The sequence below is a fragment of the Rhinatrema bivittatum genome, chromosome 11, assembly GCF_901001135.1.
Source record: "Rhinatrema bivittatum chromosome 11, aRhiBiv1.1, whole genome shotgun sequence".
Taxonomy (NCBI): domain Eukaryota; kingdom Metazoa; phylum Chordata; class Amphibia; order Gymnophiona; family Rhinatrematidae; genus Rhinatrema; species Rhinatrema bivittatum.
Window position 1 is genome coordinate 89,964,745 of NC_042625.1, and position 72,089 is coordinate 90,036,833.

General features: G+C 47.1%; 2 protein-coding genes across 2 annotated transcripts; both read left to right on the plus strand.

Moving 5' to 3' along the window:
• Positions 1 to 19,617: 19,617 nt before the first annotated feature.
• LOC115073436 (pancreatic secretory granule membrane major glycoprotein GP2-like) lies at positions 19,618 to 44,485 on the plus strand. Its single transcript, XM_029571866.1, has 7 exons — positions 19,618 to 19,724; positions 20,198 to 20,418; positions 32,350 to 32,504; positions 35,875 to 36,120; positions 38,545 to 38,704; positions 39,234 to 39,298; positions 41,985 to 44,485. Exons 1-6 carry the CDS (start codon positions 19,676 to 19,678, stop codon positions 39,249 to 39,251), a joined length of 849 nt encoding a protein of 282 aa, XP_029427726.1. The 5' UTR covers positions 19,618 to 19,675; the 3' UTR covers positions 39,252 to 39,298; positions 41,985 to 44,485.
• Positions 44,486 to 61,080: 16,595 nt separating this feature from the next.
• On the plus strand, positions 61,081 to 70,504 carry LOC115073500 (uromodulin-like). Its single transcript, XM_029571952.1, has 6 exons — positions 61,081 to 61,098; positions 62,153 to 62,392; positions 66,529 to 66,682; positions 66,983 to 67,055; positions 67,974 to 68,000; positions 69,415 to 70,504. Exons 1-6 carry the CDS (start codon positions 61,094 to 61,096, stop codon positions 69,465 to 69,467), a joined length of 552 nt encoding a protein of 183 aa, XP_029427812.1. The 5' UTR covers positions 61,081 to 61,093; the 3' UTR covers positions 69,468 to 70,504.
• Positions 70,505 to 72,089: the final 1,585 nt, after the last annotated feature.

Genomic DNA, 72,089 nt, shown 5'->3' on the forward strand with positions numbered 1-72,089 from the left:
CTCAGGACTGATTACTGGCTTTGACCCCTGCTTCGTTGGAACTACGCTCAGGACTGATTACCGGCTTTGACCTTCACTTCGTTGGAACTACGCTCAGGACTGATTACTGGCTTTGACCCCTGCTTCGTTGGAACTACGCTCAGGACTGATTACCGGCTTTGACCTTCACTTCGTTGGAACTACGCTCAGGACTGATTACTGGCTTTGACCCCTGCTTCGTTGGAACTACGCTCAGGACTGATTACTGGCTTTGACCCCTGCTTCGTTGGAACTACGCTCAGGACTGATTACCGGCTTTGACCCTTGCTTCGTTGGAACTACGCTCAGGACTGATTACCGGCTTTGACCCCTGCTTCGTTGGAACTACGCTCAGGACTGATTACCGGCTTTGACCCCTGCTTCGTTGGAACTACGCTCAGGACTGATTACCGGCTTTGACCCCTGCTTCGTTGGAACTACGCTCAGGACTGATTACCGGCTTTGACCCCTGCTTCGTTGGTACTACGCTCAGGACTGATTACCGGCTTTGACCCCTGCTTCGTTGGAACTACGCTCAGGACTGATTTACCGGCTTTGACCCCTGCTTCGTTGGAACTACGCTCAGGACTGATTACCGGCTTTGACCCTTGCTTCGTTGGAACTACGCTCAGGACTGATTACCGGCTTTGACCTTCGCTTCGTTGGAACTACGCTCAGGACTGATTACTGGCTTTGACCCCTGCTTCGTTGGAACTACGCTCAGGACTGATTACTGGCTTTGACCCCTGCTTCGTTGGAACTACGCTCAGGACTGATTACTGGCTTTGACCCTCGCTTCGTTGGAACTACGCTCAGGACTGATTACTGGCTTTGACCCCTGCTTCGTTGGAACTACGCTCAGGACTGATTACTGGCTTTGACCTTCACTTCGTTGGAACTACGCTCAGGACTGATTACTGGCTTTGACCTTCACTTCGTTGGAACTACGCTCAGGACTGATTACCGGCTTTGACCCTCGCTTCGTTGGAACTACGCTCAGGACTGATTACCGGCTTTGACCTTCACTTCGTTGGAACTACGCTCAGGACTGATTACCGGCTTTGACCCTCGCTTCGTTGCAACAACGCTCAGGACTGATTACCGGCTTTGACCTTCACTTCGTTGGAACTACGCTCAGGACTGATTACCGGCTTTGACCCTCGCTTCGTTGGAACTACGCTCAGGACTGATTACCGGCTTTGACCCCTGCTTCGTTGGAACTACGCTCAGGACTGATTACCGGCTTTGACCCTCGCTTCGTTGGAACTACGCTCAGGACTGTTACCGGCTTTGACCCTCGCTTCGTTGGAACTACGCTCAGGACTGATTACCGGCTTTGACCCTCGCTTCGTTGGAACTACGCTCAGGACTGATTACCGGCTTTGACCCCTGCTTCGTTGGAACTACGCTCAGGACTGATTACTGGCTTTGACCCCTGCTTCATTGGAACTAAGCTCAGGACTGATTACTGGCTTTGACCCCTGCTTCGTTGGAACTAAGCTCAGGACTGATTACTGGCTTTGACCCCTGCTTCGTTGGAACTACGCTCAGGACTGATTACTGGCTTTGACCCCTGCTTCGTTGGAACTACGCTCAGGACTGATTACTGGCTTTGACCCTCGCTTCGTTGGAACTACGCTCAGGACTGATTACCGGCTTTGACCTTCACTTCGTTGGAACTACGCTCAGGACTGATTACCGGCTTTGACCTTCGCTTCGTTGGAACTACGCTCAGGACTGATTACCGGCTTTGACCCTTGCTTCGTTGGAACTACGCTCAGGACTGATTACTGGCTTTGACCCCTGCTTCGTTGGAACTACGCTCAGGACTGATTACTGGCTTTGACCCCTGCTTCGTTGGAACTAAGCTCAGGACTGATTACTGGCTTTGACCCCTGCTTCGTTGGAACTACCCTCAGGACTGATTACTGGCTTTGACCCCTGCTTTGTTGGAATTACGCTCAGGACTGATTACTGGCTTTGACCTTCACTTCGTTGGAACTACGCTCAGGACTGATTACTGGCTTTGACCCCTGCTTCGTTGGAACTACGCTCAGGACTGATTACTGGCTTTGACCCCTGCTTCGTTGGAACTACGCTCAGGACTGATTACTGGCTTTGACCCTCGCTTCGTTGGAACTACGCTCAGGACTGATTACTGGCTTTGACCCCTGCTTCGTTGGAACTACGCTCAGGACTGATTACTGGCTTTGACCCCTGCTTCGTTGGAACTACGCTCAGGACTGATTACCGGCTTTGACCTTCACTTCGTTGGAACTACGCTCAGGACTGATTACCGGCTTTGACCTTCACTTCGTTGGAACTACGCTCAGGACTGATTACCGGCTTTGACCCTCGCTTCGTTGGAACTACGCTCAGGACTGATTACCGGCTTTGACCTTCACTTCGTTGGAACTACGCTCAGGACTGATTACCGGCTTTGACCCTCGCTTCGTTGGAACTACGCTCAGGACTGATTACCGGCTTTGACCCCTGCTTCATTGGAACTACGCTCAGGACTGATTACCGGCTTTGACCCTCGCTTCGTTGGAACTACGCTCAGGACTGATTACCGGCTTTGACCCACGCTTCGTTGGAACTACGCTCAGGACTGATTACCGGCTTTGACCCCTGCTTCGTTGGAACTACGCTCAGGACTGATTACCGGCTTTGACCCTTGCTTCGTTGGAACTACGCTCAGGACTGATTACCGGCTTTGACCTTCGCTTCGTTGGAACTACGCTCAGGACTGATTACTGGCTTTGACCCCTGCTTCGTTGGAACTACGCTCAGGACTGATTACTGGCTTTGACCCCTGCTTCGTTGGAAACTACGCTCAGGACTGATTACTGGCTTTGACCCTCGCTTCGTTGGAACTACGCTCAGGACTGATTACTGGCTTTGACCCCTGCTTCGTTGGAACTACGCTCAGGACTGATTACTGGCTTTGACCTTCACTTCGTTGGAACTACGCTCAGGACTGATTACCGGCTTTGACCTTCACTTCGTTGGAACTACGCTCAGGACTGATTACCGGCTTTGACCCTCGCTTCGTTGGAACTACGCTCAGGACTGATTACCGGCTTTGACCTTCACTTCGTTGGAACTACGCTCAGGACTGATTACCGGCTTTGACCTTCACTTCGTTGGAACTACGCTCAGGACTGATTACCGGCTTTGACCCTCGCTTCGTTGCAACAACGCTCAGGACTGATTACCGGCTTTGACCTTCACTTCGTTGGAACTACGCTCAGGACTGATTACCGGCTTTGACCCTCGCTTCGTTGGAACTACGCTCAGGACTGATTACCGGCTTTGACCCCTGCTTCGTTGGAACTACGCTCAGGACTGATTACCGGCTTTGACCCTCGCTTCGTTGGAACTACGCTCAGGACTGATTACCGGCTTTGACCTTCGCTTCGTTGGAACTACGCTCAGGACTGATTACCGGCTTTGACCCTCGCTTCGTTGGAACTACGCTCAGGACTGATTACCGGCTTTGACCCCTGCTTCGTTGGAACTACGCTCAGGACTGATTACTGGCTTTGACCCCTGCTTCATTGGAACTAAGCTCAGGACTGATTACTGGCTTTGACCCCTGCTTCGTTGGAACTAAGCTCAGGACTGATTACTGGCTTTGACCCCTGCTTCGTTGGAACTACGCTCAGGACTGATTACTGGCTTTGACCCCTGCTTCGTTGGAACTACGCTCAGGACTGATTACTGGCTTTGACCCTCGCTTCGTTGGAACTACGCTCAGGACTGATTACCGGCTTTGACCTTCACTTCGTTGGAACTACGCTCAGGACTGATTACCGGCTTTGACCTTCGCTTCGTTGGAACTACGCTCAGGACTGATTACCGGCTTTGACCCTTGCTTCGTTGGAACTACGCTCAGGACTGATTACTGGCTTTGACCCCTGCTTCGTTGGAACTACGCTCAGGACTGATTACTGGCTTTGACCCCTGCTTCGTTGGAACTAAGCTCAGGACTGATTACTGGCTTTGACCCCTGCTTCGTTGGAACTACCCTCAGGACTGATTACTGGCTTTGACCCCTGCTTTGTTGGAATTACGCTCAGGACTGATTACTGGCTTTGACCTTCACTTCGTTGGAACTACGCTCAGGACTGATTACTGGCTTTGACCCCTGCTTCGTTGGAACTACGCTCAGGACTGATTACTGGCTTTGACCCCTGCTTCGTTGGAACTACGCTCAGGACTGATTACTGGCTTTGACCCTCGCTTCGTTGGAACTACGCTCAGGACTGATTACTGGCTTTGACCCCTGCTTCGTTGGAACTACGCTCAGGACTGATTACTGGCTTTGACCCCTGCTTCGTTGGAACTACGCTCAGGACTGATTACCGGCTTTGACCTTCACTTCGTTGGAACTACGCTCAGGACTGATTACCGGCTTTGACCTTCACTTCGTTGGAACTACGCTCAGGACTGATTACCGGCTTTGACCCTCGCTTCGTTGGAACTACGCTCAGGACTGATTACCGGCTTTGACCTTCACTTCGTTGGAACTACGCTCAGGACTGATTACCGGCTTTGACCCTCGCTTCGTTGGAACTACGCTCAGGACTGATTACCGGCTTTGACCCCTGCTTCATTGGAACTACGCTCAGGACTGATTACCGGCTTTGACCCTCGCTTCGTTGGAACTACGCTCAGGACTGATTACCGGCTTTGACCCACGCTTCGTTGGAACTACGCTCAGGACTGATTACCGGCTTTGACCCCTGCTTCGTTGGAACTACGCTCAGGACTGATTACTGGCTTTGACCCCTGCTTCGTTGGAACTAAGCTCAGGACTGATTACTGGCTTTGACCCCTGCTTTGTTGGAACTAAGCTCAGGACTGATTACTGGCTTTGACCCCTGCTTCGTTGGAACTACGCTCAGGACTGATTACTGGCTTTGACCCCTGCTTCGTTGGAACTACGCTCAGGACTGATTACTGGCTTTGACCCTCGCTTCGTTGGAACTACGCTCAGGACTGATTACCGGCTTTGACCTTCGCTTCATTGGAACTACGCTCAGGACTGATTACCGGCTTTGACCTTCGCTTCGTTGGAACTACGCTCAGGACTGATTACCGGCTTTGACCCTTGCTTCGTTGGAACTACGCTCAGGACTGATTACTGGCTTTGACCCCTGCTTCGTTGGAACTACGCTCAGGACTGATTACCGGCTTTGACCTTCACTTCGTTGGAACTACGCTCAGGACTGATTACTGGCTTTGACCCCTGCTTCGTTGGAACTACGCTCAGGACTGATTACCGGCTTTGACCTTCACTTCGTTGGAACTACGCTCAGGACTGATTACTGGCTTTGACCCCTGCTTCGTTGGAACTACGCTCAGGACTGATTACTGGCTTTGACCCCTGCTTCGTTGGAACTACGCTCAGGACTGATTACCGGCTTTGACCCTTGCTTCGTTGGAACTACGCTCAGGACTGATTACCGGCTTTGACCCCTGCTTCGTTGGAACTAAGCTCAGGACTGATTACTGGCTTTGACCCCTGCTTCGTTGGAACTAAGCTCAGGACTGATTACTGGCTTTGACCCCTGCTTCGTTGGAACTACGCTCAGGACTGATTACTGGCTTTGACCCCTGCTTCGTTGGAACTACGCTCAGGACTGATTACCGGCTTTGACCCTTGCTTCGTTGGAACTACGCTCAGGACTGATTACTGGCTTTGACCTTCACTTCGTTGGAACTACGCTCAGGACTGATTACCGGCTTTGACCCCTGCTTCGTTGGAACTACGCTCAGGACTGATTACCGGCTTTGACCCTTGCTTCGTTGGAACTACGCTCAGGACTGATTACCGGCTTTGACCTTCGCTTCATTGGAACTACGCTCAGGACTGATTACCGGCTTTGACCTTCGCTTCGTTGGAACTACGCTCAGGACTGATTACCGGCTTTGACCCTTGCTTCGTTGGAACTACGCTCAGGACTGATTACTGGCTTTGACCCCTGCTTCGTTGGAACTACGCTCAGGACTGATTACCGGCTTGACCTTCACTTCGTTGGAACTACGCTCAGGACTGATTACTGGCTTTGACCCCTGCTTCGTTGGAACTACGCTCAGGACTGATTACCCGGCTTTGACCTTCACTTCGTTGGAACTACGCTCAGGACTGATTACTGGCTTTGACCCCTGCTTCGTTGGAACTACGCTCAGGACTGATTACTGGCTTTGACCCCTGCTTCGTTGGAACTACGCTCAGGACTGATTACTGGCTTTGACCCCTGCTTCGTTGGAACTACGCTCAGGACTGATTACCGGCTTTGACCCTTGCTTCGTTGGAACTACGCTCAGGACTGATTACCGGCTTTGACCCCTGCTTCGTTGGAACTAAGCTCAGGACTGATTACTGGCTTTGACCCCTGCTTCGTTGGAACTAAGCTCAGGACTGATTACTGGCTTTGACCCCTGCTTCGTTGGAACTACGCTCAGGACTGATTACTGGCTTTGACCCCTGCTTCGTTGGAACTACGCTCAGGACTGATTACCGGCTTTGACCCTTGCTTCGTTGGAACTACGCTCAGGACTGATTACTGGCTTTGACCTTCACTTCGTTGGAACTACGCTCAGGACTGATTACTGGCTTTGACCTTCACTTCGTTGGAACTAAGCTCAGGACTGATTACCGGCTTTGACCCTCGCTTCGTTGGAACTACGCTCAGGACTGATTACCGGCTTTGACCTTCACTTCGTTGGAACTACGCTCAGGACTGATTACCGGCTTTGACCCTCGCTTCGTTGGAACTACGCTCAGGACTGATTACCGGCTTTGACCCCTGCTTCGTTGGAACTACGCTCAGGACTGATTACCGGCTTTGACCCTCGCTTCGTTGGAACTACGCTCAGGACTGATTACCGGCTTTGACCTTCGCTTCGTTGGAACTACGCTCAGGACTGATTACCGGCTTTGACCCTCGCTTCGTTGGAACTACGCTCAGGACTGATTACCGGCTTTGACCCCTGCTTCGTTGGAACTATGCTCAGGACTGATTACTGGCTTTGACCCCTGCTTCGTTGGAACTAAGCTCAGGACTGATTACTGGCTTTGACCCCTGCTTCGTTGGAACTAAGCTCAGGACTGATTACTGGCTTTGACCCCTGCTTCGTTGGAACTACGCTCAGGACTGATTACTGGCTTTGACCCCTGCTTCGTTGGAACTACGCTCAGGACTGATTACTGGCTTTGACCCTCGCTTCGTTGGAACTACGCTCAGGACTGATTACTGGCTTTGACCTTCACTTCATTGGAACTACGCTCAGGACTGATTACCGGCTTTGACCTTCGCTTCGTTGGAACTACGCTCAGGACTGATTACCGGCTTTGACCCTTGCTTCGTTGGAACTACGCTCAGGACTGATTACTGGCTTTGACCCCTGCTTCGTTGGAACTACGCTCAGGACTGATTACTGGCTTTGACCCCTGCTTCGTTGGAACTAAGCTCAGGACTGATTACTGGCTTTGACCCTGCTTCGTTGGAACTACCCTCAGGACTGATTACTGGCTTTGACCCCTGCTTTGTTGGAATTACGCTCAGGACTGATTACTGGCTTTGACCTTCACTTCGTTGGAACTACGCTCAGGACTGATTACTGGCTTTGACCTTCACTTCGTTGGAACTACTCTCAGGACTGATTACTGGCTTTGTCCCTGGGTTCGTTGGAACTACGCTCAGGACTGATTCCCGTCCTTGGCTCTCGCTGCACTGCACCCTGACTAGCTCTGCCGCCTGCCTCAATTCCAGCCTGTGTTCGACTACGCCTTTAGTATCTCTTGGACTTGGCCCTCTCAGGCTCCAGCCTTCTGCTGTCTGGGCATCATCTGCTCTTGTGTCTGGCCCTCCTTTGGCGCCCAGGTCCCTGGACCCCTGACTCATCCTGAACCTGCCTCGGCCCCTCCAATACCTCTGCTGGTCCCTGGCTACCCGCTACACCATCTACTGGGAGTCGTCTCATGGAAGCCTGCCTAAGACCAGCCGGCTCTGTCACCCAAGGGCTCAACCTGCGGGGAACGTGGGCTGGTATTGGCGAAGCTCCAGTCGGCCTCTGCCTCCTAGTCTGACCCAACATGGCAATTTCTTATATTCTTAAATCAAAATGGTGCAGACTTACTTGTGGCTCTCCTTTGCTCCACACAGAAGAGCCCCTGGTCAGATGATGCCATTTTGGATTATGGCAGCAGTGGGACAGGAGTGACTGATGGTGGGGTCCCGTGCGGCTTCCCCTACGGGTAGTGTCAACCACTTCTCATCCCAAGGGTCCACTACCAGTGCAACAGATATAGTAGCGATGGAGAAGGTACAGAGAAGGGAGAGCAAAATGATAAAGGGGATGGAACAGCTCCCCTATGAGGAAAGGCTGAAGAGGTTAGGGCTGTTCAGCTTGGAGAAGAGACGGCTGAGGGGGGATATGATAGAGGTGTTTAAAATCATGAGAGGTCTTGAACGAGTAGATGTGAATCGGTTATTTACTCTTTCGGATAATAGAAGGACTAGGGGACACTCCATGAAGTTAGCAAGTAGCACATTTAAGACTAATCAGAGAAAATTATTTTTCACTCAACGCACAATAAAGCTCTGGAATTTGTTGCCAGGGGATGTGGTTAGCGCAGTTAGCATAGCTGGGTTCAAAAAAGGTTTGGATAAGTTCTTGGAGGAGAAGTCCATTACCTGCTGTTAATCAAGTTTACTTAGGGAATAGCCACTGCTATTAATTGCATCAGTAGCATGGGATCTTCTTAGTGTTTGGATACTTGCCAGGTTCTTGTGGCCTGGTTTGGCCTCTGTTGGAAACAGGATGCTGGGATTGATGGACCCTTGGTCTGACCCAACATGGCAATTTCTTATATTCTTAAATCAAAATGGTGCAGACTTACTTGTGGCTCTCCTTTGCTCCACATAGAAGAGCCCCTGGTCAGATGATGCCATTTTGGATTATGGCAGCAGTGGGACAGGAGTGACTGAGGATCACTCCTGCCCCTAAAGACCCATGGAGTGCTTATGGTATAGGGGGAAAGAATCTGGAGGGTGTGAGGGCATGGATGACCCTAGGAGGGAATCTTTGTTTAAAATCGGGTGCATTGGGTTTGCATACAGAGGGAAGGGTTTAGGAGCATAGCATAGCGCTTCCTTGGGAGGGGAGGGCTAATAGTGTTATGTCAAGTGAAGGGCAGAGAGCACATGGGGGCTTTGAGTTTTCTCCTTACATTTTGCACTAGAGTGGGGGGAGGGAGGCAGGGCACTTCACTCAGGCACAGTCTGGAAGTGCCCCAGAAGCATCACCAGGCAAATTAGCCTAGCAATGCTGTCAAGGCAAGGTTAATTCTGAGGGGTAGTTAGTTTTTCCAGAGTCATGCAGGCCTTGAGGGTTTTTTTGCAATTTGCATTACTATGTTACTATAGCAAAGAACTGCTTTGCATACATTTGCATATGACACAGCTCATTACCTGGGCCATGTTGCATTTGATTCCTTGAAGAAGAAATAGTTCCCATTATTTCAAAAGGTTTAAAGCACACTAAATGCTGAAATTAGTATTTAATGCCCGTGAACCTGCTATCACAACTTAGTAAATAGGTGGGCCCCCATGAGTTAATATGTTTTAGAATTTTATGTGTTTATTACTTGTATTGTGAATACTGTTATTTTATTAGAACTATGGATGTTTTTGATGTAAATCGTTTAGTAATTGTTATAGGACAGTCAAGAAATATTTAAAATAAATAAATAATCTCCAGGCCATGGTCATGGATAGAGAATAGTCAGAAATGTGGCATAGTCAGAAGCCTGCTACTACATCTATTTTTAGGATGGTAGGAATATTGCAAGTTTCAATTCAATTATGTGTCCATCTTCTGTAAGCTCACTAAACCATTTGATAACTCTGCCCATAGGAAAAAAGGAAAGCTTTGCACTGTATCTGGGGTATTTAATTAATTAATTTATTTATTTCAATTTAATTTCTCACTCCAGCATTAAAGCCCAGAGTAAGATACAAATCATTAATGCACCAATATTATTAAAAACAATGTGATTGAATTGTTTTGAAAGGCAACATCCTGAGCACATAGAAATAAAAGTAAACGAGGAAGCTATAGACTGGTTTAATACCTTTGTGAAAGGAACTAACACAGCCACCTCACTGAGCAGGGAAAGATGGTGGCCATGACCACATCTGACCACAAGACCCACACTGAGCAGGGGCGGATGGTGCGCAGTACCACATCTGACCACAAGACCACACTGAGCAGGGGCTGATGGTGCTCAGTACCACATCTGACCACAAGACCACACTGAGCAGGGGCTGATGGTGCGCAGTACCACATCTGACCACAACACCACACTGAGCAGGGGCTGATGGTGCGCAGTACCACATCTGACCACAACACCACACTGAGCAGGGGCTGATGGTGGCCATGACCACATCTGACCACAACACCACACTGAGCATGGGCTGATGGTGCGCAGTACCACATCTGACCACAAGACCGCACTGAGCAGGGGCTGATGGTGCGCAGTACCACATCTGACCACAAGACCACACTGAGCAGGGGCTGATGGTGCGCAGTACCACATCTGACCACAAGACCACACTGAGCAGGGGCTGATGGTGGCCATGACCACATCTGACCACAACACCACACTGAGCATGGGCTGATGGTGCGCAGTACCACATCTGACCACAAGACCGCACTGAGCAGGGGCTGATGGTGCGCAGTACCACATCTGACCACAAGACCACACTGAGCAGGGGCTGATGGTGCGCAGTACCACATCTGACCACAAGACCACACTGAGCAGGGGCTGATGGTGCGCAGTACCACATCTGACCACAACACCATACTGAGCAGGAACGGATGGTGGCCAAGACCACATCTGACCACAAGACCACATTGAGCAGGGGCTGATGGTGCGCAGTACCACATCTGACCACAACACCACACTGAGCAGGGGCTGATGGTGCACAGTACCACATCTGACCACAACACCACACTGAGCAGGGGCTGATGGTGCGCAGTACCACATCTAACCACAAGACTACACTGAGCAGGGGCTGATGGTGCGCAGTACCACATCTGACCACAAATCCACACTTGAGCAGGGGCTGATGGTGGCCATGACCACATCTGACCACAAGACCACACTGAGCAGGGGCGGATGGTGCGCAGTACCACATCTGACCACAACACCACACTGAGCAGGGGCTGATGGTGCGCAGTACCACATCTGACCACAACACCACACTGAGCAGGGGCTGATGGTGCGCAGTACCACATCTAACCACAAGACTACACTGAGCAGGGGCTGATGGTGCGCAGTACCACATCTGACCACAAATCCACACTTGAGCAGGGGCTGATGGTGGCCATGACCACATCTGACCACAACACCACACTGAGCAGGGGCGGATGGTGCGCAGTACCACATCTGACCACAAGACCACACTGAGCAGGGACGGATGGTGGCCATGACCACATCTGACCACAACACCACACTGAGCAGGGAAGGATGGTGCGCAGTACCACATCTGACCACAACACCACACTGAGCAGGGACGGATGGTGGCCATGACCACATCTGACCACAACACCACACTGAGCAGGGGCGGATGGTGCGCAGTACCACATCTGACCACAAGACCACACTGAGCAGGGACGGATGGTGGCCATGACCACATCTGACCACAACACCACACTGAGCAGGGAAGGATGGTGCGCAGTACCACATCTGACCACAACACCACACTGAGCAGGGGCGGATGGTGCGCAGTACCACATCTGACCACAAGACCACACTGAGCAGGGACGGATGGTGGCCATGACCACATCTGACCACAACACCACACTGAGCAGGGGCTGATGGTGCGCAGTACCACATCTGACCACAGCACCACACTGAGCAGGGGCTGATGGTGCGCAGTACCACATCTGACCACAAGACCACACTGAGCAGGGGCTGATGGTGCGCAGTACCACATCTGACCACAAGACCACACTGAGCAGGGGCTGATGGTGCGCAGTACCACATCTGACCACAGCACCACACTGAGCAGGGGCTGATGGTGCGCAGTACCACATCTGACCACCAGGTTGTATCGCTTCCTCTGGCAGACGAAAAATTACTGTGCTGCCCCCTCCAGCAGCAGCAATGACCAGCAAAGGAAGTCAAGCAGCATGGGGGGGAGGCTCTGCCTCCCCTATGGACTTCCTTAGTGAACAGGAAACCTGCACTTGGGCAGCGGGTGGGGCCGATGATGGACCTGCCAGCGCTCAAAGGTCCCAGGAGTTGACTGTCTCCACCCTTTCCAAGCAGGGAGGGGAGAGGCAGGAAAGAAGGAAAGTGAAAGAAATGGTGATCCATGGGGGAGGCAGGGACAGGGGTCCTCAGCAGGAAGAAGAGTTGGGGTCTGTCAACTATTCCCCAGTGAGAAATAGTTTTGAAGCCCTTGCCTCAGTAAGAAAAATGAAAAGTAAAGAAAAAGAATACTTCTCTCTCATCTACCATGCTTGCCCTCTTTTTTCCCATCTCCCCTCAGCAGGATGAATTCATCTTCCCTCTTGTAGTGTCTTAAGTTACTTTTATTGCTGGTAATGCCTTCTTACTTTAACTCCTTCCCTGTATATGTGCTACCCCTTTAGCTCATGGCATCTAAGTAAGGTTTGCAATCCCCTTTCTGTTTCAGGGGATCCTGGCGCTTATCTCACTCACCACCATACTATACAATTTAAAGTCAACCGGGAAACCAAAATCAGTCCATCAGAGAACCAGGAAAAAAATGACCAATTCTATAGTATCTGCTAGTGCCTGGAGGTTCTTCACTACCATCTCTCTGCTCTGACCTGCTGTGTTTCCCTTCCCAGCTGAGTTGAATTGTGCCCCGGCGTGTCTGCAGGATGAATTTTGTGCTAATGTGAGTGGAAGCGCAGTCTGCCAGTGCAACCTCACCATGTATCAGAACGCCAGTAAGTCTAACTGTCTCTTTCCAGATTTCTGTCTCCTGGGCAATGTTACGTTTAAGCTGTGTGTGCCTGTGTGGCCATGCGTAGGTCATGAAACAAGTGCACACAGGCAAACACGAGAAAAGAAAAATAGAAGGAACACTGCGCACACATTTGTGCACCGTTTCTGAAATGTTGCACACAAGAAGTTTTTTTGTGTGCATACACAGCCCACAAGAACTTAGAGGGAACAGTGGGGCCACCTGCATCTGACCCTGAAGCTCCTCTTGTGTGACTCAGACTTAGGGTTGATATACTGAAGGGTTTCTATTCTTTTGTGTCTATGGGATAAACGCTTAGTACCTTGGCCCCTTAGAGGAACTTCCCGTGCTCTGCTGTCAGCTGCTCAAGTTTAGAGTTAATGAATGAAATGGCACCAAGCTGATCATCTAAGAAGGGCTGGAATCCATGCAGGTAGGAGGAATTGTATGAAGACTCCCTGGGGCTGTATTATTATGAGGTAAAGCCAAGAATCACACTGTGTATAAAATTCATCCGAACCCCAGCAGCTATCACTCTGTTACATCCTCTGCTTTATCCCCACCATCTCTTCTCATTCCAGGCATCCACCACCCTTATATTACTCCTCCATTATAACAAACAGGTCGATCCAGTAAAGTGTGCTCCGTCGGAGCGCACTGTCACCCTGCTCTGGGACGCGCGTTTTCCCTTACCCCTTATTCAGTAAGGGGAGGAAAACACGCGGCCCACCCGCGGCACCTAATAGCGCCCTCAACATGCAAATGCATGTTGATGGCCCTATTAGGTATTCCCTAGCGATCCAGTAAGTAAAATGTGCAGCCAAGCCGCACATTTTACTCTAAGAAATTAGCGCCGCCCAAAGGTCGGCGCTAATTTCTTCCGGCGCCAGGAAAGTGCACAGAAAAGCAGTAAAAACTGCTTTTCTGTGCACCCTCCGACTTAATATCATAGCGATATTAAGTCGGAGGTCCCCAAAAGTAAAAAAAAGTAAAAAAAAAAAAAAAAAAATTTTGAATTCGGCCCGCGGCTGTCGGGCCGAAAACCGGACGCTCAATTTTGCCGGCGTCCGGTTTCCGAGCCCGTGGCTGTCAGCGGGCTCGAGAACCGACGCCGGCAAAATTGAGCGTCGGCTGTCAAACCCGCTGACAGCCGCCGCTCCAGGCCAAAAGGAGGCACTAGGGACGCGCTAGTGTCCCTAGCGCCTCCTTTTCCCCGTTTGCACCGCGTCGCCTCATTTGAATACAGGATCGCTCACACCGGCGAGGGGCCGGTGCGCGCGCTGGGAGAGCGGGCGTTCGTCCGCTCTCCCACGGACTTTACTGGATCGGGCTGAGAGTTAGTGCTATTGAAGTCCAGGACCTTGCCCCTTGTATGCCCCCCCCCCCCCCAGTAACACTTCCCCTTCAGTATGGCTCTTTGTATGTCTTTGACTGGATCGCTATCCAGCTCTTCTACTGGTGCCAGGGGCTGCAAATGCTCCGATGTAGATGGAAGTGACATCCCACAGCACCTGCTCCGTGCCCCATACCCCCTGCTTTAATACTATTTTCTGCATGACGTCTGTCCCTTTCCCTGGCCTTTTTTGCCTTCCTTATCTTTTCTGAGCGTGTTATTAGCTATCTCCCAGTCATAGGGCACGTTGAACCATGTGTCTGTAATAGCAACGACATCTAGACCTGCCTCAGCCATCAGGAATTTCACTACCTAGGCTATGAGCGTTTGCAGACCTGAACTTAGGATAAGCAACATGGGCAACTTGTCCTCATATTTTGAAGGCACCAAATATCCGGGCTGAAGAGAAACCTGCTCCTTGCTTAGGGCTGTGAGCTGGTGATGCTTCAAAGGGGTGCCAACGTGGTGTTTTGGGCTATTTCTCCTTGCCTTGCCTTCCCTCTGTGTAACCTCATACCTGCTCCTCCTCTTAACCCTGATCTTCACTGTCATGTTTTTCCCCAACAATTTCATTTCTTTATCAGGGATGACAATCTGATTCCATCAACTTCCATCTGCCACCAGCTTGTACCCCCTTTATCTAGTTTAAACTCATGTGAGTGTATACTCTGAATTTCACACTTCTAACACACACCGTCAGCACTGCGCACACCTTCTCTCACCGCCCTTTCACACATATTTACAAATGACAGAAGCATTTTGGGAATTAACTGGCCACAGCTTTATTAACAAACCCATTGCCCGAGCCCTTACAGTATATATATAAACCAGTGGTTATCGCCACCCGCCAGCAAGATAACCATCTGCCTGCCACCTGGCCGAATCCTGTTTAAGTAGCACCCCGCCACCTAAACCAGCTCCCGCCACCGGCCAGCAAGGAGCTAAGCCAAGCTGAACTAAGCCGCCCGATGGGTGTTGTTCCGCCAGTTGAAGCCCCCCCCCCCCCAACTGGCAACCCATCAATCCCATTTAGCCATAGCGAGGCTCGGGTGAAGACGCGGGAAGGCGAGCCTATCCCACGCCCCCCAAAGATGCGGCTCTGTTATTCCCACTGAAAACAACTTTCCCAGGTCTCCTGGATGTTATTGATAAACAAGTCCCTGCCTATGAATGATAAATGGACGTTATCTGAGCGAAAAAGGCTCTCCTGCCCGTCCCAGGACCACTCGTGCTTAATATGCCTCCCACCCATCATTTCTACCCAGGATCCTATTTGCTGATTGGCCTTAGCCCTCAGCGCCCCCAGCTGCACTGGTCCATTGCTACTGGCATAATACCACCCACGGCATCCAGATCAACAGCATGGATAAGTCCTTTCAAACCACGCTGATAAACTGACGCCCAGGTAGTTTTTCCCAATCATTACCCCCCAAATGCACTACCAGCACGTCCGGATGAGGCTTGGATTTCATTATGTGTTGCACCGTAGGAAGGAGTTCAGCCCAGCGCATCTCTCGTCGACCAAGCCACTGGACGGCCACACCGTGTGTCGCTAAACCCAAATGAGTGCCATAGGGCCGCTGCTCTGTGTGCTTGTGGGCCCAGACAATAAATGATGCCCGATGATCCATGCTTGGCTACCATGGGGCCTGACATCTAAAAAACAAACAAACATCTGTTAACATCCCGTGTCTGTCCTTGCAGAAACAGGCTGGACATATGTCCTAATTGCTGGCGGCCCCTATCGTAAAGGAATGGGTCCCATAACACCTTGCCTCCAACCCTATCTTAGTCAAACTAACTTTGAAAACCACCTCAAACTGATAAACAAGTAAGAGGGCGTGAGTCCTGGTGCATCAGCAAATGGCCCCCACCCCTCCGGGCGCCATGCTAAATACTCCACCAAATTCGCCACTGGGCAAGTACTGAGACCCAGCACTGCCTTCGAAACTAGCTTAGATCCCAGTCCTTCCTGGTCCATTTTTGATTTTGGGATAGTGAGCCTTGATACTCCCTCTCCCATCCGGACATGCCAGAATTGCAACCCCGTGTCCTCAGCCTCTGTACTAGCTCTGGCCACTAATTCCCGTATCCTGAATGCTCTGAAGAAGGCCAAAACAAAGGCCATACGAAATAGCACTGTTTGAGGAACATACGGCAGCCATTACCCCCCATAGCTTTACCAAGATGTTATGTGTGACCGGCAACCTTCTTGACCCCAACACCCCTTGCACCCAACTGGATATCCCCAGCCATGCGCCTTCATAAAAAAGGAGAATCCTGTCAGCTGACGAGTTACTGCTGCCTTAAAAGAACCCTCCCGTTGTGTCTCCTGTATGTACCGAATGAGCTCCACATCGTATACCAGTCCCCAGCACCATCCTTTTGCCAGAAGAAAATCTACTACCTTGGACAATCCGGCCAGATAGCTCAACCAGGTTGACGGTGCTAATGATGCCCGCATTAACTGCCAAGCTTCCAGGAACCGAACCTCCATAGGAAATCTGGCACGGGGGCTCCGCTAAGGTCCACTGAGGGGGCCAGAGTCCTGAACAGCGACCACTTGAAACGAGAAAGAGAATCGGCAAGCTTGTTAACCATACCTGGGACACGTCTCGCCCAAGCCGCAACGTTCAAACGCATGCAGTGCAATATGAATTCCCAAAGCAATTCAGAAACCAACACGCATTTTGCCGATCACTTCTACGACCCCCAGATTATTGCACCAGAATACCAATTTGGAATCCCTCATCCAATCCCCCCCCCCCCCCCCCCCCCCCACACGTATAATGCCACCACGATGGGAACGATTCTAGAAAGGCTGTGTTTTTTGTGACACTCCCCCCCCCCCCCTGGACCCAATCATCTGGCCACGCTGCTACACACCATGAGCCCCGAAAATATACCCCAAATTCCTTGCCCCCCCCCCCCCTGAGGCATCCAAAATCAGTTCTAACTCCTGACCGGTTGTTACTTCTTTCTGCCACAGACAGACCCCGTTAAAATCCACCAGGAAGGTGCGCCACATCCTCAAATCCTCCTTCATGCCCTTGGAAATCCTAATCCAATAAAATGGCTTAAGCACTTTGGCCGTTGCTACTGACAATCTCCTCAGAAATACCCTCCCCATGGGTATCACCCTGCAGGCAAAATTTAGGCTCCTTACCAGTGACTGCAATTGCTGCAGAGTCAGCATACGACAGCCCAGAGCCCCGTCTACCATTTCTTTTAACCTAACCACCTTATCTGCCGGCAACCTGGAGACACACTCTATCGAATCTAGCTCAATGCCCAAAAAGGTCAGCCTGGTCCATGGCCCTTCTGTCTTATTAGGGGCAATCGGGATACGAACTCTCCAGCTGTAGTCAAAAAACAGGGCATCAACTTCTCGCACACCTCCGATCCCTGTGGCCCCAAGAACAAAAAATCATCTAGGTAATGCACTATCAGGCCAAAACAGTACAGTGCACGTCGAAAATGCGTGTCCACCCCCCCCCCCCTCCCGAAACTAATAGCACCCGCAACATGCAAATGCATGTTGATGGCCCTATTAGTTATTCCCGCGCGATACAGAAAGTAAAATGTGCAGTTCAGAATAGTTCTTGGCACCTTACGCTGGGGCCCTGTGGATGCTCACAGTCTTTCTTCTGCCTACCACCTTTCTTAGCTCCTCGACATCCTTCTAAAAGCTGGAAAATATCTGTGTATTTCCTCTTCTTAATTTTCTTCCGCAAGGAGCGGGAAACATCTTCCCATAATTCTGACAGTGTCACCAGCGCTGGGGCCCCTCTATCTACACTTTGCAAACCCCGTTCCTCTGCTGCCGCTGCTGCCCCTGTGGATCCCGTAAATGTAGAACTAGAAGGTGACATAGAGGTGACCGAGGAGCTCAACGAACTCAAACGCTCTCTCCTGTGCCTGTGCTTCGACCTGCCCCGCTTCCTGCCGCCCCAGCCGCTTGGCCCCTCAGTTTCGCTGCCCTCTTCCCCTTCCCCCGTCCTTCCCCCACATCTTGCTTTTCTGTTCCCTCCTCCCTAATTTCTTCGCTGTCTTCGCACCTGACCAAACCAGACTCACTTTGTGGCAGTGGGGGCGCAGTCCCACCCGAGGTTGTTGCTTCCGGCTCCTCTGTCTTCCCTTCTGCTGCTCCTGCTTCAATCGCTCCTTGACTCGCCTGTGCCGTTGAGGCAGTCACCTCAGGCGCCCGCCGTCCACTCCGCTGCCCCGGCTCATCACTCTGCAAAATGGATGGAGATGCCGCAGAACCAGGAACAGCACCGGGATATCTTCCCTGTGGGTAACCCCAGTAGTATGGGTCCCCAGTGGGGAATCCTCCTCCATAAGGGCTTCTGCTCGGCCCGGCCCGCTCACTACTACCCTGTGGAGGGATGTGGCCCATGCCCCCCTCCCATCTGCCAAATCCCCAGCCTGGTTGTACATATCCTGAATAACTCGGGTCCTCCTCGCCTCATAGGCCATAACTGCCTCCTGACTCTTGCCACCCTTCCCATCGCCCTGTGAAGGAAGCAGCACCCACCCAAGGGACACTGAAATGACCCGCAGGCCCATCTCGCACCATTCCCCACACTTCCTTTGTCATCCGAAGAATCCTATCTGCTCCCATACCACTGGTCCCCGGTCTAGGCTCTTCTGGTCTTTGCATCATGCAAGACCCCCAACTCCTGGTCCGGCCCTGCATCCAAAGCCCTCCCCTGTCCCTCATTGCTCCCCCAATCCCCTCCCCCCAGAACTTCGGACCCCTGCCTGCAGCGTGCTCGTCTCCCAGCCCGGGAACCATGCGTCTGTGCCAGGGGGAAAAGCCCTGCCGCTCCCTTGCTGTGGCTCGGATACCCTAATGCTCCCATCCAGCCCTCCCCTAACCCCTACAACCATGCCAGCTCCAAATTCAACCCCCCTGTCCTCTGCCCCTTTTTCGTTCCGGCAGGCACCGCTTCTCCTAGCAGGGGCTGTGGCAGCGCGAGGCTCCACCGAGCTCTTCCCCTGACTCCTGCTCTTGCCAGCCTTTGCAGGGGCCACACTGGATGCTTCCGCCCTGCCCTGGGCTGACACTTGAGTCCCTCCTCTCTGCCGAGCCCGAGAAGCTGGCCTATGCACAGGCAGAGGGGGCCGTGACTCCACCTCAGGCCTGCCTCCCACCTGGGCTCCTCCCCCCCTGCTCTGCTCCGATTGCACCGGCTCACCGTCAGAGCCTGGATCACTGCAGGCACCCTCACCCGCTGCTTCTGCCATGCTCCTGGCCATCCTCCAACAGCTGTGGTCTTCCTCCTCGCTTTTGGGTAAGCAGCCTCAGCATAGGGATGGAAGCAGCTCGGCAGATTTCTAGCAGGGGGAAAGGGGACGTCCTCTGATGCTCCGCCCCTTAAATACTTTTCCCCCTCCCGATGTCCCTCGCCACGCCCCCGCCAATGGTGAGGCGCCGCGATGGGGGGAGTCAGATTCCCCTCAATATTTGCCACCGCTCTCTGCTCCACCCCCCCCCCCCCCCCCACCCTGCCGGCACCGATCCGCTAACGCTCATGTTAGGGCCGGGCGGCTCGACACTGCGGTCGGCCCGCCTTTTCAGGATTATGGTCCCATCACTGGAACTTTAGCAGGGATAACTGAAGGGAGTGAGAGCATGTGTACAACTGGAAAAATAAAAACATGGAGAGGAATCCTCTCAGCAGGACCAAGCATGGAAAGGTCCTGCAGGAGAGAACCTGTACTCCTGGCGGTCGGCCACGTTGTCACAGGGAATTTTCTGTTTCAGCAATCAACAACCTCAGTCCCAACATGACCTGTCTGTCAGCAGTAATGATAATCTCCGTCAGCAAGTGTGCGCTGGAGGCGCTCTCCTATGACCCTTCAACCCTGCATCTGACGAACGACTCTGCAGTGTGCACAAATGTGTACCCGGAGATAAAGAACAGTATGAATGTGTATTCAATGCAGGTGCTGCCCCTCAATCAAACCTGTGGGACTGAGATGCAGGTAAGACATAGACCTAATTTGTGAAAGGATCTTCTGCATAAGGCACAGAACAGGAGAAAGCAACTGATAGATTTATTTATTTATTTTATTTTACAATTTTATAGCCCGCACATTATCAAGGTTCAAGGCGGGGAACAACTGAGGAACATAACTAAAAACAAAAAGCCAGATAATAAAACAACTGTATATAATAAAACCAATGGTGACAAATGAATATGTAGGCTGTTGAAGATGTGCTCTCTGAAGGAGGATGCTCAGTACTAGATATTTTCATGGCCTGTTGAAATAAGAATGCTTTAAGAGCCTTCTTGAAGCTCTTTATATCGGTGAGGAGTCTAATTGGGTCTGGAAGATCATTCCAGTGGCGTGAGCCAGCAAGGCTCGCTCGCATGTCTGTGAGAGCCTGGTGAGACGAGGAGAAGGTACTTCCAGGAGACCTTGCTGTGCAGATCTCGGTGCTTGGCTGCGTTATCCATTCTTAGTAGGGAGCTGGCCCAAGCAGAAGAAGCCTGCCTTAACGATTTGTGTACTAACATGATGATCTTATATTTTACTCTCCACTGCGCTGACAGCCAGTGCAGTGAGCAAAGTACGGGGGAGGTGTGCTCGCGGATGGACCCATAAACTTCTAGAGGTCAACGTTTAGCTAATTGGGGTCTTCGACTGACAAACCAGAGATTTTCTATCTCCATCCCCTCATGGCAGGTGAGGCTGTAGTTCGGGTGAGAAGCTACCCAGGAAAAACTTACCTGCTTAAAAGGAGGCATCAATACGGGCATTCCAGGGGCAGAGTTTGCACGTAGCTGGGCAGCTCCAATTTCCTGAGCCTCCCCCGGATCAGTCCAGGCGCATGGGTTTTTCATCCCTACCAGGAGACTGCGGCAGAGAATAAAAGTTTTTCTAACACTGCTACGTAACATACAGGCCGATACTGTAAAGTGCGCTCAGCTGAGCGCACTATTTAACACGCGAGTCCACAAGGGGTTTAGCGCATCCATAATGCGCTTCCAACCCCCCTCCTCTCAAAACTAATAGTGTTCATCACATGCATGTTGATGAGGCTATTAGTAATTCGCCCCAGAAACCATTAAAAAAAGTGTGCCCAATCTGCACGTTTTATGGTCAGAAATTAGCTCCTGCCCGACAGCAGACGCTAATTTCTGAGCAGCCCAAAAAGTACTGCTTTTCTGTAGATCCTCCAACTTAATATCCTAGCGATATTGTCGAAGGAACAAAAAAGTTAAAAAAAAAAAAAAAGTTTTAATTTAAAAAAAATGTGCCGGTGGGTCAGGATAGGGAAACTGATGCTCAATTTTAGGAATATCTGTTTTCCTAACTCTTGGCTGTCAGCAGGTTTCCGCTGTTAAGGAGGCGCCAGAGACATGCTATCATCCCTAACACCTCCTTTTTAGTACAATCCCTCATGTAAATATAGTATTGCGAACCCAGGAGAGGAAGCTGGGCACACATTGGGAAACTCTGAGGGATTGCAGATGGCACACTTTACAGAATCGACCTGAGTATGCGCCACCTCCAATCCCTCATATTTCTCTGTCTCCAGCAGATGGTAGAATTGCAAAACTTGCAGCCTGGAGATTTCACTGAAAAAAGAAAAAAGGAAGATTAATTGACAAAGGCTCCCAGGGGAATTAGGTTCCGTGGTGAGCAGAGGGGTTGGTGATCCTATCCTTTGGCTCTGCCCATGGACAGTGAGGAGATTGAAAACTGGTGGCCTAGTTCCCTTGTTTCCTCACACTTACTCTCCCACTCTCATCCTCGCCAAGATAAGGGAAGTATTCTAGTTTTATTTTATTTCTGTCATTTTTACAAAAAGAGAGAGAGAAACTGCACTTGAGGAGTCTGAGCAGCTCGGCTCATTGGAGCAGTGGGGAGAGCTGTGGATGAGCAATTACTGCTGCAGGAGAGGCCGGGGTCCGGCTCTTGTTCACCGAGGGATGTTTTTTGAGGCTGTCGGGTGAATCCCTCTGATTGCATGCACCTTGTGAGATGGCAAAAACCGCAGACCGCAGGAAATGCTGCCGGGCCTCTTCAGTAGGTATTCACATGAAAGGGAAGGCAGCTTGGGGTTGGAGCAGGAAATCCACCAGTGGAGGCAGCCAAGGTATGGGAATGGCGGCCATGTTAGAGCAGGGGAGTTCAGGGGAGGGGCCACCTTCCCCTCCTCCAATATCCCCTGCTGTGGAGGGCCTCGAAAGCGCTTCAGAGGATATCAGGGACTCTGCTGCATCTAACTCAGATTTTGGGGAGGCCATTTCATCTGATTTTGTGCTATTACTGCACAGAGTCTATTTAGCCAGAAGGGGTCGGGGGGAAAAGCCCCCACTCTGTTAGCTTCCTGCGTCTGAGTAAATCACGCAGGATATTGCCTCGGGGGGGGGGGGGGTAAGGGAACCCTGCATACCCCCTGTCATAGGAGCAGGACTGAGGATCTGTCAGATGGCTTACAGGGCTTGGGTGACGGGGTTAGCTTGACTGATCCTTTGCAGGTTGACAACATGGCTGACGATCCCACTAGGAAGGGAAAGATCCCAGTGGTAGAGGGGGACAACCCCAAGGTGGTCCAGAGAGAAGAGTTGCTTGCATTGATTCCCAGGTGTTAATGGAGCTGGGGTTTAAGGAAGTCCAAGAGGAGTCAGAGCATGAAGAGGTTGATCCCAACATGGATGAACTCACGGGCCTGGCAAAAGCTTTTTCTTTCCATTGGACTGTGAAGAAGCTGGTGGTTCAGGAGTGGGATACGCCTGTGACTGAGCTGAAAGTTAGTAGAGTGATGGCAAAGCTTTATCCACTACCGGAAGATGCATTGGAGCACTTGCAGCTGCCTAACGTTGATGTGTCAGTCTCAGCAGTACCAAGAAGACTACCATTCCAGTAGTGGATTTGGCTGTGCTGAAGGATGCTCAAGACCAGAAGATGGGAATACATCTTGTTGGCACGAGCTTGTTTGCGCTGAATTCAACAGATCCAGGTAAAGGGGTTGGGGACCTCCCTCCCAGGCAAGCATGTGGAGCGATTGGAGGCTGGAGTAACCCATATTTTTAACATGTATTTTTAACTTGCTTGTATATGATTTTATGAACTGTCTGTTAATATGTATTGCTACTTGTGTATGTGCAAATATGTAAACCGCCTAGACGGATAGCCCGCTACCCATTGTGCTACCCATTGTGCGGTATATAAGAATTTTAAATAAATAAATAAAATAAATATTGCGGATGCCTTGTTTGACTTACTGAGCACACCTGCCTGGAATATGATGTCAGCGGTTTCGGCTAGGCAGCTTCTGTGGTTGCGCAATTGGCATCTCTTGATCTTACAGAAGCGTGTCCTTATATCCGTATCCAGGCAGACCATCAGAAGTTCCTGAGATTTGCAGTGTTAGGGGAACATTTTCTGTTCCGCATGCTACCATTTCATCTAGCAAGAGCCCCCTTGATGGTAGTGGTGGCGGCCGCTCTGCGGCAAGACTGTATCCTTGTGCATCCATAACTGGACGACTGCTCATTCGAGCAAAGTCAAAGGAATTGTGTCAGCGCTTGATTCAATGAGTCCTGCATAGATTGCAATCTCTGGGCTGGATGGTGAATCTGTCAAAAAGCATTTTGGTTCCCACCCAGTCTCTGGAGTACCTAGGAGTGCACTTCAACACCGCTCAAAGCAAGGTATTTTGCACAGAGAAGAGAATGTTGAAGTTGTAGATGCAAGTCCAGAGGTTGTTACAGCTGCATATTCCCAAATGTCAAGATTGGCAAATTGTGGGATAGCCCCATGAGTTGTCGCACTGACCTCCAATGCCAGCGCTCATTCTTTATGGCTGAGACGCTGCCAACCAGGCTGCACCAGCAATGCCGCCAGCCCCTCAAAGCTCCCCAAACTCTCTCTTAAGGCGCATGCACACCCAGCGTCCCGACTCTTAAAGGGGCTATGGCGGGAAAGTCTGCCCTTTGAATACATCACTGGACTGGCCTATATCAGCCTACTACAGATGCCCTTCAGATGCCTCAGCAACAAGTCCTCTGGTTCTTTGTTCCAGTGCATGTTGCTTCTTTCCTTGCCTTGTTCCTTGTTCCTCATTCCTTGACTTGTCTTGGTTCACTGTCTTGTACTTTGTTCCTTGATTTCTGCCTTGCTTCCTGGTCCTGTGCCTTGCCTTGTCCTGTTTGCTTCATTCCTGCCTGTATCATCAATCCATCTTCTGTCTCTTGTTCCCTCGGCTTGCCTTCCTAGACTTCAACTTTAGCTCTAGACTTGACCTTGCTCCATCTGCTGCCTACCCTGACCTCTGGCCTGCTTTCCAGTTCTGCTGTTTGCTGTCTGCCTCGACATTTGGCCTGTCCTCCAGTTTCACTGACTGCTGTCCATCTCGACCCCTGGTCTGCCTTCTGGTTCTGCTATCTATTGCCCTCTCAGACCTATGCATCACCTTGGATTCCTCTCAGGAAGACTATTCCAAGCACACGGTGTAGCCTGGTAGAAAGTACAGAGTCTGGAATTGGCAGTGGAGGAGAAGGGCATGGATAGGAGTGACTCACCTCCACCCCAGTCAGTGCCCTCTTACAGGCCAGATTTACCGCTTCCTCCTCCTCCACGTTATCACAGGGATCCAAAGGAGTGCCACAGCTTCCTTCATCATGCTGCATGTTCTTACAACTGCAGTCAGCACGTTTTCCTTCAGACAAAACCAAAGTCCTATATATTCCTCGTTCCTTATCTTGTTTTTGGTTCACTGTCTTGTACTTTGTTCTTTGTCTTCTACCTTGCTTCCTGGTTCTGTGCCTTGCCTTGCCCTGTCTGCTTCATTCCTGCCTGTCTCATCTGTCTGTTTCCTGTCTCTTGTTCCCTCGGTTTGCCTTCCTGTATTTATACCTTGGCTGTGGACTTAACCTCGCTCTCTCTGCTGCCTGCCCTGACCTCTTGCCTGTCTTCCAGTTTTGCTGTCTGCTGCCTGCCCCAACATTTGGCCTGTCCTCCTGTTTTGCTGACTGCTGCCTGTCTCGACCCCTGGCCTGCCTTCTGGTTCTGATGTCTGTCGCCTACCCAGACCCACACATTGCCTTAGATTCCTCTCAGGGACCCATCTAAGACCTCCAGCCACCAGAACCCAAGAGCTCAACCTCCGGGGGCGGCGGCTGATATAGGCAAAGCTCCAGTTGGTCCCGACTCAGAGTCTCTCTGCCAGCTGACAGTGTGGGTCTAGTGGGTCTCCCCACTAGGCAGCACCAACTCCACTTCAGTACCAAGTGTCCACAACCCCGTCAAACATTACACCAAAGTCTGGGATTATTTGCAGGTCCTGGGTTCTATGGTGTCTATGCTAGATCTAGTTCCATGGACGTTCGTGCATATGCAGCTTCTCCATAAGGTGCTGCTGTCCCAATGGAGACCTCAATCAAAGGATTTTCAACTCCAGCTACCCCTGAAGGGGGAAGTCTCTCCTGGTGGCTTCTTGGGGCTAAGTTGTGGAATTAGAAATTCCAAATTGGGTGGTAGTGACCATTGATTCCAGTCTGGGGAGCCATCTGTCAGGAGCTGAATGGCACAAGGCTGGTGGCCTGCAGAGGAAGCTTAATGGTCTGTCATTGATTGGAGACCCGAGAGGTATGCAAGGCATTGCTTTGTTTCCTTCCTCTGTTTCATGAGAGGGCAGTGAGAGGCCTATTGTAAAATGTGATGGCAGTAGCCTATGTCAATCGCCAAGACGGGACACTGAGTCAGATGGTGTCTTGGGAGGTCCAGTAACTTTTTCGCTGGGCAGAACAGCACCTGTTATCTCTGGCAACTTCACATGTGGCCATAGTGGACAAAGTTCAAGCAGATATGCTCAGCAGGCATGTGCTGGACCCTGGAGAATGGAAGTTAACATAAAAGGCAATGGCTTTCATTCGGTCCAGATTGGGCATTCCCCTGCTGGATCTGATGGTATCAAGACAGAACGCCAAAGTGTGGTGCCATTTCAGTCATGGACAGGAGGTCAGAGCAGAAGGCATCAATAGTCTTGTTCTCCCTTGGCCACCCAGGACCCTCATGTACATGTTTTCTCCATGACTTCTAATAGGGTTCTGCGGCGGATCGAGGCCCATCCAGAAAAGGTGATCTTAGTGGTTCCAGAATGGCCACAGATTTGATAATCTCTTCAGCTCAGGCATCTGTCCAGCCTTCTTCATCAAGGACCAATTTTCTTGGAACAGGCAGTTTGCTTTTGTCTAACGGCTTGGCTTTTGAAAGGAATCACTTGCAATTGAAAGGATGTTCAGAGGAAGTCATTACAATGCTGCTCCAGGTTAGGCAACCTTCCACATCACTGGCTTATGTCAGAGTGTGGAAGGTTTTTGAGACATAGTTCTTAGGGAGGGTTTGTTCCTCTATGTTTATTGGTTTCTCACATTCTTGCTTTTTTGCAGGAAGGCCTGGCAAAGGGACTGGTGTACAATTCTGTTTGGGTACAGGTGACCACCTTGGGTTTTTTTCGAGGCAAAGTGCCGAGGCTGTCCCCAGCCTCGTATTCAGATGTGGTTCAGTTCTTTAGAGGAGTGAAATATCTACAGTCTCTGGTGAGACAGGTATTTCCCTTGTAGAACATGAATTTGGTTTTATGAGCTCTTTGTGGTCCTTCGAGCCCTTGAGGAAGAGGGCATTGGAGGATCTTATGCTGAAAGTGGTCTTCCTAGTGGTGATATATTCAGCTAGGCAGATTTCGGAACTTCAGGCCTTGTCTTACAGGGATCCCTTTCTTCAAATTTCAGACGATGGGATATCGTTGTAAATGGTGCTGTCTTTCTTAATAGAGGTAATTTCTACCTTTCACCTAAGTCAGATAGTGGAACTCCCGGCCTTTCAAGATCTGGATTCTTTGTATCTGCATGCAAGAAAGCTTCATTTGTTGGATGTGCGTCACAAACTGATGCACTATCTGAAGGTCGCCAACAGTTTTCAAACAACATTTTTTCGTTCTGTTTGGTGATGCGAGTAAAAGAAATAAGGCTTCAAAAGCTACCAATGCATGTTGGCTAAAGGAGGATATTGTGTCCGCTTATATATGTAAGGGACATCCAATTCCAATGGGCCTATGAGCTCACTCTACTAGGGTGCAAGCGGTGTCCTGGGCAGAATGTCAGTTGGTTTCTCTGCAGGAGATCTGTTGAGCGGTGACATGGTCTTTGCTTCACACTTTCACAATTCGTTACCGGCTAGATGTTCTGGTGCTGGAAGTGGTGAGTTTTGAAGAGTATGCTGTGCGCAGGTCTTTCAGGTTCCAGCCCAGTTTAGGGATTGCTTGGATACATCCTATGTGTCTGGACTAATCTGGGAAAGGAAGTTTGGTTGTTACCTGCTAATTTTCATTTCTGTAGTCCCACAGATCAGTCCAGAGCCTCATCCTCTCTGGAAAGGCCACTAGAATTTGTGTGTAAATAATAAGCAATTGTTTGTTCATTTGAAAGCTTTCGTTCTCCTATGGTCCAAAGCAGTTCAGTTTGAGACCTTGCTTTTTCCCCTGCTCATTGGTAGTGTGGATGTTGTTTAGGCAGGGGTGTTCAAACCAGTTCTAAGGGCCCCCCCAGCCAGTTGTGTTTTCAGGATATCAGATTTAGCTTTAGTGTTTTTTATATTCCGCTTTTCACATTTTTTTCAGCACTTCAATGCAGATTACATTCAGGTACTGTAGGTATTTCCATATCCCCAGAGGGTTTATAATCTAAGTTTGTACCTGAGGCAATGGAGGGTAAAGTGACTTGCCCAAGGTCACAAATGTGCATGAGATATATTTGCATCACTGCCTCCTGTGTATGCAAATATTTCTATGCATATTCATTAGGGATATCCTGAAAACTTGACTGGCTTGGACGGGGGCCATAGGACCAGTTTGAGCACCCCTGGTTTAGGGTTTAGTTATATCTGGGCTTGGGTACGGTGAAATACTGAGGGGCTCCAGGTGGCGCGCTGGCTTAAGTTACAGTCTCGGTAAAACTTTTCTTCTCTGTCTCCATCTGCTGGTAGGGGAGAAAAATCCATGAGTCTGGACTGATCTGTGGGACTACAGGAACAAAACTTATTAGCAGGTAAGAACCAATTTTCCTATTCAGCCCCACCCGTCTGAGTTTAGGCAGATAAGTCTGACTGTGGGGGAGGCAAATCTAAAGTTATCCAGGAAAACTTAATCAGATAAATTTAAACCTAACCCGGCCGGTGTGTTCATTGGGACTTGTTTCCCTCTGAATATCTCAGCTTAAGTTATTGGATAACAAACTCAGTGCTTTCCACCCTCACCCCTCGATATTGAGCTCCTAGTGTTCCTTAGTCTGATTTCTGATCTTGAGGCTCTGGCTGTGAATAAGATGATTAAAAGAGAAACACAGGGTCGGCCTAGACTGGGTGTGTGAGTGAATGTGTGCAAAACCGCACCACATAATATGGTGGCATCCTTGTTACCCCACTACCGGCATTGCAGAGTTCATTTTTTACCCCCTCACTCCATCGGTGTCCTTCAAATGGCATTTGCAGTTATTTTTTTCAGCCTTTAATTCCCCCGCAGCCACTCGTGCACACGAAAGACTTCCTCTGATTACCTGTGCAATCGCCGGAAAGGTTGCAGGATCGGAAATGTCATCGATTCCGATGTCCCGGCGGGGATCGCACACTCCCTGCATGAGCTGACCTGACGCCAACAGGTGTTAGGGCTGCGCACAGCACAGTTTGTTCATTTGGTTTCCTTTTTTGTTTTTTGGGGGGGGAGGATTTCTTTTAGATTTTGTTGTTTATTTCTTTTTGTTAATTTTTTTCCCCTTTTTTTAGTTTTAAATAAACAAATAATTCAAACGAAAACCAAAACAAAAAATTGCTGGTCTTGCCTCCCCGCCCAACAACAAACAAAACAAATTTCCCCCCAGGCTCTGTACCCTCTGCAGACCCCTCTTACCCCGTCCGTTTTGTGCTGATCTCAGAATGGCATCAGTTTTCCTGCTTCTCATACGAGAACTTGGTGCCATTCTTGTACAGGCACCACCTCTGGTCATTGATGCCACCAGCGGGACAGGAAGGACTGGGGATCGCTCTTTCCCACTTTTATGCACTCTGGATCTGGACCTGGGGTGGAAGGTGGTGGGTGGTGGGGGAGGGACCTGGGGTGGAAGGTGGTGAGTGGGGGACCTGGGGTGGAAGGTGGTGGGTGGTAGAAGGTGGTGAGTGGTGGGGGGGGGGGGGAGCTGAGGTGGAAGGTGGTGGGTGGTGGAAGGGGACCTGGGGTGGAAGGTGGTGAGTGGTGGGGGGGGGGAGCTGAGGTGGAAGGTGGTGGGTGGTGGAAGGGGACCTGGGGTGGAAGGTGGTGAGTGGTGGAGGGAGGGACCTGGGGTGGAAGGTGGTGAGTGGGGGACCTGGGGTGGAAGGTGGTGGGGGGGGGGGGAGCTGAGGTGGAAGGTGGTGGGTGGTGGAAGGGGACCTGGGGTGGAAGGTGGTGAGTGGGGGGGGACCTGGGGTGGAAGGTGGTGAGTGGGGGACCTGGGGTGGAAGGTGGGGGGGGGAGCTGAGGTGGAAGGTGGTGGGTGGTGGAAGGGGACCTGGGGTGGAAGGTGGTGAGTGGTGGGGGGGGAGCTGGGGTGGGACCTGGGGTGGAAGGTGGTGAGTGGGGGACCTGGGGTGGAAGGTGGTGGGGGGGAGCTGAGGTGGAAGGTGGTGGGTGGTGGGTGGTGGAAGGGGACCTGGGGTGGAAGGTGGTGGGTGGTGGGGGTTACTGGAAAGCACAGGTTTTGATGGTGCTGACAATATGGCAGCAGCAGCAGTGTGAGTGGGGGCTTGGGACTAGTGCTCGCTACAGAGGGAAGCAGGAACAAAACTCTGTTCGTTTTTCTTTCATTTTGCTATTGAATGAAATGAAAGCAGGTCCCTCCGATGTGATGTATTTTCTGATTCTTTTCCAGGTAAGGTTTAGGGATTAACACCGGGATCTGTCCGTTCCACTCACTGGTGCTTACTGCCATTCCTAGTTTCTGGGATCACCTTTGAGATGTTTCAGGGGATTGAAAATGGTCCAGGATGTGGCCACTAAGCTAATTTCTGGTTCTGGGATGAAGGACCACACATTACATCAATTTAATGCGCCTTCCTTGGCTCCCAGTTTTAAGGCACTTTATGGCCAGGCTTCTACCTGTCTTTCTAATAAATTGAGAACGTATGTTCCAGGAGGAAATTGAGGGCTCTCTGTCAGTACCAACCATCACAGATTGCAGGCAGGTAAAGATTCAAACTCAGGCTTTCCTCTGGAACGTTTTACAAAAGACTCGCATCTCTGGAAAGACAATATTTCAAGTTTAGGCAGCTTCTGAAAACCAATTTCTTCCCCCTGGCCTATGCTTAGTTAATTTTTGGAGCATCTCCGTGAGCTAGGGGAGCAGCTGCAGGAAGAGGCTTGACAGTAAAGGCAAAGCATTTTGTTTGTTTATTATTTATTTATTTTAAGTTTTTCTATACCGGCATTCGCGATAGGAATCGCATCATGCCGGTTTACAATTAACTAGGGGTGCGACAGGAGATATAAATAAATAAGAACATTAACGTTAAGAAACATTAACAAGTGCTGAGAGAAATAGTTGCAGTTACAATAAAACAGGGATAACACAAAAACTTGGAGCAATGAAGAGGCGATGGGGAAAACAAAACTTGTGACAGAGCAAAGGCAATAGGAAATTTAACATAGATAACAAATTTGCCAGTTAATGGAGATTGTAGAGTTATGGTGTTTGAAAGTTATCGTTTACCAAGTAATGTTAAGATCTGCTTTCCGATTCAAGGTGAGTTAAAGTTCAGCTGTAGTCTGGGAAGGCTTTCCTTTTGTTTCCTTTACATTGCTGACTAATTTCTTTCTTTTTATTCTGCACTGGTTGTTTTAATTTTATATGTGGTTTAGTGTCCATCATTCGTAGCAGGGGACAAAAGTTTCAAATAAATAAAATAAGGCTATGGGACATGTTTGTGATCTCTGTCCAGTGGTCAGTGTCCCCATCACTGGAAAATGTCATGATGACCGGCCCGACCATGTGAGGCTAGGAGAATTTCTTTCTCCACACCTTGGAGGTGATTGGAGAGATGCAGGAAATTCTAGGCCAAATGTGACCTGAGCAAATTCCAGTCTGGTTCAAGTCCAACAGATTTTAAAGTTTTACCCTTGATTTGCTGGGGAGAGGGGAGGGAGGTTCAGTTTTAGATTTCATAAATCCAGCACCTTTCTCAAATATCACAATCAATCATAGAAACACACAAATCTCCAAATCTTGCCCAATTAAAAAAGCTTTGTAAATTGTAATAGAAGCCGTCTCCTAAATGATATATTAGGGGTGTGCATTCGTTTCATCTGTTTCGGCAGCACTTGCATATCTCGCTGACTTTATAGTACACAGGTGAAAATGGATAGCATGTGTGTATTTTTAGTAATGAATTATGCACATACTATCTGTTTTTACCCGTGTACTATAAAGTCCATGAGGTACGCGTATACCACCAATATGGATGAAACAAATGCACATCCCTTTGCTTTGGTCCGGTTATAAAGCTCCCATCCCATTTTATGCATAGAGATCCAGTCCTGCTTTTCTTAGGGAAATCTGGACTACAGATCCCTGCATGCAATGGGAGAAGACCAGGACTGGCTCATCGTGGCTTTGATGACCTGGAACTATCTGATGTCAATACTTTATTCTGCATTATTCTCAGATGACTATTCCACTACAGTCACTCAAGGGTTAATAATTACTAACCAGAACCATGAACGCAAGTTCACGTAGGTTACTTTTTTAAATATATTTTAACTGGATTATCAAAAATATTTTCCCGAAAACCCACCATTACGTGAATAACTTCCCTATTTCTCTGAATACATAAAGAAAAGGAGGATTTTTCTATCTTTTTTTTTTGTTTCTTCAGGTAAATGATGTGAATGTGACTTACTCGAATGTCCTCTACGTTTCTTCAAATTATAATGGACTTGTGTTAGCTCCTCCATTCAACCTCAGCTTCTCCTGCACCTACAACCGCACCTTTCTGACCAGTCTGGCCACCACCCTGCACCCTGTGATAAAGTAGGTAACCATGTAAACCTCACGGGGAAAAGCCTGGCTTATAAGCATTAGAAAGAAATCTGTGGATTGAGTTTAATTGTTTGCTACAGCTGCAGTTGTGAGGTTGCAGGGGGCTTGTCCGGAATAAGGCAAATGAAAAATAAGAAGAGAGCACAGTCCTGCTTTTGAGGGCCTTGCATAGCCACCTTTAATATGTTGTGTCAGATTTGGTAGCCACCTGATACGCAGCCTCCCCTGATAGAGGCCAGCCCGTTCCGGGCTTAGATGTGGACCAATTTTTGGTGTTCTTGGTGTTAATGTTTTAGTCATATATGTTCATATATAGCTTGAATGCATGGCTCAGTGGCCTAGTGGAGTGTAACGACCAAGCCAGCACTGGCAGAGAGCAGTGAGAGGACACAAGAAGAAATGACTAAGGGCCATAAACTGGGCTGATAGGGCAGGGATGGCTTCATTGTGATAGTAGAAATGGGTACTTGCTACAGAGTGTGAGAAATCTCAGCCTGAGACTGATTAATTGGGGGGGTTTTCACAACTCAGCTGAAAACTTGACTCCTGCCATAGTGAAAATGGTGTGGTTATGTTGTTAAATCACTAAGGGAAACGAGCAGAACAGTTCAGAATCCACACGTTTGCTTTAGTGAAGAATTTGCTTATTTATTTCGGCGACTCCACAGTTTTTAATGCAAAACAGTTCTTTTAAGTTTTAACATATCCCCCGACACGGTTGCATCTGGAGGGGCATCTCAGATCTATTAAGATTTGTTGCTGTCCCTCCAGATGCAGCCTTAACGCGAAACACGGATACCATGTCGGGGGATATGTTAAAACTTAAAAGAATTGTTTTGCATCAAAAACTGTGGAGTCGCCGAAATAAATAAGCAAATTCTTCACTAAAACAAACGTGTGGATTCTGAACTGTTCTGCTCGTTTCCCTTGGTTTGCATATATTACGTGCAGAATTACTCTTCTTCGATATTTATTTATTTATTTATTTAAATTTTTTTGATATACCGATGCTCAAGAGCCATGTCTTATCGTACCGGTTTACAATGAACTCGGGGTAAACCAATTAACACTGAAAGCGAAAGTTACATTACAACAGGGAAAGTCAAACAGGGCAGTTGGAAAAAAAGGATAGAATAACGATTTCTAACTGAAGAGCTGTGGCGGAAGCACGGAGAAGTTGTTTACATGGAAAAATAAAATACAATTTACACTTTATAATTTATACATGGAGAAGTTATATATGAATTACACTGAGGGGTCGATTGTACCAGTTATATAAGAGCGTAGCTGGCAGAAAACAGTTCCATTGTGGGGTGGCAAGAGGGCGCAATGGTGGGGTGATGGTCCAAGTAAGTTACCATAATTGTTTATTCAGGGAAATGCTTGGGTGAACAGCCTCATCCCATGACCCCCTTCATTCAAGAGCCTCCTTTCCAATGAAAGAAGCCCATGTTCTGTCCATGAAAATCTTGGTAGTATTTAAATGTTTCTATTGTATCTCCCCTATCCCAGCTTTCGTCTAGGGCAGTGATCTCCCAGACAGGCCACGTAGAATATTACAACTCACCAAGAGGGCCAGGAGAGAAGTGGATGGTCCTCAGTTTGCTGAGCTGGTGCAGGGGAGAGGGGCAGAGTAAGAGAGCCCTTCAATATTTGCTATGAAGGGTTTGAGAGGGGCAAATTGTCTGGATCTTTTGGTGAAGTAAAATGCTGGGGAAGGGGGAAAATAGGGGGCAGGATTGCCAAGGGCATGGCCAATAGTAACAGTAATAATACTTCTTGATTTCTTTAAAGCTGCCAACGCTGCCACATCCCCAGAAAGCTTGCCCTCGCTACATGGTGGGAAGTGTTGGGTGTGGTGCACTCTTGCTCCCTTCCCCTTCCATCCCTTCTTCCTTTTCCTCTTTTCACCCCTCTCTTGTAATATGCCAGATTCATGCTAGAAACAAAGCAACCCACTCTAGACACCATTATCCAGGAAGAGACATTCTAACGTGGAAGTTCGGTTATAATGAGAATTTATGCATGCCATACCTTCAAAGAGATGGCAGTACAGGCCAGGAACCACCATTGTTACCTGGCTTTCTCTGGCAGCCTAACAGAATCTAGTTTCCTGCCGACACTGCCTTTCAGTGTGTGGCCAACACCATCCTCCACCACAACCAAAAACGCTTTATGGATGTGCTGCAGCCACTCTTTGTCTTCAGCCCAAGTGGCTCCATTTGCACACTCCTGCAATACGTAATGCAGCTACTCAATGGTGGATTTGCACCAATGTGCCCCACTTATACCACACGGATATGCTGCCACAGGGGCAGCTCAAGGCAATCTGCTGCCTGTGGTGAGAGATGAGTTGGCACCTCCCCCTTTTCCATACACACCAATAATGCATACAAACATATACCCTCATTAACTTCTCTCCCTCTTCCATACACACATGCACTCATTGTCTCTTCTCACCTCAATTCTAATTAGCCACAGGAGCCTCCTCTTTCCCAAGGTGTGCAGTTAGGGTACAGGACAGATACTCTGTCTACTTCATGGTACCAAAAAAAGGAAAAAAGGAATATTGTCAAATCACTAAGGACAGCATGTGCATTATATAGACCAGTGGTTCTCAACCTAGTCCTCAAGGACCACTTGGCCAGTTGGGTTTTCAGGATATCCACAATGAATATGCATGAGACAGATTTATATAGAAATGCAAGAGCAGGTTGAGAACCATTGGCATAGATTGCACAGGATCTTGTTATTGTGGGAGTATAAATAACCCACCAATGTGATCACATTTGTGCAAGGCAGAGTTGGAAAGACTCTGGACAGCTTGAGAGAGTCAAATGGGGATTCTAGCTGACACATTTTGGGGCAGGGGTAGTGCAGATCTGAAGTGACACCCAGGACCTAACCGTAACTTAAAAGGTTGTGTACCATGATCCCTGTAGTAAGAAATAAAGCTGAATTTAGGTTATTCTGCATGTTTTATGTTGCACCTTGCAGTGATCTTTCTTTCCCAGTACAGAGAATGTGACTATTCCAGGGGCGCCGGGGACAGCAGAAGCCACCATCACTGCCTTTGTGGATGCTGCGTATACCACACCATTGTGGGAGTATAAATAGCCCACCAATGTGATCACATTTGTACAAGGCAGAGTTGGAAAGACTCTGGACAAGTTGAGAGAGTCAAATGGGGATTCTAGCTGACACATTTTGGGGCAGGGGGAGTGCAGATCTGAAGTGACACCCAGGACCTAACCGTAACTTAAAAGGTTGTGTACCATGATCCCTGTAGTAAGAAATAAAGCTGAATCTAGGTTATTCTGCATGTTTTATGTTGCACCTTGCAGTGATCTTTCTTTCCCAGTACAGAGAATGTGACTATTCCAGGGATGCCAGGGACATCAGAAGCCACCATCGCTGCCTTTGTGGATGCTGCGTATGCTGTACCATTGGATTCAACCCAGGTTCTGTCTGTGGGATCAACTGTGTACATTGGTTTGATATCACAGTCTGTTGATGGAGACATGTTCGCTTTAAGAGTTGTTAATGCCTTCGCCACACCCACATCTAATTCCAGTGTCCCCAACAAAGTGGACTTGATCATAGGCGGGTAAGTGACCTTTTTACAGTCTCGAAGAGCTGTTCCTGAAAACCAGCAAAGGCTTTTCTCAGTTCTGTCGCCCTGGTGCTTCTGTTTCATGTTTTACTCTCCGTTGATAGCTGAATTCCCCACCTTTACTTCTGTACCAGGCAGGTGGTTCTGAGCTTCGTCCCCACCGAGACTGCGGGGAGCTCTGTTATCGGCCATGGGCAGAGTTTGCGAGGGAGAGGATGGAAGAGGAAATTATTGCTTCTCTTGTTATATTGGGAGTATCTATTATTATGTCTGTTTTGTATAAGGGGGTTATTTACTATGACGGTAACTTTCATACGGGAGCGCAGGCACACATACATGCGCATGCATCAGCACGGGCCCAGATACGTGGCCATTTTATAATATGCACACACATATGTGCACGTTATAAATAGCTTGGCGTGTGCTATGTGTGCGCCCAATTTTGCAACCTGGAGCGCACAGCTACGTAAAGTCAGGTTTGAGCCATGCAAGTGGGGGAATTTTATAAAAGGCGCGAGTCCACGCCATGACCGGTTTGTCCACCAATTTATCGAATGTACAGCTAGGTTCTCCAAATCTCCTTGGTTCGTTAACCTGCATCCCCCCCCCCCCCCCCCCTTCCCAATTAACCCAGACCCCTCAAACTCCTGTGAGATGCATTAAAACTGTTTTATTTAGACTTACACCTCCTCACTAGCAGAAGTAAAGTTACGCCGCACTAGACCTGCGTGCATGCCCAGGCGCATGCCTGCTTACATGCACATCTCTCAGCCCTTCCCTGGAACGCTTGTGCTCCGCCCACACCACACCCAGACCACGCCCCTTTTTGGTTCAGCGTGAGATGTGCACACGTCGAGGCTTGTGCGCGCATGTGGGCAGCTTTCCAAATTGGGTGGACGCACACATATCCTACATGCGCGCACATCTCTTTTAAAATACACTTTTATGGTTTTCTTGTAACCCACTTTGGGGTTTATAGTGTAAAGCAGATAATCTCATTTAAATAATAAATGAAATAAAATGTAAGTGTAACTGATATTCATTAAGGTTACATAAATACTTGTTTTTTCAGCTCCAAAATAAAATCCTCAGAAAGCTCGTTCTCAGAGATGCATAAAAAGGACATAAGGACTGACGGAAGAGGCAGTGCAACTGTGCTATGAACATAGGGAGGGTAATTGTCAACAGCCCAGCCAGGGCTAACGTCTGTGGGTGCTTTGTACCTGCAAGCTTTAGGCAGAATTTTCAAAGCAGCTTTATGCAAATAAATCCGCTTTGAAAGTTTGCAGGTGTGCGTGGAACCCAGTGCGACACACCTACACAACTTTGTGCCTGTGGATGTTCACTTATACTACTGAAAGTGTGCAAATCCTTTCTCCAGCTGAAGTCCTCCCCCTGGAACGCCTACTTATGCATAGCTCCCAAGTTGATTTTCAAATGGCACTTTACATGCAGATATCGAGATTTCTATGCATAAATCCTTTTCAAAATCAGGCCCAGTCCTATCACCCTGTGTAATACGGGCTGCTTTATTAGATGAGATACTTGGTATTGTCCATTCACCCTGTGTAATAAGGGCTGGTTTATTAGATGTGATGCTTGATACTGTTCTGTCATCCTATGTAATAAAGCTGCTTTATTGGATGGGATGCTTGGTACTGTCCTATCCCACTGAGTAATAAAGGCTGTTTAAATATGTGTGCTGTAGCACAGGTAAGTAGATTTATTTATGATTCATGGTTGATTTGGCATTGTTTGGCGTCTCTAGTTATAACCGAGAGTGTAAAATAACATTTGTTGTGCTGATGCAAATATCATATGTAAATGTAGAAGTAGATTGTTAGCAGTAGCCAATCAGTAGACAGATTCAGCAGGCACCTGCTGACAGCGTAAGATTGCAAAATATCATCACTGATACATCCTTTTAAAAAAGAAATCACAATTAACGTTTTCAAATACTTTTCTAATTTCATTTGTTAATAGCAATAGTATCTCTGGCAGTGGATATTGGCAGTTGTGTCAGTTGTCAGTCAGATTTTCAAGGAATCCATAGTGAATGAGCATGAGATATTTTGCATATACTAGAGGCTGCAGTGAATGAAGACTTATCTCATGCATATTCATTATGGATATCCTCCCAAAAAGCTCATTGTGAGTTTGCCAGTACAGGTTTGGAAAGCCCTGATTTAGGGTTATCCGGTCTTTGGTGTGGATAATTATATCGATAAAATCGCCTGCTGCTGTGAGCAGTGAGTGGCTTGATGAGTGCAGGTAGCACGTGGACGTCACGGATTCTGGGGGTCAGCGCTGGGCATGTCTGGTGGCACTTTATGGAATGATAAATAGTAGCAGCAGTGATTACCCAGCATGGGAACGTCTCACTTGGCGATAACTGCAAATTGGGACATTTCTTCACAGCTGTCCGGCCAACCAGGGCGTCTCTGTGCAAGTGGACATGAACGGACTCTCCCTCGAAGCCAGGTTTAACTTCAAAATATTTCTCTTTCAAAATGAGCCTGACGTTTATCTGTACTGTCTCGTACGGCTCTGCGACAAAACAACCGAAGCCTGCACTGGGGTAAGGGCTTAACTTTGTGTAGTCTCACAGATTTGTCACAGTAACATGCAGAACTGGTTTTAAAGAAGACACACTCCGTTTTTTATAAGAGCGCTGGGCCTAGCTGTGCGTTCTATAAAAGATAGGCAGCGCACATTCCCTACAGCAGCAGTGTAGCGCACACGTTACAAAGGGGCTCTGACAACCACAAAACCCAGCCAAGAGCTGCAGGTGAAAGGAAGCTCTCAGTGATAGGAGAGAACAAGGACATCTTATTTATTTCTATCAGGGTGGATTCCATTCAGGTACTGTAGGTACTTCCCTATCCCCAGAGGGCTCAGAATCTAAGGGGCTCATTTACTGACGGTTTCCTCTCATTCTGTGTCTATGGGGAAAATGCTTAGGAAATAGGGACCTTTTTACCTGAGGCAGCAGAGGGTAGAGTGACTTGCCCGAGGTCACAAGACGTGGCAGTGGGATTTGAACGCTGCTCAAACCACTAAGGCTACTCCTCCACTCTAATATTATTTCTGTCTTTCTGCCCTTACAGTGTCAGCCTGGCAGCTAGCGTTGGGAACGGCGAGACCTTGGGGAGTGGGATGTATTGGCTTTGAGGTAAAATGTTTTCTGATGAAGGATCTTCTGGGACAATGAATCACAGCTTATAAAGGCATGAACGTCTCCTGTGTTAAATGATTACTTATATATCCTTCCCCCCTCTTTCCTCCCTTGTAAGGACTCTCTTTACTCCTTTTCACTAAGAGGCACGGTGGGGGTGTGCAAGGAAAACAATATTGTTTCCTGTTGATTTATGTTTCGTTTCAGATTTAGATGGTGTATATGATTGTTTTTCCATCTATATTGTTCATTTTTTCCTTTCATGTATAGCGTGTGCCATTTTTGTTGTGTAACATGTGCACTATACATTAGTGCATGCTAGAATTCTGGTAGTGCATGCTAGACAGTTTATTGCACATTTTACCGCTCTTGCACACTGATAAAACAACAAACAACAAAAGTGATATTTTATTAGTTTTTTGCATCATTTTGGATGGGAAATGACCCAAGACGATACAACAAGTACCGTTGGGGTTTTCATGCCATTTTAAAGAACACATTCCTACTGCACGGCCTGTGGCAGTTTCCTGGTTTTTCCGTCACCTCCCATCTCCGTTAAAAAGCCACTCACTGCTGTTAACTTCTGAGGTGAAGAAAGTAGGAGGCAGCTCTCCATGACAATGCCTTTCCATGCCCTTCGCCTCTTTGAGCAGATCTTGGCCCAGCTCTTCCCCAGGGGTTGTGAGGGTTGAACACCACCCCAAAACCAGCGAAAGAGAAGCTGAATCCTCAACCAGGTACTAAATCCAGGGATTTTACTAAGCCGGAGCGACTGCCCTGCTGGAATATGTCTGCCTCGGGGATCCACTGCAGCCTTTACTTATGCAGATAAGGCAGCTTTCAAAGTGCAATAGGAAAAGTTAGGGATGTGCGGTCATTAGAAACGAAATGAGAAATAGAAAAACAAATTTCCCATTTCAATTTTTTTTCCTTAAATAAGGCCACCAGTCTGCCAGGGAAAAAACCCTCCCGGACCCTGCCCTTACTTTTGGTAAGAAGGTCCAGGGTGTCTTCATGATGCAGCTCTGATCCCCAATTGCCCCTATCCCGCTGCTGTCGCTGTTGGAAACGGCAGCAGCGGCCCGAGGCCGGCGCCGTCCTGAGCCTGACCCGAAAAAGTGAACAGTGGTGCCGGCATCAGTCGGCCAGCGCCGTATCCCACAGAGGCAGCGGCTGGGCAGAAGCAGGCAGGGCGAGCTTTGGGTAAGAGGATCCGAGCTGGAAGGAAGGAAGGGAGTAGATTCCACATTTTTTTGTTTTTTACTTTTGTTTGGGGGGGGGGGGGGTGGATTTTTGATGAGAAGAAATGAAAGATAAACCAATGGAAATGAAAACCAAAATGAGAAAAATGTCTGTGCACCCCCCCCCCTCCCCCCTACTACAGATCCTCTGTACTGTGACATTTTTACTGTCCAGCTGGGGATAACCCTAGAGAGGGCGCTAGGCATCAGCAGCCCGGGCAGCTCAAGGGTGTCCCCAGAATCACTTCCTATGATTGTTGTTATTATTATTATTATTTTTCCAATGTTCTTCCATTCCTTCCGCCCTTTCCTCCCGCCACTCCCCTCACTTACAAACCCCAGGCCCCCTCCAAGGGGCCCGTGCCTGGCTCTCACTCAGAATTCATACTCATGGGTGGCCTGAACTGCTCCTTCAGGGGAGACCTGTGGCGCTGGATTTTGGGAGGATCAAAATTGTATCACGTTCCTTTGAAGTGCTACCACTTACCGAACTCTAATGCTAAATACCAGCGACATCTCGCCCCCAAAAGTAGCCAGCTCCAGGGCTAATTTTCAAAAGGACCTCTGTGCTTTGAAAATCAGTTTGGAGTGTATGCGCACGCGTTTTTATGCACAATGAGGGTAATTTTATAACTGCCTAAGGTAAAGGAGGAAAAAGTGCTCGCTTATTTTAACCCAAATTTTCAAAGCAGACATACACACATAAATCTGCTTTGGAAGTGAGGGCAGGCTTAGTCACATAATGTCGAATTTTACAAATACACGTGTAAATGAGTTCCCACCCCCCGGAGCAGCTTTATTCTGCACATAAAAATAAATGCACAAACACACACACACACACCCCCGGGTAATTTTTAAAAGCCCAGTTTTATGCTCAGAAATCCTTTTGAAAATTCAACCCATAGCAAGTAGGCATTTCAGGGAGGTGGAGCCTGAGGGGGTTGAAGGATTTCTGCACATAGTTTCGATTTTTTAAGTTATGCGTATAAATCCACATGGGGGGGGGGTGTTCCCCACTCACCCACAAACTTTCAGAGCACCTGCAGCTGTTAAGCCTATGGAGGCTTTTGAGAATTCTCCACTAAAACTCGAACCTTTTCTTGTCTCAGTTTATGACATCCCCTCCCTGTAATGTTGCATTTCCTCCTTCCCCCACAACCTGCCCATCTCGGGACTGAAGTGGGGTTTTCACTCCCTCCTGGGATGTTTCAGAGCTAGGTTTGGGTCTTTAGGACTTTTGCTGATGACCTATGAGACAATAGACAGGCTCCGAGCCCCGTGCTGGAGTTGCAGGCTGTGGGCTTGTGGGAAGCTGCACAGGAATCAAAGGTGAAGGAATGGAAGAGATTTTCTGTTGCAAGGTTAAGAACATAATTCTTTCACCTTCTTCTCTCCCGATGCTCATTTTAATTTATTTTTTAATGTTTTTTTATTTATTCTAGCTTCCTCTTGGCTTTTTCTGGTGAGCTCCCTGCTGAGAGAAGATACACTAACTCCAGCTTAATCCCACGGTTCCTCGCAGCAGCAGATCCATCAGTCTTGATTACTGGCAGGATTTCTTTGGGTTTATTGTAATAATCGGGGGATGTGCAGAATAATCGGGCTAACTGGATGGAACAAGAAGAGCAGGTCCCCCTTTCTGTGTCCCACAGGAAGCAGCTGGCGGTCTCACAAGAGAAGAGTTCAGAAAGCTTAAAAGATAGAATTCTACTATCAAACGCAAAGAGCCAAAAACGCAAGTCTTCTTTCAGAGCACCTGCAGCTGAATTCCAGTCAAACCTTAACCTTCCCTACAGCTGCGGCTGCCAGGCTGCACCAGGAAAGCTCTGCCTCTCCTCTGACTTCTTCGCTGGGTGCTGCCAGCATTCGGCCAGAGTCCATCCCGGGCCTGGTCCTTTGGCTGGTGCTGGGGTCGCTGTCTCTGGGTTATGACCACGTGTATTTTGGGGGGTTCTGTCTCTGTACCTGCAGCACTCATTAACACCTTCCTTTGTATAACTGGATCCCGTGCTGGCCGACCAATGTAAACATTATCCCAAGCCATGGTTGCACATGAGCTTTCGAGACCACACAAGGATCTTCTTCAGCTGTCGTTGGGGCCGATGCAATAAAATGCGCCCAGCCTAGCGCACAGGTTAACACGCGCTTGGATGCACATTTTGGATGTGTTAGACTAGCGCCGGATGCAGTGAGAAGATCGGCGCGTCCAAAGTGCGCCCCTAACAAACACGAACCCGATAGCGCCCGTCAGATGTCAATTGCACGTAGATGAGGGCATTAGCTAGCTATTACCCCCGATGCAGTAAAGCGCTGGGCACCCATTGCACAATTTTTAACACGGCAAATTTAACTCTGGCCTCAGAAGTGGAGTAAAGTCAACTCGCAATCAAGAGCTTACGAAAAAAAATAAAAATATAGGGTTGTCTGTGTTGTAAGTGTGTCATCCTCGTTAGTATCATTGTGACACTTTAATTTACTGCTGGCGATGGGGAAAAATAAATGTATACGGTGACCTGATTAAAAGAAACCACTTTTCTTATGGCCACACAATTTGGACGTCCCTAGCAAGGGGCCGAGGTTGCTAAAGTGAATTATAGCAAACAAAGAAGCAGGATGAAAACGGATGCTCGTATCGGGCGCCCATTGCAATAAACTATTGAGCGCTACGGATGCCCAAGCCTCTGTTAGTGCGTCCTTTTCAATACTGCCTCTCATTTAAATATTGCATCGGGCACCCAGGGGATGTGGCTGCCCACATTAGGAAACCGGGCACTCAGTACGAGCGCCCATTTTCAGCGCGCGCCTTATTGCATCGGCCCTTCTGTTTTTACAGTACAAATATGTTTTCAGTGTATTTTAATTCTGGGACTAAAGCAGAGTGGCTACTGCCTGATGAGCTGGGAATGGTTTGGGGGGGTTTATAGATCAGTAGTCTCACCCCGATCTTTGGGCTTCCAGCTCAATCAGAACCAGCCTCTGCCTGGCCTCTGGTACCATGAGCCCTCATTCAGAACTCCCTGGACTATTTTTCCTCTGTTTTTATATCAACCCCTCCCCTAATTTAGCTTGGCCCTCACAGAGGCCAGGACAGTCGCTGGACTAATGGCGCTGGGCTGGGAGTTGCTTTTGGTGCCTCCTTGCTAGGGATGTGCATTCATTTCCTCCTTCCATTTCTGCGGGTACACGCATACCTTGCCAACTTTATCGTATAAACGAAAAAACAGATATTCTGCACATAGCTCATTACTAAAAATGCATGCATAATATCTGTATTTATGTGCACTATGAAGTCAGTGAGGTGCGCACAGAGCCACCGAAATGGAAGAAACGAATGCCGCACACCCCTACGCCCCTTGCAGACTGACAGAAAAGAGCGGGTGCCTTCCGGTAAAATCACATTTCCCTGGATCCTGCAACTTTTAGGAGTGGCTGCATTCATTTCCCTACCATTTTTCTGCCTTTGATTTCTGCTTCAATAAAAAAAAAAAAAGAATCTAACACTTTTCAAAAGTCGTCTTTACTATTTGCTCCTTGGAAGCACAAGTCAAATCTATTGTCTTACAAAGACGAGATGGGAACAGAGGAGTCACTTTCCCCAAAGGAGAAAGGTTATAGGCAGAGCCTGCTGCCTTTACTGAGAAGATTTTATGTAAGAAAATCAAGAAGTAGTGCGGGGAAGGAAAGGAGGCAAAGAATGTAATTAGATTATTTGTATTCTGCCGCTCTTAATCACAATAGGTAATTCATGGTGGATTTGCATAAGCATAAGAGTCTCCGGGTAGAGAAACAGTGCATCATAGCGCTATGTCCTTTCAAACGATAAGACAATGTTTGAAAAACACATTTTATTTTGTTTAAAGCTGAAATGTAAAGAATCAGTTCACTTGTTGTTTGTTCCTATGCTTCTCTGCTCTCCTTATAGTTTTTTGTACCCCTTACCCTTCCCCTGTTACTTGTAATTTCCGTTGCTTTTGTTCCATGTAAACCGAGGTGATGTTTCGACTAACATCGGTATAAAAGACTTTTAAATAAATAAATAAAAATACTTTGTTTGAGAAAGTCCATGTCACGCCTCCCCCTCCTCCCTCCTGCAGGGGGCGCTCTCGGATGCAGAAAGGGGTAGGAACAATCCCCCACCTGCTCCACTAGTTCTGGCCCGGAGGCCAGCGCCCTCTTGCTGCAGACCTGCCTACGCCGCCAGAGGGCGCCAGCCCTCATCACTTGTTCCCCAGAGCTGGGAGAGCCTCGGCTGCCTTTCTGCACTGGAGATCCCCCCACAAGCAGGAAGCGGGGGCTTTAGGAGGGAAAGGACGTTTTCTGTTTTGTTTAACAAAGTCAATTTTAAAAAATGAATAAACGATAGAAAGTGTATTGAAGATTATTTCCTGGATTTACCACGTCCAGGAATCAAATTGCTTTTTGCTGCTTTGGTTATTCTCTTGGGGGAGCGGCAGAAGACTCTTCCGCCTGTTGCTCTGCTTAATCCCTGCTGCGTTGCAGCCGGGGGCAATGTTGCGCGTCAGTGGAGATGGACGCCTTCTCCTTCTTTCACTGAGGGATTGCACTTCTTTGCCGTGGGTCTATAATGCAGTTCATCGTCTGTCAACTGGGGGATTTTCCCCCTAATGTGCCTAAGATCTGGGAATTTGTTTCTTTCAAGAATAACAGCTTTTTTTGCTGTGGTTTAGTTGGGCTAGGGCAGACTTATAGTGACGTAATAAATCATCCGCTTTTAGTATTGTAATCTCTAGAGTTCATTTCCGATATGAAATAAGGATCGCACATAGTTCTGCATTCATCGTCGTTCATTTAGGTCGGATGTACATCTTTACATTTTGTATTATTTATCTTGTTTTTGGTGATTTCACTTGACAACGTAATGCATTTTAATAACATTTTAAAAAAATGAATTTTGGGGGGAGGGTTAATTTGATTTTAAACAAAGCAAAATGTAAAACAAGTGTTGTGTGATGTTTCTCATTCATTAAAAAAAAAAAAAAATCCAACTCCAAGTTCGCATATCTCTAGCTGAGTCCCCCAGCCAACTTTCAAAAAATAATGGACCCAATTCTAGGTACATTAGCTTCATCTATTTCTTTCTGAGTGCCCCGGCCAGCTTTACAGAGTTCTAGGTAGATTAAGGCTTTTTTCAGTAGAAAGGAGGCTTTAGAAAGACTGGGGAGTAATCGGTGGATGCATTGCAGACAAAATCAGTTTCCTTATGTCTCTAGCTGAGTGCCCAAGTCAGCCCAAGTTCTCGCTGGCTTATTTATATACACACAGTTTGTACCCACCAGTCTGAAATACTTACTACTGTTAGGTTTCAAAGTACAAAACGTTACTAACATAAAACCAGTAATTTAACAAAGAGACATCACCAACGTTCACGCGTATCTGACTGAGTGTCCCAGTCCACTTTCAAAACCGGCTCATACACTTAAAACACAGTTTTATACACATAAATGTGAATTTACTAAAAGTTGTCCATTATTTTACAGAAGGGATGTTTTATAGCTGTGCGAGGAGGGTTAAGGTCTACATGTAACTTGCACACACAGACTGTAGCCATTATTTTCATTGTGCACATACATTTAGTTTGAAAATGCTGGGGTAATTGGCTCAGTAGATGCACAAAGTTACACCTGCTCTTTACTGGCTGTAGCTGGTGTGGGTTAAATTTATGTGCATTCTTTTTAAAATCAACAAGTGAAAAACTCTGCCCCCAGCTCTGCCCCCCTGCGATGCCTCTGCCCAGTGTACATAAAAGTAAGCAGGGAACTGGGTTACACGGTTTAGTGCCCCGGCCAACATTCATAGAGAAATTGCCGAAGTTCCAGTTAGATTAAGTTCCCAAGACGTAGCTCTCGCTGAGGGTCCCGTCCGCTTTCCAGCGCCCTTGAACCGGACGATGGTGAATCTGTACATAGAAAACACAATAAGTGAAGCAATCGCTTGCCATTTATATTCCGAAAGCGCACGCTCATGCCGAAGCAGCTGACCTCCTTGGGAAAATACTGTCATTCGGCAAAATGTGGAAGCAAACCGAAGTGCGATGGGATCCTCAAGAATTAAAAAAAAAAAAAAAGGAATTCTAAGAGGTCTATGCAAGTCTGCACTTAAGAGGTGTGGGATCTCTGGAGACCTTTTAGAAAAATCTAGAACAAGGTCTTCCTACTGCCATCGGCAATGGAAAAGGCCTCTGTGCTGCAGGATCTTCCCTTTGTTTCATGCACTTGTACGTGTAGAGTGTCTAAGTTTAATACTTTTTATTACTCAGATTGCTTTAGATTTTCTCCTGCACGTTTTATGTCCGCCTTCCAATCGGCCTTATCTGATCATTTGCCCTGTGCTGTATTTATATATAAAGAAATAGCGTAAGGTCCCATCCAAGCTGACAGGGAAATAAAAGAGGCACGTACACGCACAGACTCTCCCGCAGTCGGGCACACGCGGTCCTCCCGTGCCTTCACGCACACAGGCTGGGCACTTTTATGCTTGCACACCTTTCCACCCATGGGAAATGCGCAGACAATTAGAAAACCATTTTTTACTGAATTTCGTCTTCGGTTAAGGTAATCAAAGCCCAAGTTTTGGTGGGATACTGAAAGCAGACCCTAAGGAAGTCATTTTGAAGAGGATTTATCTGCGTAAAACTGGGTTTTATTTCTTTATTTAAACATCTTTATATCCTGCCTCTCTTGTGTTTGAAACCAAAATATATCAATGCGCCACTGCTTCAGCGACTATGGCTATGAACAACAAATCATGAGATACAACTCAATCGCTGGAATGAAATTTTTTTCAACGTTTTTGGATGTGGTTTAAAGAATTTTTTTTGGAATTTAGAAAAAAAAATTTTGACACCTACTCTATAATGTGTTATGTGTGAATTAAATTTGTATTTACATAGGTTTTGTGTTAAAATTATAAAGGAATCGGAGAAAAGTTTCATATAAACTAGTTGGTGTCTCCGCACCACTGTTTTGTGGTGTTATAATCATTAACTATCCTCCTCCTCCCGTGAATTTTTTTGTATGTAAATTTTTTTGTTGAAGTTACTTAGCCTCTGTAAACCTGAAAATCTTCCGTGATATGAGCATCAAGCTACTTTTGTGTGCACAACCGCACATAATTTTAAAGGCTATAAATTCTCTACTATAGATTGTAAGGAGTAAAAATCAGACTTCCCCTTTAGATGTTATTTATTATTTTTATTTAACATTTTTCTATACCGACCTTCATGGTTAAATACCATATCAGGACGGTTTACATCGAACAGGGGTAAAAATAACTAGGTAAAGGAAGAAACAAAGTTACATTAAACGAGGACCGTGAACTTGGAAGCTTAGGTAGCTGGAAGAAAAAAGATGTGTGTTGGTGTGTGCTGTCCAATTTCGGAAATTGGACAGCACACACCAACAGCTAAAGGGGAAGTCTGATTTTTACTCCTTACAATCTATAGTAGAGAATTTATAGCCTTTAAAATTATGTGCGGTTGTGCACACAAAAGTAGCTTGATGCTCATATCACGGAAGATTTTCAGGTTTACAGAGGCTAAGTAACTTCAACAAAAAAATGTACATACAAAAAAATTCACAGGAGGAGGAGGATAGTTAATGATTATAACACCACAAAACAGTGGTGCGGAGACACCAACTAGTTTATATGAAACTTTTCTCCGATTCCTTTATAATTTTAACACAAAACCTATGTAAATACAAATTTAATTCACACATAACACATTATAGAGTAGGTGTCAAAAAAAATTTTTCTAAATTCCAAAAAAAATTCTTTAAACCACATCCAAAAACGTTGAAAAAAATTTCATTCCAGCGATTGAGTTGTATCTCATGATTTGTTGTCTCTTGTGTTTGAGGCAGGTTACAATAAATAAATTAATAAATAACACACAATTAAAAATATAGAATAAGAATAGAATAAAGATCAAATAAAAACATAAAAGTACATCACCCATTCATCAAAGACAAAACCAGACACTCATCTCCAACTGATGACACTCACAATTTAGGCACGTAAATGGGCATTTGAAAATTGCTATGATATATGCTATTTTTAGTCAGGTAACTCCTTTGAAAATTACCCACTAAGGTAATAAAATCAATCATTAGGAGGGTCATTTCCAAAGAGACTTCTGTGGGTATATACAGGGACGTCTTGTGTTTTATGTGCAGAACTGGCCTTTTACAAAATCGCCAGCCCCATATGCAGGTAAGCTTATGGACATGTGTCTTGTTATTGTGTAAGGTTACCTGCACTAAGTGGAGGCATTGCCAGGGGCAAGGTTTGCATTTATGTGCAAACTTCTACATCTTTCAAAAACATGCTGTAATATTTGTAATATTTTGTAATATTTGTAATATTTGTGCCCAGCCCAGCACAAATATTGGGATATTTGTGCTGGGCTGGGCATATTAACATTGGATGGTATAGGTATATATTTATAGTGTTTATGTGATGTTCTATAGGTATTGGGGTGATTTTATATGTATGAATGGTATGAATGGTGATAGTATGTTAATGCGTCATTGATGGGTTTTAATATATGAAATTTGTAGCACATGTGGGTTCTAATTAAAAACATAAAAAATTTGTTGGGAATAAAAATCATTTGAAAATTTATGGGCATTAAATTTGTGCCGAGTCCTCTGTTTTATATTTTGATATCCATTTGTTGCAACAGAGTAGTGCATACTGATTACTATTACCGTAATATTTCCCAAGACATTTCTGTGCACTGTACAATGTAGCAAGTGTAACTGTGTGTGGATCATTTTCAAAAGTGAATGCGTGTACCTACGTTCCCTTTGAAAACTGGTGTAACATATGTGCACATTTGTCATCTAATTTATGCAAGCTGTTAAAAAATTACCCCCTAAATGTCCGAAAAGGGCAGTGCAAATATAATTTTTGGAATGTGACTGACAGATTGGCCAGCACTTGTAGTAAATAAGATAGATAGATAGATAGATAGATAGATAGGAGAATGCATGCATGCATGCAAAATTAATCAGAACGGAGGCAGTGTCTCTAATAAAGAGAGAGATGATTTTTTAGAATCCCCTGCAGAACAACAATATAAGAATCCTGTGGTTCCTTTCTATGACATCAGAGAGCGAGAGAGAGAGGTGGGGAGGGGGAGATGGAGACACCCAGAGTGAAAGAAGCGAGGATGATATAAGGAGCAATGGTGATCTAAAAAAAATGGTACCAGGTTCAGCACGGGTTGCAGCAGTGGCAGAAAATCAGAACTGACCAGAGGTAAAAAAAAACCCACCCCTGCTGGTGCCTGCAAGAGGGGAGACACGCTGAGGACCCAGTCCGTGTGTAAATCCAGGCCAGATATTTTCACCTCCCCTGCTGGAACAGGCTGACGTTTGGGGATAGGAGTTCGGCTTGCCATGCAGGCTGCCAGCACTCCCCTAAATCAAGGAGAGCTTTAGAGCCTGGCCCGCTGCTTACAGGTCACAAGAACTGCAGAGAGCCTTCAGATGTGAGTCCCCCAAAATCTGCTACTCAGGGTAAATGCTTTTTCCCTTTTTAATTTCTCTGTTCTAAAGCTGAACTGAAGCTGGTATATTTTGTTCCTGCTTTCTTTTGCTGTCTCAATAAACGCTGCTGGAATTATGTGCTGGAATATCTGTCCTGAGCCATCCTGTGCTATCCTCATTGACCCCAGGCTTCCATCGTGCAGACAGAAAAGGGGCCAAAACGTGTAGGGAGGGAGCTGGGGGGTGGGGATTCCTGACGTGCCTGCTGGGTGTGCACAGGACAGGAGCAGCAGGTCACCTCTCAGTTTTTCAAATAGTAGATATTGGTCAGAAATGGGACAGCATGGGCTCTATGGGGATGACTGAGATGCACGTAGCCCTTGCCCTTCCTGCCCGTGTTTAACTCTTCTCCTGGGGCTGATGCACTATCTACACTCAGGCTAGCGCACAGTTTGACCAGCGATTGGATGTGCGTTTGGATGCGCTGGGCTAACACCCGATGCAAAAAGGGGATTAGCACATCCAAAACACGCGTCCAGACTCGCATATAGCTAATAGCGCTCATCAGATATAAATGCCATGTAGAGGAGGCTCTCTATTACCCCCAATACAAAAAATTGCCATGCACCTGGCGTGCATGTTTTCATTTGGCAAATTTAAGCCAGCCCCAGAGATGGCATTAAGTCTTGCTGAGCATCGCAGGCTCACTAAAAAAATAATAAAATCCAGCTTTCTGTAGTTCCTCCTACTTTTAGTATCATCAGGATACAAAGTAGGAGGAACCACAGAAAGCAGGAACATGAAAAAAAAACAGAAAGTCTTGACCGGGTCAAGCTTAGGAAAACTTATGCTCAATTTACCAGCGTCTGTTTTCCGAACCCGTGGCTGGACGCACAACCACGTCTCCTGGGTGCCCAATTTCAAGGATGCACTAGGGCTGCCCAATTGATCCCTAGCGTGTCCTGTTCAGCGTGGCACCTCATTACCATACTGCATCGGGTGCCCAGAAGACATGGCTGTGCATTAAAAAAAAAAAACGGGCACCCAGTTTGGATGTACCTTTTTTACGTGTGACTTATTGCATCATCATCCCCAGTGTGTGACATTAGCTCTTTGCTCAGTGTCACAGCTCAGCCCCCTAGCTCTGTTTACCCCCTATAATCTTCTCTCCTGGCTTTTCTCCGTTGCCCTCAGCAGATCATTTCCTTGGCCTCCTCCCCTGTCCTCAGCCCCAGCCTCTTTCCTGCAGAATCCTTGTCTCCTAACTTCACTGGCATCTTCCTGCTGTGTGTCTAATAACCACAGTCCTCTCATAAGAAGAAAGAAGAGGTCAACCCATAGCACCAGCAAGCAATGACACGGTTTAGAGGGGACAGAGAGAACTGGACTCCCTGCAAGCTATGATACCTTGGAGTGGACCAGCATAATGATTTCCCAAGGATTAATGATGGGCAGTACATGAGCTTTTAAAGCACATTAGGTCCTTTCTTCACAGGGTCTCAGGACAGGAATATTTGTGGTCGTGAAATCTCAAGTGCAGCATCATCTTTGGAAAATGCCTAAGTTACTCCAATAAAAGTCATCACAACCTGCAAAGAATGTGCATCTAATGGGGAAGACGCCAAGCGCCAGTCTCATTACTTATAACCTTTAACTTGACCCAAGGGAGTCAAAGTGATTTAGTAATTCCTGTACAAGGCACTGACAGCCTATCGTTTTTGTATCTATAAATACACCCAAAAATCCCTAGAAAAACCTGTTGTGCTTTCTGTGTTTATGTGATTTCTCGATATCTTTTTACTTCCTTTTTCTCTCAAAGGTCCCACCCAAGTCCTGCTGCATGATGAACTTCCCTCGGGGTGTCTCCTTAAGGAATGTGAGATTTCGAGTCGGTCACCAGATGCATAGAAGGCCTAGCGTACCTGAATCGCGCCCACCCTTAACGGTGCGCCGCCGGGATTTTAAACCCATTGTCCTTCAGCGCGGCATTGGTCTTCCTGGGCGCTCCGGTGGCGCATCGCAGCAACGATATAAGCCTGCCTCGTCGCCGCCATCGTCCTTTTTCCTGCGGTGGCGAGGCCAGGCAAAACCCCACGCATCCACCCCCATCTCAATCGTTTATATGCATATAATACGAATAACAGATGACAGCTAAAGAGTTTCTAGAGTGATTATTTGTATTGTAATATTTATAACGGCTGTTAGTTTTGCCTTTCAATGTTGTTTAGTTCTCTGTTAATTATTACAGTGCACAACTGTACGAACTTATGTCGCAGCTTTATGCGGGTGCACGAGTCATGGCCGAATTTAGTAGGCCAGAGAGGGGGGTTCCCTTTGCTAGGAGGAGCACGGCGGGTGGCATCCTGGATTGCTAGTTTGCTACAGAGGTGATATGATGGGAGACTCGTGCATCTCAAGGTTATTAACTATATAATAAAGCTGCGGCCTTTATTACCCCACAAGAAGCGTTTGTCTCCTATTGTCTGTATTGTATCTCTGAATTACTGATTGCGCTAGCGAACGGAGCACCACCCCGAGCATCGGCGGTCGCGACGTTAAAAGAAAGGGAGCCATCGTCAGACCTGAAAAAGGAACCTATGTGGCCTCAAAAGCTCATGTACAACACTTTTTGGCTGATTCTCATGTTGGTCCAATAGAAAATGACCACAGCCCGCAAGGTATCAGCGCTTCTCTAGGCCGGGCTTTATTGGCTGTGCCGTCTCCATGGTTGATGCTAGGGCTAGAACGTTTTCAGTTGCCGGGCCTTTCCTCTGGAACTCCCTGTCAGATAAACTGTGAGCCCTTGCGTGGACCAGGACTTTTAAGAAACAATTAAAGGCGTTTTCTTTTTTTCAGGCAAGCATTTGGTTTAGAGGAATGAGAATACGATCCTCTGGGTTGTCAGCACTTTTTGGCAGGATGGGGCTTTTAAGAATAAAGGGGTTTGGCCATAAATATGCAATGCAATCAGTTTGTAGAGGCAGTGTACAGCTGGATCTGTCTTACGTTCTTGTTTGAATGTGGTTATTTCCTAATCATCACTATGAATATTTGTTTTTATGTATCCCGCGTGTAATAATTACAAATAAATCAATACGGTGACCAGAACTCTATCCAATTCAATGAACAGTTCCTCCATATGCCCCAACTGCTTAAGGGATGTTATAAGGGGGAAAACAGAGGCTGATAGGGCTAGAGTGAATCATGGAGCAATAGCTTTCCTCGTCCTTCTGTAACAGCCTCTGGCACGAACATCTCCTAGGTCCCCCTCCTTGGGGCACCCTAGGGAAACATCGAACCTGATTGTTGCCCCAAAAGTCCTCAAGAGATTAAGGTTGAATGCAATAAACTTGATCATTCAGCACCAAGTCAAGTCCATTTCTTGGTTCAGGAGCCAAAACAGACTATAGAGAGACACCCACTCCAAAACCAACCTAATCATCAGCACTGCCACTAGGCCTAGACCTGTTCAGTTTCCTGCTTTCCCTGGGTCAGAGGTCTCCCCTGGCATGGAGCTCATAGCACAAGGATTTTCATGCATGATCTTTCCTTCATACTACATGAGTGGGGAGAAGGAACTGGATCTTATGCCTGGTCTTTTCTTCCCAGGGCTCCCCTGTGAATTTTTGGCTCCGGGTAGTGCAGTAAAGCGAGTAATTAAATTAGTGTGCAAAAAGGAATCAAGGTTTTCTAGTTCTAGATGTTTCCTGGCAGCCTGTGTCCAGAAGGTAAGAAAGCGACCCTCTTCCTCATGTTATGCATTTCTACAAGGAAAGATATGCACTAAACTCCCAAGGTGCAAAAGAGATTAACTCATTAGTTCCCTTCTGTTAACCTAACGCCAAGCTTCTCTGCAATGTCCTGCAGGAGATTTGGTGAACACATCAACAGACTTTCTAAGTCACAAGGCAAGAAATGACTTTGGGGTGAATTTTCAAAGCAATTATGTACATAAAAATACAAATATATGCATAAGTAGCCTGTGCTCACATAATCACCATTTTATAAATATTGAAAATGTGTGCATACTTTATGTTTCACATTGCACACATATGCCTGAAAAAAGTGGTGGTCTAGGGATGTTCCTGGGTGTGGCCAACTGTTACGTGCAATTTTTGTTATTTTATTTATTTATTATTTATTTAACAATTTTTATATACCGACATTCGTTTGGAAGATATCACATCGGTTTCCATAGAACAAAAAATTGCCAACAGGGCTTTACATAGAAACTGAGTAAAGTAACTAGAGAGGGGGGGGAGAGGGGAGGGGGTAAGGGGTGTAAGAGGAATATATTGGGAGAGCTGGGAAGGAGGGGTAGAGGGATAAGGGAAACCAAGGATATGCTGTACAAGTAAATTCGATATAAAAACATAAATATTTAATTATAAGTTAATTATAAGTTGCAATCACCTGCTAATTATCTTGTGTAATTGATGTCAGACTTGTTTATTGTGTACCATTGCCCGGGCAGGAGGTCTGGTTGAACTAGGGGAGATTCCGGCTGAAGAACCAGGAGGGTCTCGAGATCCTGGAGAAGGACTGGCCAAACTGATAAAGGAATTAGAAAATTGGATTTCAATTATGTGCACTTTCACACATAAATTAGGCTTTATGTAAGCAAGTCCTACATTATTTTGTTCATTTTTTAAATTGGTAGGAAAACTACAATGTTCAATGCATTGAAATGCTCACTTTCAACTGAATGCATGTATTTGCATGTAAGCATACATACCCGCATATGATGCGGGGTAGAGATATGCGTATTTTATAAATGCACATATGTGATACGTGCAGGTCATAGAATGCTGTCATAGATCTCTGTGCATATATGTGACCATGTAGTAAGTTATCCTCCTTAGCTACAGGATGAAGACATTCATGAAGAGGGGTGATGGACCCCATTCTTCATTTTCTACCTGATCTTACTAACCCTTCCCCGGCCCACCAATCAAGTACAGTGCAACGTGATGAGGAGTGGAAGAGCAAGTCGACTAACTGGCTTCATTTTGTTTATACTAGGGACCAAGTTGATGAGCCTTTGATAACAGCACTAAAGCTTCCTGGCAGAGATCAGGTATCAGCATCTCATACTCTGGTCCTGCCACATTCTCTGCAGGCCTGTGGCGTATATATAAAGAGGGAGACGGAGGCATGCTCTCAGGAAACCGTGAAGGAAGCAGGCTCGTGCTCAGGAGCTCCTGAACCCACAGCCCTGCCAGTGCCCATTATTGGCTCCCGGTTTCGTTTGCAGGATCTGGAAGGCAAGAAGCTCTGAGCCCAGAAATGCAGCTTCTGCTGGGAATCCTTCTCCTGGCGATCCTAAGAGAACCAGGTAAGAGCTGGAGTTCATGTGATGCTGGGTTTCTCTGTTGCTGCCTCCCAGAGTCCGGAGTCAGGGAGCAGCAGGGCTGGATTTCTGAAAAAATGACTCAGTTTGGGTCTTACCTGCATTTGGCAACTTCAGTACTGATGGTTTTGTAACTATCAATTGGAAAATCTATCACTGAGCTCTCAAAGACTTAAGGGGACTGAAACAGTAACAAATCCTTACAGCTGTGAGTTGAGCATAATTATTGTTTTCAAAAGCATTTTTGAGGGGAACATGGGTGGATGCATGGAAATGATCTCTTGAGACTATCATTTAATTATCAAAGGCATTTCCAGTGCTCTACCCGGTGAAAATGGTTTGTTACAAAACTGCCCGCCCGAGATGCCGGTAAACCTGTGCACTAGACTGAGCAGAGGCAATTCTGGGGGCAGAGCTGGAGAAAGTGGATTGGACTTATCTGCATGATTTGGGATTCTCAAAAGTATGCATGCTAATTTTGTGGAGATCTTCCCACGCACAAATTAGCAGGTTTAGTTGTGTGCAGATAGTTTGGATTGGATAATTTTCAAAGCCAAGATACTCATGTAAGTTTGCTTTGGATAGGGAAGTAATTTATCTGTGGTTAGAGCAGTGGCTGCAAATCAGGATTCAAATCCCACCGCTGCTCCTTGTGACCTTGGGCAAGTCACTTCACCCTTCATTACCTCAGGTACAGACAGGTTTTTCTCCCATTCTCTGTCTCTGGGAAAAGGTAAATGAGACCCTTAGACTGTGAGTCCCCTGGGGACAGGGAAATACCCACAGTACCTGAATGCAATCCGGTTCGAAGTGCCTGAAAAAATGGAATTTAAATCAAATAAATATAATTATTTCTTATGTGGGCTCTTACCAGATTCCCTCTGTACTGTCTTTGATGGACACTACAGGTAGATAATAAAATAAACTATAATATTGTGCTCTATATAGATTTGTTAGAGAGATAAATTTGATAGATAAACTACTTAGATGTGTGCACTGTACTAGAGAGATGTCATAACGGGATAAGATGTACCATACAGCTGGGATATTCAGAAGGTGTGTGCATTTGTCACATCCGTTTCGGTGCTTACACGCGTACCTCACTGACTTTATATTACAAGCAGGAAAACGGAGAGTATGCGTGTATCTCATTATTAAAAATCATACTATCCGTTTTTTCATGTGTACTATGAAGCCCTCGAGGTTCGTACAACTAGGTCTGGTATTCAGGGTATCAAAAGAATATAAATTAAAACAAATGTATTTATTTATTTTCTCAAAATTATTTATTAATCGCTTTCCTGATCAAATCTCCCAAAGCAATTTGCAGCAAACAATAAAATAATCATATATAATAACAAAATGTAGGCAAATACATCTCATGAATTCATTGGGGCAGATTTTCAAAGGGGTGCACGCATAAGATATGTGCATATCCCCCGAAAACCTGCCCCAAGTTCCCCCTGCGCGTGCCGAGCCTATGTTGAATAGTCTCGGCGGCGCGCGCAAGCCCTGGGACGCACGTAAGTCCCGGGGCTTTCCTGGGGGGCGTATCGGGGGCGTGTCATGGTGGCGCGTCATCCGGTGTGAGGCCGTGGGCGCGGTTCCAGCCCGGGGGCATTTCGTGGGCATGGCCGAGGCCTCCGAAACTGCTCCCGGGCTGAGGAATCGTGCAGCCGGCGTGTGCGAGTTACGCCTGCTTCGGGTTACGCCTCAGGCAGGCGTAACTTTTAAAACAAAGGTAGGGGGGTTTAGATAGGGCTGGGGGGGGTTAGGTAGGAGAAGGGAGGGAAGGTGCGGGGGGGAGTGGAAGGAAATTTCCCTCCGAGGCCGCTCCGATTTCGGTGCGGCCTCGGAGGGAACAGAGGCAGGCTGCGCGGCTCGGCGCACGCAAGCTGCCGATTTTGCGCAGCCTTTGTGTATATCCTGAAAATCAGATCACTTTGATCCCTTGACGTGCTGACCAAGTAAATCTGAAATCCAACCGGATAATGCCTCCAGAGATGCCCTTTACGGACCTGCTAAATTCGTGGGCTCTGTGAATTTGGGAGGACAAATTTAGCCAGCCAGTGGGAGCAAATTTTCAGAGTCAGAGATTTCCCTGGTGGTCTTTCCATATCTCCAACAATACATGTTGGTGTATTTGCTTGCATGCATTTTAAAAACAGACCTCTACATACGAGTGCCTGCTGCCCCAGTAGCCTCTCCTGCTACGCAGAGGGATTGTGCTGAGCAGGCAAGCGTGGAATGGGCTGCCGCTTGCTGGTGGGGAGAGAGGGAGAAGTGGGGATAGCAGGTGAGCTGGATTTGAAAGATGGTGAAAACCCCTAAATAGAAACCTCAGACATTGAGGCTACTGCCAGGAAGACACTTACTCCCTCTGTCTGCTTTAACCTGCCAAATCTTCTGATTTCCTAGGATGCTTCGGCGTGGATGCGTGTGACACAAGCCAAGCTAATAATACAAGTAAGTCTGGCCCAACCTCATGACTGCATTAACACGTCAGACATGTATGCAGAGTCGTGGCGCTCGCCAAGTCGCTTCTGGGCTCTTTCTGGCTTCCATAATGAATGATGCCAGCCCAGCACCAAGGAGTGGCCTCTCTGATCCCCTCCCATGCCAGATATGAGAGGGATAAACATAGAAGCATAGAGGTGACGGCAGAAAAGGACCTAATGGCCCATCCAGTCTGCCCAGCAAGCTCCCATAGTTATCAGTTTCCCATACTTATCAGTTACTCAGACTGCCAAGGTCAGGGCTCTTGTTTTTTTCTGTCTGAATTAAATTTCCTTTCACCCCCTGCAGTTGAAGCAGAGAGCAATGTTGGACTTGCATCAGAAGTGTAGCATCAGGCTTTTTGGTTAAGGGTAGTAACCGCCATATCAAGCAAGTTACCCCCATGCACTCTTTTCATTTCCATCCTCTAGCCTTTAGGGATCCACAGTGTTTATCCCATGCCCCTTTGAAATCTTTCACTGTTTTTTTTTCTTCACCACCTCCTGCTGAAGGGCATTCCAGGCATCCACCATCCTCTCTGTGAAGAAATATTTCCTGAGTTGTCCTCCCCGGAGTTTCATTTCATGACCCCTAGTTCTATTGGTTTCTTTCCAGCGGAAAACGTTTGTTGCTGATCATGCATGAAAGCTGAAGGACTCCCGAGCTCCGACACTTTCTGTTTTTGTATGCCAGGGCTTCCCTCGGTAATTTCATGGAACAGAAGGGTGTATTTTTTCCTGCGGCTTCAATTTTCAAATGTGTGCATGTAAATATACACGCAGAAAGTTAAACCTTCTGCAGGCATGTGTACGCACGTACCGGGGACACCTGCAGGCCTTCACAGGAAACTTATGCACATCAGTCTGCTTTGAAAATTCAGGCTAAGATTTGCAGGTTACAGAGTCCCCGCAGACTGAAGCTGTACACCGGGTTTATAAAATTCCTCTTTTTAAGGGCAGTTTTCAATAGTATGCATAAAGCAGCAGAAACAGGCATAAATAAGTAGCCTAATGTTACACCTCTGTGCTATAAACGCTGCAAAGGGAGCCACAAGTTTATAAAATACCACTCATCACCTCCCCCAAAATATACGTCTATGTTTCAATGAAGGGATCCGCCTAGTTTCTACAGCTATTTTATAAAAGCCCACGTACATATTTCATGCACTAAATCATTCTAACATGGGCATGTAATAGTCCTCAGTGTATGCATGGAGAGAGGTATTTTATCAAGTTGGCTGGTGCATGTGCATACCTCGCTTATAAAAATGCCTGGGCATGCACGTCCAAGTTTGTTTGGGTGGACTGGAGGGGGTCTGACCCAGACCTTCCACCCACACCCTCCACCAGTTCCCTCCTGCCTTCCACCACTTGCTGCAGACTCCCCATCCACAAATCACAGACAAAACAGAAATCAGATTTCATCTCTGCAACTTGATTACTTAGCCGGTGTAAATGCAGGCAGACAGCGCGGCCTTATTAACATTTATAAATGTGGGTGCACTTCCAGACCATGATTCTTCCTGTGCCGGAAGCCTACACTTAGGGAGTTCACGTTTCCCAGCGCTATTACTGATATAAGCAGCGCAGGATCCCGGGAGCGGCAAGTGTGCTTGGCGCCCGAAAGGACTTATACTGTATGATGGAGGATAGGGAGGGGTCCAAGAGGACTGCAGGGGTGGGGGCCCCGAACTGGTACTGAGCATGGCGGGATGGAGAGCAACCTTCTGTTACAGCTAAAGAAAGCAGGAGGGGGGGAGGGGGACCAACTGCGGCCGGGGTGATGATGGTAAATTTAGGAAGGGTTGGGGGGTAGGAGTGCATGCGTGCATTTTTGAGAGAAGGGGAGGGGATCAGGCTGCAAGCCCCTATCTCTGCCGATGTAACCGGATATGTTTTGAAGATATCTGATTAAGTAGGAAGTTATCCGGCCACACAAGGTCGGATATCTAAAAAAGCCTAACCAGTTATTTGGAATATAGCCAGTTAGGGATTTTAGTTATCCGGCTACATGTAATGGGATAACTTTAGGCGAGAATATTCAGCGGGACGTTTATCCCTCTGAACATACAGAAGAAGTTATCCGGCTAACTTTAGCTGGATAACTTCTCCACTAACCGGCTTATTGGGCTCCGATTAACCTTGTTAACCACCCCCCGCCCCCCTTTTCTCCACGCACAGACACTAAAATACAAAGGAAACAGAAACAAAATGCTAAGTCTGCCGAATACAAAAATTAAGTTTCCTTACAAAAGGAGAGATCGTTAAGCAGGGGGCGAGTCATTGATGCTCACTTCATGTCCTTCGTTCCAGCTCTCAGCGACCTTAACCCCAACGTTACTTGTGTGGGAACAACCATGGAGATCTCGGTGAATAAGTGTGCGCTGGAAGCGCTCCACTACGACCCTCTGACCTCCTATCTGTCTAACGCCAGCTGTGCCGGGGCAGCCGCGCAAGCACCGAATGACACCGTGTACACGTTCAAGACGCAGAACACATCCTGCATGAGCAACATCATGGTAGGAGGCGAAACTTTCCACGGGGACCTACGTCTCGGTAACGGCGATGGCGTAGGCGTACTATTCAAAGCAAGAGCTTTTAACCCCTGCACCGTGCACGTTGCAGAGATAGCAACCATGCATATTACTTCCAGAGCTGACAGAGAAAATCAAAGACTTCCCACTAAAGAATAAGCAGGGGAAAAAAATCTATATAAGCCTGGGAATTAGCTCCAAAATATGTGCTAACCTGCCACTAGGCCAGAAATTTAATCTGACAGTAACAATATGGACCAGCACCAAAACCTGAGACTTGTCCTAGTTGTTGTACTTTCTGAAACCTGTAGTTTTAGCTTACTCTTATTAATTTGTAATGTTTTTCTTACTCTTTTAGTCTAATCATCCTGTGTATTACTTTAGCGACACATGTAAAATTGTCATGCGAGAAAGTTATCTGAACCTGAAGAGGCAGTAGAGTCAATCGTGTATCTACCGGGTGATGGAACAGTCCCTGTGTACAGTCAAAATCTCAAACCTTTTATTTTTCAGAAAAATGACACCCAAGCAATCTTTTCAAATTTCCTCTATCTTCTTCCAAATATGACGGGAATTATAACCCAGGTGCCATATAACATCAGCTTCTCGTGCATCTTCAATATGTCCATGGAACTCAGCCTGGCCACTGCCCTAAAGCCTATCATGAGGTTTGTATGTCAAGAAGCTGAGGATATGGCGAAGGGCAGCTTATGAGCACAAGGGGGAATTTTTATGAGATAGATGATGAGAAAATGAGTTTCTGACCAGTGCCAAGGAGGATGGCTCGGTGGGTCTGCTCTAGCAAATACCCTGTTTCTCTGTTATATTCAGTGCAGACTCTTGAAACTGAGGTGCGCTGGGATGGGGGACAGCATTAGCCAGCGATGGTGCATACCGGATGAGGAAGATTATGGAGGCTGTTGGATGAATATCTTGAGCATGTTCATGACAGTGAGGTGGCGATGGGTATTTTCAGACAATTAGCTCCTCCCCTCTGCCAGAAAAATAAGCAGTGAGATGCCAGTAATGGGAGGGTGGTCCATGAGGATGATAAGATGCCATGAAGACAGGGCAGGGAAAACTCCAATCCATCCCTTTTTAACTCCCCCAGTAAAGGCTGACACGGATCCGGGAAGAAAAAGCCACGCTGTGCAGTCTAGGGATGCTCGCAGACATGTTTTCATTTTCCTTTCTTTTGGGGTCAGGGTTGATTTCGTTTTGGGGGATGTCGTGTTTGTTTTACTCCTATGAATGTCTGGGTTTATTGTCATGGGGAAAGAAGAAGGGGTGGGGGGAGGGAATTATCTCCTTTTTGAAAAAAAGGAGTTGACTGTATGGTAAAGGAGTTGAATGTATGGTAGGCTTTTATCTTGCCTATGTATTGTTGTGACATTCAATAAAAATCCAAAATTTAAAAAAAGAAAAAGAAAAACTAAAGAAAAGAAAAAATGACCCCATCCCAGCGGCAACCTAATTTCCCAAAACCCACTCCCAGGCCCTCCCCCTGATCCCTGCCCACATCCTCAGCCCCTCTTAACCTACAGGAACAATCCTTGCCAATGTCACCTAGCAATTATTTCAGTATTGACCCAAGACCACCGAGAGAGCATCTTCCACTAGACTAGTCTCGCTTGCTTCCCAGTAAAGATTCGCTTCTCTTTCTAATCACTGCTCCTGCAGGTGGGACGAATGTCTACTGATATCTTTCTTTTGCATTTTCAGCACTGTGCCTCTGTTAGGAGGCAACGGAGAAGCCACAGCCAATATAGGGGTTTTCTCCAATCCAGTTTTCACGGATCCAGTCCAGCTGGACCAGACAGTTCCGGTGGGCTCGGAACTCTATATCGGAATGTATGTAACAGCTGTTGACGGTGACACGTTTGCTAGCACAGCACAGAATTGCTTCGCCGTCCCTGAAAAGAACCCCAATGACCCCAACAGAGTGGACCTGATCAAAAACAGGTAAGCGAGCGCGAAGGAGACTCGGTCTCCGGTCGCCATCCTCCATGTGACTTCTATCCCCAGTGAGGAGTCATGAACCACTGCGCTAGTTTCACCATCGACTTTTTAGGAAGCTGCCGAGCGATGTCCCCGTCCCCTCCAAATTAACTTTGCCCTGTGTTGTGCTCAAATATACATTTGAAAATTGCAACTTCAGAGCAGGGTCCATAACACCTCAGAAATCACATCTCCCCTGCCCACTTCCAACCCTAGATCATGCTTTGTGACTCATTCAGTCCATTGCTGCTTGATACAATAAGTCGAGAACATTGTTTAAAAAGAAAACTGTATACAAATATGAAAATTGTAGCGACTTTAATTAGTAGCAAAGTCATACAGTTTATAGAATGAGAGGAAAGTTATCATGAACTCAGTTTAAAATAATTGAACAAGATCAACCCCTGTCAGCACCTGCTAATTGAAATGTGTTCTGTCAGGCTCCTCAGTACCTGTGCGGGAGTTCAGTTTCTATCAATTTTTATTCTGTGAACTCAGCTAGAAAGGGGAGATGGAAGGTTAAATGGATTAAGGTGGATTAAGATTAAGGTGGAGAGATGATGTGGCCTATTGCATCATGAAAGCTGATCCCCAGTGACAGCCAGACCCGACCTTGTAAGGTAAACACATGGTATTGAGAGACATGACCTCGTATACAATTGCACATACACACCTACAATGCAATGAGAAAGAAACCTCACAGTCAGGAGTTATGCAATACTCAAGAGTAGTAAGGTAAACACATGGTATTGAGAGACATGACCTGGTATACACATGCACATACACACCTACAATGCAAAGAGAAAGAAACCTCACAGTCAGGAGTTATGCGATACTCAAGTGTAGTAAGGTAAACACATGGTATTGAGAGACATGACCTCGTATACACATGCACATACACACCTACAATGCAAAGAGAAAGAAACCTCACAGCCAAGAGTTATGCGATACTCAAGAGTAGTAAGGTAAACACATGGTATTGAGAGACATGACCTCCTATACACATGCACATACACACCTACAATGCAAAGAGAAAGAAACCTCACAGTCAGGAGTTATGCGATACTCAAGTGTAGTAAGGTAAACACATGGTATTGAGAGACATGACCTCGTATACACATGCACATACACACCTACAATGCAAAGAGAAAGAAACCTCACAGCCAAGAGTTATGCGATACTCAAGAGTAGTAAGGTAAACACATGGTATTGAGAGACATGACCTCGTATACAATTGCACATACACACCTACAATGCAATGAGAAAGAAACCTCACAGTCAGGAGTTATGCGATACTCAGGAGTAGTAAGGTAAACACATGGTATTGAGAGACATGACCTCGTATACACATGCACATACACACCTACAATGCAAAGAGAAAGAAACCTCACAGTCAGGAATTATGCGATACTCAAGAGTAGTAAGGTAAACACATGGTATTGAGAGACATGACCTCATATACACATGCACATACACACCTATAATGCAAAGAGAAAGAAACCTCACAGTCAGGAATTATGCGATACTCAAGAGTAGTAAGGTAAACACATGGTATTGAGAGACATGACCTGGTATACACATGCACATACACACCTACAATGCAAAGAGAAAGAAACCTCACAGTCAGGAGTTATGCGATACTCAAGAGTAGTAAGGTAAACACATGGTATTGAGAGACATGATCTCGTATACACATGCACATACACACCAACAATGCAAAGAGAAAGAAACCTCACAGTCAGGAGTTATGCGATACTCAAGAGTAGTAAGGTAAACACATGGTATTGAGAGACATGACCTCCTATACACATGCACATACACACCTACAATGCAAAGAGAAAGAAACCTCACAGTCAGGAGTTATGCGATACTCAAGTGTAGTAAGGCAAACACATGGTATTGAGAGACATGACCTCGTATACACATGCACATACACACCTACAATGCAAAGAGAAAGAAACATCACAGTCAGGAATTATGCGATACTCAAGAGTAGTAAGGTAAACACATGGTATTGAGAGACATGATCTCGTATACACATGCACATACACACCAACAATGCAAAGAGAAAGAAACCTCACAGTCAGGAGTTATGCGATACTCAAGAGTAGTAAGGTAAACACATGGTATTGAGAGACATGATCTCGTATACACATGCACATACACACCAACAATGCAAAGAGAAAGAAACCTCACAGTCAGGAGTTATGCGATACTCAAGAGTAGTAAGGTAAACACATGGTATTGAGAGACATGACCTCCTATACACATGCACATACACACCTACAATGCAAAGAGAAAGAAACCTCACAGTCAGGAGTTATGCGATACTCAAGAGTAGTAAGGCAAACACATGGTATTGAGAGACATGACCTCCTATACACATGCACATACACACCTACAATGCAAAGAGAAAGAAACCTCACAGTCAGGAGTTATGCGATACTCAAGTGTAGTAAGGCAAACACATGGTATTGAGAGACATGACCTCGTATACACATGCACATACACACCTACAAATGCAAAGAGAAAGAAACATCACAGTCAGGAATTATGCGATACTCAAGAGTAGTAAGGTAAACACATGGTATTGAGAGACATGATCTCGTATACACATGCACATACACACCAACAATGCAAAGAGAAAGAAACCTCACAGTCAGGAGTTATGCGATACTCAAGAGTAGTAAGGTAAACACATGGTATTGAGAGACATGACCTCCTATACACATGCACATACACACCTACAATGCAAAGAGAAAGAAACCTCACAGTCAGGAGTTATGCGATACTCAAGTGTAGTAAGGCAAACACATGGTATTGAGAGACATGACCTCGTATACACATGCACATACACACCTACAATGCAAAGAGAAAGAAACATCACAGTCAGGAATTATGCGATACTCAAGAGTAGTAAGGTAAACACATGGTATTGAGAGACATGATCTCGTATACACATGCACATACACACCAACAATGCAAAGAGAAAGAAACCTCACAGTCAGGAGTTATGCGATACTCAAGAGTAGTAAGGTAAACACATGGTATTGAGAGACATGATCTCGTATACACATGCACATACACACCAACAATGCAAAGAGAAAGAAACCTCACAGTCAGGAGTTATGCGATACTCAAGAGTAGTAAGGTAAACACATGGTATTGAGAGACATGACCTCCTATACACATGCACATACACACCTACAATGCAAAGAGAAAGAAACCTCACAGTCAGGAATTATGCGATACTCAAGAGTAGTAAGGCAAACACATGGTATTCAGAGACATGACCTCGTATACACATGCACATACACACCAACAATGCAAAGAGAAAGAAACCTCACAGTCAGGAGTTATGCGATACTCAAGAGTAGTAAGGCAAACACATGGTATTGAGAGACATGATCTCGTATACACATGCACATACACACCTACAATGCAAAGAGAAAGAAACCTCACAGTCAGGAGTTATGCGATACTCAAGAGTAGTAAGGCAAACACATGGTATTGAGAGACATGATCTCGTATACACATGCACATACACACCTACAATGCAAAGAGAAAGAAACCTCACAGTCAGGAGTTATGCGATACTCAAGAGTAGTAAGGTAAACACATGGTATTGAGAGACATGATCTCGTATACACATGCACATACACACCTACAATGCAAAGAGAAAGAAACCTCACAGTCAGGAGTTATGCGATACTCAAGAGTAGTAAGGCAAACACATGGTATTGAGAGACATGACCTCGTATACACATGTACATACACACCTACAATGCAAAGAGAAAGAAACCTCAGAGTCAGGAGTTATGCAATACTCAAGAGTAGACAAGGCCAGGCTTAAGCACTCGGCTAGCGTCCCCTCAGCAATGTTCGTGCATCTCTTACCATGCACAGGTTTCCTCCTTCCTTGCATGGTATTTAAACCTTGGCCAACGCTTCCGCTCTTGCAAAATAGTCCAGTGATTATAGTTTTGCCCCATTTATTTCGTGCATGGTCAGGAAGCAGCAGTGGGCTGCTTTAATGAAGGACCCGGTCTCCAGTCCCTGCCCCCACCTAGCTAATGGCTGCTCCCCTCTTCTCTTCCCAGCTGCCCAGCCTTTAACTTCGTTAAGATGATAGAAAACGGCGTTTCCCTGCAAATTAGATTCAGCATCAGGAGCTTTACCTTCGGCAACTCCGGTACCGTTTATATCTACTGTACGCTGCGGCTATGTGCCAAGAACAGCCCAGACTGTGACGCAGTAAGTACTGGACCAAGGGCCATCATAGAGTGCCTGGCAAAGAGTGAATGACAGGTGGGACCCCCTTCCATAATGGGATCCGCTTTTGTCTGAATCGATACCGACTGCCTGTATGGGATCTGATTCTCTCAGAAGCTTAGTGGGCTTCTTAGGGTGCGAGGGGGGGGTTACTGCTCCAACCACAGAGGCCGAGACTGAGAGGGGGGCAGGGGGTCCTGTGGAGGTGAATGCGCCTTCTCTGAAGTGATTAGCTGTGAGAGGGATATTATTATTAATTATTATTTCTTCTATTCCATAAAGTGTAAAGCCTCGGGACGTGCGGCCGGAGGCCTCGAGTCCGAACCGATGATCGCTGGCCCAATAACATTTTCAGGTATTGTACCCTGGTATCTCCTCTAAATCTAGTGGCAGGGTACTAAAGTCGTTTAAAAAGAAAAGAGAATTAAGGCTGAAGGATCAGTCCAAGAGGCAAAGGCAAAGCAGAGCAAAACGTGCCCTCAACCCTTTATCCACAATGATGTTTTATGGAGAAAACCTTTCCTCCTGCTCCAGTGAGAGGTTTAATCCTGCACCCACCCATCCTCCACCCATCCTCCATCTTCAGTCAGTAAGAGGACAATGTGCAAAGCTATTTCCTCGTGTAACTGTTGATTTACCCAAATAAATCGGCTGTTCCTGCTGCACTACAAAGGGAGGGTCCAGCTCATAGGAGATAACAGTGTGCGTACAGGACATCAGCCTGAACAGGAGGCAGGGGCAAAATAGGTGGGCGCTGTGCTGCTGCTGATTTAATGAGAAATGGGCCTGTGGCTTCCCGGGGAGATTTGCAGAAAGCGCATGAGCTAGCTGGCAGGTACTTTGTGCATTTTCATCAATATTGCTGCCTGGAATCCGTATTTTACAGCTTTTGTTGTTCTGTCTGGGTAAACGATGCATTTTGCATCTCCCGTGCATTAAGAAACCTTTGGATGCTGTCCAGTTACACGGGGACTAATACTGAGAGTCACCTGGAAGTCACATGCCAGGCTCAGTGAGCAATCAAAGTGCCAGTAGCAGGATGGCAGGGTTTCCACTGAAAGAGGAAATGAGAGGGCAGAGGATCAATGAGATTCTGGGAAAGGCTGGCTCCTCAGTCCTATTGCTTGGGAAGGACCTGGGTGCTTGGGCAGTGCGGATGATGTTAGTGCAACGGGAGCTACCAAGGAGATGGCACCATGTCCAGGATAGGGTCACCTCTTGGCTCCAAATACTGAAATTTATTTCTATTCTTTTTCTTTGTTTTTTGGAAAAGATCCTTCGGATTCCGGCTTCCACACAGGTAATCCATAAAGTTTGTCTTGCTTTCGCTACTAGAGCTCATGTTACTGAAAAGATATCAGTGATGAACCCTAGCGACCTTGTTGGTCATTGTCCAGGAGAGCCCTCAGCTTGTTACCCCCTCCCCCCCACCAAACCCCCCCCCCCCCCCCCCCCCCCCGCAAATCATTTTTGTGAAAGAAGTTCCATATCGGCACCAACTTTGTAAAGTCCCAATTCCAGGCTCCTGAGGGCAGGAAGTTCCCCGCCTTGCATGGTTGTGGCTGAGTGACATCCAGGGGAGATTGTCCCATGGCACAGATCTCCGGGATGGATTTAGGATTTTGCCCACCCCTGTTACAGGGTGGCAGAGGGCTACAAACCATCGTCAGTCCGCTGCCCCTGGGTGTTTGCTGCCTGCGGACAGAACCAGGGCTGCGAGCTGTATTCTGTCCTGGGGGAGCGCATGGGCTGCTGGGCAGTGGGGAAAGTGGTTTTCCTTCCAGTCTAGTGAGCACTAAGTCTTATCTTAGCAAAATTGCCAGAATCACCGGTCCCCTAAGTTTGTTTATTCGTTTATTTTCGATCTTAGTTATCGACCACTTCTCTCACAAAGGCTACAAAGCTTTGCACAAGAAGAGCATAAATACATAGCTAGGAAAGACAAACTAGCAACAAGAATGCAGGTGTTAAAAGCTTTCATAAAGAACTGAGCTTTACAATGTTTATAGAAATCAGTAAGGTGGCCCAGAAAACTTAAGGTGAACTATTCAGAGGGTGGGGTCTATGCAGGGAAAAAGCACCAGGGAGGGTAGTGGCCAACTCAGTGCTGGTTGGAAGCTGAAGGGAAACTTTTTGGGATGAAGGTAAAGTTCTAGTTGGGTGATGAAGATGAATCCAAGAAGCACAAAAGTGAGAAGGAGAGGCCAGGAGCACTTGCTTTTAGTGAAGTAAAAGAGCTGCTGAAGACCTGTGGCTGAGGGCAGGAGCTCGGGGTGTGAGGGAGGGAGCAGTGCTGGCACTGACAGGGTCAGATCAAAGCCAAAACATGGGTGGCCCCTGAAATGTGTTTGCAGTGGGGGCCGGGAAGAAGATTTAGCTAAGTTCTTGTTTTCTGCTAAGTTTAGCCGGCTAAGTCTGGTCGACCAAACAGCAGCCCTAAATTCTGCATTAGATTTAGGTCAAATTTTCAGTTCTAAATTTAGGTAACTAGATTTAGCATTCATTTGAAAATGGATCCCTCTGAGATTCACGAGGGAAGGCTACAAAACCCCCCATTATCTCACAATCCTTAGCTGGGGCATTTTTCTTTTTAAAAGCCACTAGTTGAAAGTATCCTCTGCAGGTTGGCTGCGCTGTAGCTTGTTTATGACTGGGTCCTTGCTTAGAGATGCTGTAACCTGCTTTCTCTGTTGGGTTTGTGTTTTTTTTCCTAGCCTTCTCCTGGACATTGCTGGCAGGTGCCCTGCTGAGCCTCAGGCTGCTCTGAGAAGAGACCGAGAGCGATGCACTTTGCATGAATGAAGGCATCCGGTTCCCACAGCGTGCACCAAACCAGCCTACTGCACCCCAAACTAAATCCTCTTCAGGGTGCGCTTTCCTCGGGGCCTAGGCTATTAGAATGATTAAGTATAGGCTAAGGGCTTTCTTCATAAAAGATCTGAGCTGCTACTTTCTGTTTCCCTGGGGATATTCACCGGCACAGAGCACTTTATTCTGAGGGAGGTAGGGCAGCGGGCAGATACGTAGGGCAGGAAGAGGCACAGCATCAATCCACAGCTGGGACTGAAGTGGGAAACGTGGAACCAGCTGCCCCCCACCCCCCGTTATTCGGATGCACCGGGTTATCATCATCCTAGCCCTGCCAAAAGAGCACTCAAATCCAAAAATAGCCTTCCAGGGCATCTTCATACTCATAATCCTTCCCCAAACCTCCCTCATTTTTATTCTTTCTTTGAAATCCTGCCTGTGTCTCCCGACAGGCAGCAAAAGTCATTTCCCAATCAAATTGGTTCCAAGTTAGGTTTTTCTTTCGCATTTTCAGAGATAAGACTTTTTTTTTCTGGTGAAGAGTTTAATTTTACAGTAAGATTCTACGTTTTGTGAAGGACTCCTCTATAGGAAGCCTTAAAAGGCGGACTGAAGGTTGGCGTTTGGGACAGGGAATTCTCAGTGCCAGTAGGAGGGTGTCCCACCACCCTAGGCGGTGATCGCTTTCTCTCCACATGACAAGCAGCCCAGCTCCTCAAAGAAAAACACCCTCCAGCTCCTTGCCTCTCCCGCGCCACTTTTCCTCTCATCCGTCCTTTCAAAACTGCTGCCCTTACTGGCTACTCTGATGCCCCGCCCACTTACTTCCTGGCTTACTCTGATGCCCCGCCCACTTACAGTGCCCTAGGCCATCACCTACTCTGCCTAATGCTTCCACCAGCCCCTGGGTAAGTCAGAACATCCCATACTTACCCTCCTTCCAAGCAGCTAAAAGTCTGTGGGCTCTCCTACAATGCCGCTTTGAGTAAAGGCATTCCTGGGAAGGGGGGTTGGGGGGGAGAGTAGGGGAGCATAGACGGCATTTTCATCTCCATGCATGGACTTTTGCAGCAAAACTCTACCTGTACGGGGACAGGTGTGCACGGGAACTTCTCCTTAAGGCTGTTTTCACAACAAAAGCCGTCGCGTGCTTTCCCGTTGGATTAAAGGCCACAGATGAAGAGCAGGCATGGACTTTGCACCATGAAGGCTTCTGAAAATTGCCCCCCCCCCCCCCCCCATAGGTCTAGCAAAGTTTAATTATTTAGGGAGTAATTTTCAAACCCCTTGGCTAATTTGCAGGCCTGTGGGCACTTTGTACCTGTAAGTTCATTTTCAAAGGGGAACGACCCTACCCCCTAACCTCTCCCTGCAAATCTCTGGGCCAGCGTGCAGACCACCGGTTCACAACGCCTGCAGGCTTTGCAAATGCAGTAAAGTAGGTACAAGGCACACGTCCAAAAGTGCATGCGCGGTGAGATTTCCAAATGAAGCTTTCCCTCAACCCTTTTTTCCAGGCTGCAGGTTAAAGTAACATGCGCTGTGAGACCATGTGCTTAATTTTACCTGCCCACAGGAGAAGGGGTAAACACAGGTTTACATATACAGGGCAGAGCACTTATAACCTACCTATCGTGCAATAGCCTGAAAAATAAAAGATGAAGCAATGGGAAGGACAAATGTCAGAGATATTACTGCAGCTAAATAGTGATTCACTCACCTAAATCGGCTTGCCTGAAAAATGTCCTTCCTCAGCACAGCTAAACGCCCCGATGGTGTCCCACAATGCTGTACTTTTAACTGCATTTCAGGATGGCATTGTCAGGGGGCATAGTTTGGGCAGGATCAGAAAAGAATATGGAGGGGCTGGCTAAGCCTTCCCAGAGAGAAACAGGAATATTCCAGCAATGGAGGTTCCCAGGGGTAGTAACAGCTAGATTGAGTTAGTGTGGGTCCATCCACCCCAAAGGACCGGGTAAATTCTGGAGTCTAGTTAGGTGGCTAAACGATTCCCCGGGAGTCTAGTGGTGGTTGGCGTCTGGAGTCAGAAGAGACATCTTCCAGGATGCTGGAGGGACAGCCCAGGGGTTGTGCTTCTGTGGGTAGTTTTTCTCTCTTTTCCATATTAAAATTGGCAAAGGTTCTATAAGAGACCCATCTACTTCCAATCACAAGGTCAGAAGGAGTGGGGAAGTCACTTTCTCAACCAGCTAGTGCGCTACCATCCTTGAGTGGGAGAAGAGGATTTTCGGGGTTCCAAAGGGAAAGATAGGAGAGATCCCCTCAGTCCAGTCTCCGTACTTAAATGGTTGCAGAGAATATCTTTGCTGGGATTATTTTTGGAGAAAGGCTGGACTAAGGGCATGAAAACCCTATGATGTCATCACATGGTCCTAGGTTCTTCTTCAGAGTAATGACAGACATTTTTTTGTGTGGATTAGGAGTTGCATCTTAAGATTGGGAGAGCAACTTATTACCATAATAGAAGACAACTTCTTTCCTCTTCCTGTTACTATGAATATTGATAAATGGATTGTTTGCACATTTGTCTTCCATATCTTTATAATAATACTTGTTTGAG

Excerpts from the sequence above, each read along its gene's own strand:
- LOC115073436 (XM_029571866.1), top strand. The coding sequence starts at position 19,676 with ATGCTCCTGGCCATCCTCCAACAGCTGTGGTCTTCCTCCTCGCTTTTG. Across the intron at positions 20,419-32,349 it reads CCTGTGGGACTGAGATGCAG|GTAAATGATGTGAATGTGAC; the intron begins GTAAGACATAGA and ends TTGTTTCTTCAG. Across the intron at positions 32,505-35,874 it reads ACCCTGCACCCTGTGATAAA|TACAGAGAATGTGACTATTC; the intron begins GTAGGTAACCAT and ends TTTCTTTCCCAG.
- LOC115073500 (XM_029571952.1), top strand. Across the intron at positions 67,056-67,973 it reads TGGCCCAATAACATTTTCAG|ATCCTTCGGATTCCGGCTTC; the intron begins GTATTGTACCCT and ends TTTTTGGAAAAG. Across the intron at positions 68,001-69,414 it reads GGATTCCGGCTTCCACACAG|CCTTCTCCTGGACATTGCTG; the intron begins GTAATCCATAAA and ends TTTTTTTCCTAG.